Genomic DNA, 72,089 nt, shown 5'->3' on the forward strand with positions numbered 1-72,089 from the left:
TGTCTCTGTCTCTGTCTCTCTCTCTCCCTCTCTCTCTCCCCTTCCTGACCTGCCACTAACACTTGATCAATAGACTGGGTATCATATCGTGTACTCGTCTTTCCTTCCATCCATCCATGCATCCATCTCTCTCTCTCTCTCTCTCTCTCTCTCTCTCTCTCTCTCTCTCACACACACACACACACACACACACACACACACACACCAATTCCCATGCTCTCCATCTCGATACCTCCTCCATTCCATTTTTTAATACCTCTGGCGCTCCCAATTTTTCTACTTACATATCCCTTCATTCCATTGGTTCATATTTTCACTTCCCTTTTCTCATTCCCCTAAACTCCTTTCCTTTCATCTTCACTACATCTCCTTCCTCCTTCCTTCCCTCTCTCCCCGCTTCCTTCAGACCTTCCATCTCACTTTCCAAACCACTTTACCCCAATGATCGTCTTTTCCATTTACTTCTCCTTGACAATATTCCTCAATTCTGCAGACACCTAGGAATCAAGGTCATAAGAGACGAATTCCATAAACGCCTGTTGCACAATGGCTTTTATTATTATTATTATTATTATTATTATTACTACTACTACTACTACTACTACTACCAGACGATTTTCTTCAGGTTTGAAGAAACACCTCGGACTGAAGGGGAGGATTCTTGTATTTTTGTATTCCTTCTTCCCTTCCACCAGTTTCCAATCCCTTCCTTTCTTCCTTCTAAATTTCTATACCTCCTCCTTCCTTCCTTCTCACTATCTTTACCTCCTTCCTTCCTTCTTTTGTTCCTTCTCACTCTCTATACCTCCCTCCCTCCTTCCTTCCTTCCTCAATGCCTCTAAGGTAGCATTCTCTCCATAGGTGCCTTTTGTCCGATATTTTACCAATCTCTCCTTTAACTTTTACACCTCTCTTATCCCTTCATCCCTCCCACACTCCACCCATCATAACCTTTCTTTACACCATCATCCCTCCCTCCCTTCCTCCATCCATCCATCCATCCATCCATATCCTCTCTTTCACCTTCCCATTCTCGACACGTTTCTTTTTTATTTTCTTTTTCCTTCTTCCGTCTTCAGGGACTCGGGAATTCCTTCACTCACTCCATCCAGCCATTCAATCATCACTGTTCTCATATCCACCTTCCCTCGTTCTCGTCCTCCCTCCCTCCCTTCACACAACTTACCTTTATTTTCTCCCACTCTCGACACCTCCTATCCTTCATATATTCCACCCAATACTCCATCCACCCATCCATCCTATATTCCTCTCTCTCTCTCTCTCTCTCTCTCTCTCTCTCTCTCTCTTTCTCTCCCGCTTACACATTCCACCCACCCCTCCATCCAATAATCCCCACTACCCCTCTGTCTCTTCACCTCCCCCTCCCCCATCCTCCTTCTTCCTACCCCTCCCTGCCTCCCATAGCCGGCAAAGGGAGGCTATATCGCCGTCGGGTAAAAACCAATTCAACTTCTGGTCGAGTCAGGGTGAAGTTGAGTAGATGGCTCTCCCTTGACCTCTCCCTCATTTCTCCCTCACTCTTACTTCCTTCGTAACCTCTCCCTCATCTATTCCTCCCTTCCTCTCCTTAGTTTCTCTCTCTCACTTCTCCCTCACTCTTACTTTCTTCTCCCTCCCTGAGCTCTCCCTCATCTCTCCCTTCCTTGGTGGCTTCTTCCTCATCTTTCCTTTCCTCCCTTACTAAGTTCATCTCTCACCCCATATTGGCCTTTCACTCATCTATCTCTTTCTCTTCACTCTTCCCTTCCCTCTTGTATCTCTTCCTCCCCTCTCACCCTTTGCCTATCCTTGGCCTCTTCCTTTTCTCCTCTCCCTCACTCTTACTCCCTCCCATCCTCCCTAACCTTTTCTTAGTCTCTCTCTCTCTCTCTCTCTCTCTCTCTCTCTGCCTCACTCATACAAACTTTCTCCTAACTCTCTCTTCTTACTCTCTCATCTCACCCTCCATCTCTCAGTCATTCTCTTATCTCATCCCGGTTCTTTTTTTCACCCTTTTGTCTCCGCCTTATTCACCCATCCTTCTCTTGTCTCAACTTTATTAATGGTATCGTTTATTCTCATTCTACATTTCTCTCTTCCAACTCAGCATTAGCTACCCTACAATTCTCTCTCTCTCTCTCTCTCTCTCTTACTACATTCCCTCCGTCTTTCTTATTTTACTCTTTTTCATCCCTCCCTTCCTTCCTCTTCTCTCTCTCTCTCTCTCTCCCCCTTAATACCTTCCTTCAGTCTCTCTTATTTCTCTCCTTTTTAACCCTCCTTTCCTCAGTCTCTACTTTCCACCCTCTCTCTCTTTTCCCTCCCTCCCCCTCCCCCGGCCCTCCCAATGGCAGAAGGGATCAAGGAGACAAGCGGGTGAGAGTATCAATACAAATGGTGCGAGTAGGAGGGGGGAGGGAGGGGTAGGGAAAGGGGGAGGGGGAGAATAAGGAATGGGAAAAGGAAGAAATAACAGAAAGGAAGGGTGGGGAACAGGAAAATGAGAGGAGGGTTGTGTAGGAAGGGGAAAGATGAAACAGACAGACAGATAGACAGTCAGCTATTAAGACAAACATATGAAAAAGATACAGATAGACAGACAGACAGACAGATACAGACAGACTTCCCATTCACTCATACTAGCGTTTATACTTTACTCACCCATCAACTCGCATCACTATAAGACTCAAACCCTTGGCTTACTCACAGCCACTCATCCATTCAGAGTCACTATCTTCGCCACCCTAATTGCACCTCTCTCTCTCTCTCTCTCTCTCTCTCTCTCTCTCTCTCTCTCTCTCTCTCATTATTCACAAATTTTCAGGCATTAATTTCTCCTTCTATTAATTCTCATTCCCCAAACTAATTAACTCTCTAGCTTCATTAACTCACACTCACTCTCAGCTCAAATTACAAAGTTGCAAGGTAAGGCCATTTTTTTTATTCTTCTCACTTACTATTATTCTAGTTACACATAAAAAAGGCAAAACGTTTCATTTTTCATCAGTTTCCACGAACAACGGAAGGAAGGGAAAAGAAAGAAGGAAAGCGATAATAAAGGAACTACAGAACGGAGATATAATTTGACCAGAAAAGAGAAAAAAGAAGCTGGAAGAGATGAGGGAAAGCACGAGAGGAGAGGGAAGAGTGGAGAAGTAAAGAAGAGAGGAGAGAAAAAGAGGAGAGGGGGGAGAACAGAAGTAGAGAGGAGAAAAAAAAAGAGAGGAAAAGAGAGGAGAGAGGGGAGATGGGAAGTGGAGAGGAGAGATGAGAGGGAAGAAGGGAGAGATGAGAGGAGGAGAGGAGGAACGACAGGAAGGAACCTCACACAGTCTTAACTCCTCGGAGGAAATTGTCGGGAAGGAGGGAGGGAGGGGTGAGACAAGGGGGAAGAGGGGTATTGGGAGAGAAAACGAGAGAGATAGGTAGGGGAGGGAGAGAGATGGGGAGGGAATAAAGGAAGGAAGTAAACATGAGGAGATAGGGAGGGAAGAAAAGGTAGACATGACGGTAGGGGCAGTGGACAGAAAGGGAGAGAAGTAGGCTGAGACGGAAGGAAGACAAAGAATTGGGATTAAAAAACAACGAAGGAGGAAAAAATAGATGGAGGAGCAGAGGGCTGGGAATGATAAGTAAGAAGAGGGAGGAAGAAAGGGGTGGAGGAAGGGGGGAGGGGTGGAAAGAGTGATAAGGGAGAGTAGGGGAGACGGAGGGAAGAAGGCCAATTTACCTCCTTTTTTCCTCCTCCCTGTCTTGTGAGCGGCAGTGGTAGTGCTAAAAAATGTGCTACTGCCCCTCCCACCCTCCCTCTTTTCCTCCCTATTTCTGCCTCCTTTCCTCCCTTCCTTCTTCTTCTAAACATTTCCTTTCCTCCCTCTCCATCTACTTCTTCCCTAATTCTATCTCCTTCCTCCCTCTTTCTTCCTTATGTCTGTTTCCTTTCCTCCCTCCCCCTCTGTTTCGACCCTAATTCTCTTCCTCCCCCACTCTCTTCTCTCATTTTTTTTCTTACCTTTCCCTCCTTCACTGAGACTTCTTTTTCCCTACCTTTCTTTCCTTTCCTCTATCTTTCATTCCTCCTCCTTTCCAACCTCCCTTTCGTTTCCTCCCTTTCTTTTTCCGCTTTCGTGGTTACCTTCCTCTCTTTTCCTCCCTCCCTCTTTCTTTCTTACCTGTCTCTCCTTTCCTCTCTCTGTCTCTTCATCTTAACTCCTCCCTCCTATCCTTTCTCCGATCAATCCCTTTTCCTTCTTTCCCTGCATTCTGCATTATTTCCATGCTTCTTTCTCTCCTTAAATCCAATTTTTTCATTTTATATTTTGTTCTCTTTTCCTTCAAGGCATCCAAATTTTTTCCTCTCCTTTTTTCTCCTTTCATACTTTCCTCCCGATTATAGCCTCCTTTCTTTCCCTCTTTCTTCCTTCTTGACAAATCCATTTTTAATACTCTCGACGCTCCCTCTCCTCTTTCCTAACGCCTCTCTCTCTCTCTCTCTCTCTCTCTCTCTCTCTCTGTATGTATATATATATATATATATATATATATATATATATATATATATATATATATATATATATATATATATATATATATATATATATATATATATATATATATATACTTTTTTATTTATCTATTTATCTACCTACCTGTCTATCTTTCTGTCTGTCTGTCTGTCTGTCCTAATCCGTGAAGACAAGTGACGGAGAATTATATGCATGGTCGATAAGTCCAGGGACGAAGCACGCCATGTTTCACTTACTCGCATACCAGGGCTATTTGTCATGCTTTAAGTTCAACATGCTTACCGGGAAATTGTGTACTTAAGAAACAGGAACATGGACAGATAGACAGACTGACAGATAAGTGGATGGATAAAGGGACACAAAACGGCATACCGTAGGTGGACCAAGAAAAAGAGAGACGAGATGGATAAACAGGGAGATAAGACATAGACAGATATAGACTGAAAGAGACGGATATAGATAAACAGACAGACAGATGCAGAGAGAGAGAGAGAGAGAGAGAGAATCCACACCCCTTACTATTCAACCTCCTACCTCTACCAATTCCAAACAGTAACATCTTAGGTTCATTTGTTTTCATTCCTTCCTCCTTCCCTTCCATCTCCATCCTTCCCTCCCTCCCATTCAATTCCATATCCATCTCCATTTATTCAAGTCTATGCCATTTCCATCTACGCTCCCTCTCTCTCTCCTTCATTTCCATGCATATCCTCTCTCCCTTAATCACTTCCATACGTATTCTCTCTCTCTCTCTCTCTCTCTCTCTCTCTCTCTCTCTCTCTCTCTCTCTCTCTCTCCCTCTCTCACCCTTATGCACCCTAGCCATCACCCTGACATACTGCCTTCCTTCTCTTACTAAATTATTACACATACTGCTTCACCCTCACCTCTCTCTCTCTCTCTCTCTCTCTCTCTCTCTCTCACCCTTATGCACCCTAGCCTTCACCCTGACATACTGCCTTCCTCCTCTTACTAAATTATTACACGCACTGCTTCACCCTCCTCTCTCTCTCTCTCTCTCTCTCTCTCTCTCTCTCTCCCCCTTAGTAGTCTATCTATCTATCTATCTACTTACATTTCCCCATTCCCAGTCTCTCTCTCTCTCTCTCTCTCTCTCTCTCTCCGCCTCCTGTCTTTCTCTCCCTGCTTTCTTCTAATTCCCCTTTCCCTCTCCAATTATATTCTCTTCCCCTTCTCGTTGTATCATTCACCAATTTTCCTCTTTTCGATCTTTCTCATATATACAAATTCGATAGTTTAGTTATTAGTCATTTTTATTCCCGTTTTGTTTATCTATATTAATCCATATCTTCTGGTCCAATCTTTATTTATTTATCCAACTTTTGCTTTACTAATGTCTATATTTTCAATCTTCCTTCACCTATTTGTTTTTATATTGTCCTTCTAAGCTGACCTAACATGGCCTGACCCTATCTAACTTAGCCCACTTGGTCAAACTTAATCTAGCTAAATCTAACCTGACCGATCCATCATCCCTCTATCCCTACATCTATCACCCTGCAAATCGTTTATCTGTTCTCTTTGTTCTTATTTTCTTTTCCAACTTTTCATCTAACATGATTTTTTTTTTCTTTTTTTTTTGTCCCGCGAAACTCCTGATGAGTGCGCTTTTTTTCTGGTATTCTAAGTGATTTTTTTTAGATTTTGTAATAACTCCTATTTATCACCTTACTGTCCCCTTCCATGTTATTGCGATCTTACACCTTACTATCCTCCTACATGATATTGCAATCTTACACCTTACTATCCTCTTCCATGTTATTGCAATCTTACACCTTATTATCCTCTTCCATGTCATTGCAATCTTACACCTTACTATCCTCTTCCATGTTATTGCAATCTTACAACTTATTATCCTCCTACATGTTACTGCAATCTTACACCTTACTATCCTCTTCCATGTCATTGCAATCTTACACCTTACTATCCTCTTCCATGTTATTGCAATCTTACACCTTACTATCCTCTTCCATGTTATTGCAATCTTACACCTTACTATCCTCCTACATGTTATTGCAATCTTACACCTTACTATCCTCTTCCATGTTATTGTAATCTTACACCTTACTATCCTCTTCCATGTTATTGCAATCTTACACCTTACTATCCTCCTACATGTCATTGCAATCTTACACCTTACTATCCTCTTCCATGTTATTGCAATCTTACACCTTACTATCCTCTTCTATGTTATTGCAATCTTACACCTTACTATCCTCTTCCATGTTATTGTAATCTTACACCTTACTATCCTCTTCCATGTTATTGCAATCTTACACCTTACTATCCTCCTACATGTCATTGCAATCTTACACCTTACTATCCTCTTCCATGCTTCTGCAATCTTACACCTTACGATCCTCTTCTGTGTTATTGCAATCTTACACCTTACTATCCTCTTCTATGTTATTGCAATCTTACACCTTACTATTCTCTTCTATGTTATTGCAATCTTACACCTTACTATCCTCTTCCATGTTATTGCAATCTTACACCTTACTATCCTCTTCCATGTTTTTGCAATCTTACACCTTACTATCCTCTTCCATGTTATTACAATCCATGTCGACATTAAAAAGATATGCTATGTCCAATACAGCACACAAAAGAATGGTAAAGCAACATAAGCTATTAACAAAAAATCGCATCATAAGAGGTGTGACAAAGCTCTCTATGCCACCTATCCTTCTATCCTTCTCACTTATCCACACATATCTTCGAAATCTAACCCTCCTCATCTTTCTAGGTTTCTTTCGTTTTACTTTCCCTTTTTCTTCCAACACAGTCGATTATGTTTTCATCTCCCCAGCCACTTTCTTCAAATCTATCTTCAATTTCATCATTATATCCATTTCCTTATCTTATCTCTAATCTTCCACCCTTATCTAATTTATCCTCTCATCTCTTCTTCATACATTTCATTACTTCTTCATCGTCTATCCATCCACCTTCCATCTTGTTTCCATAATTCCTTCATTTCTCTATTTAATATTCCACCTATCCTCCAAATCTACTCTTCCATTTGTCTTATCATCTGTGCTTCGTCTATCGCTTCTACGTTTCTCCTCTCCCATTTATCTTCATCTCTAGGCTTCCCTTCCATTCCGTTTATCTTTCTACCCTTTCTATCCTCCCCCAACTGCAACTCTTCCACCTGCCTTTCCATCTCCTGCATCTATCACAGTATCCCTTCCCACTAACTTACTTTCCCATTTCCATATTATTTTTCTGCCTCTGTTACCACTTCTACATTTTCGCCATATCTACTAATCTCTTATCTGTCCTTCAATTCCACCTTTTCATTTCCCATCCATCCCTAAATCTCCCTTCTATCTATCTATCCATTCTGCTCCTTTTCTATCCAACATACCTCTCTTTTCATCGCATTTCCTTCCTTTTTTTTCGGTATTACCATGTCCATCCTTTCACGAAATCCACTCTTCCATCTGATTTTCCACTTTCTCACTATATATCTATCTAATAAACCATACCATCATCCACCCATCCATCTATCTATCCATCCATTGATATCTATCTATCCATCTATCTATCTACAATATCTATCTATTCCTTTCCCATGCATCTTCCATCTCATCTTCATATCTTCCCTTCTCTATTAATTCCTTCCACCCCTCCTACGCCTCCATTTGTCCTTCTATCCCATCTTTCTCTCCCTCTTTCGCTCCTATCTGCTTCTCTCTCTCTCTCTCTCTCTCTCTCTCTCTCTCTCTCTCTCTCTCTCTCTCTTCGCACTCATCCTCCCCCTCTCTTCCTATTACTCTCTACTTGCGTCCATTATCGGCCATTTGTCTCTTTTCCTCTTGCATTTGCCTCTCCTCTCTCCTACCTTCCTTTCGTCCTCACTTTTATGCTAGCTTCTGTGTGTGTGTGTGTGTGTGTGTGTGTGTGTGTGTGTGTGTGTGTGTGTGTGTGTGTGTGTGTGTGTGTGTGTGTGTGTGTGTGTGTGTGCTCTAATTCACCCTTTCATAAACTTTCCCGACATACAAACTGATTTTCCCTATATTCTTTATTTACTGTACAATTTTTATTTGACTTTTAGCGTTACTATCCTTTCATCAAACTCCATTTCTCCAAATCTTCATTTTTACTACCCTTTATTGCCTTATTCAGTTATTCCCTCTTCCGCTTATATATTTCCTCTTTCTCCTATATTCTCTTTCCTTGTTATTTTCATTCCATTCTTTCATCCGTCTAACTGCCTCCTCCCTCCCTACGTTTTTTTTTCCTAAGTCTCTCTCTCTCTCTCTCTCTCTCTCTCTCTCTCTCTCTCTCTCTCCACAATTCTGCGTTCTCCCTTCCTCCTCACCTTTTCCTCCTTGCTCTCGTCTCCCTTTCCTCTCCCTTCCCTCCTATTATCCCCCCTCACTGGTTCCTCTCCCCTTCACCTCTCCTCCCCATCCATCTTGCCTCCTCTCCCCTCTCCCTCGGGCTTCTCCCCTCATTTGACCTCTGCTGGTGTTCTTACCCTCACCCCTCCCCCCCTTTCCCCTCTTTGTGTCTTTCCCCTCCTTTGCTTCTCTCGCACCCTTCTCTTCTTTTCTCCTCTTCTCTCTTCTGATTTCCCCCCCCCCCTTTCACTCCTCTTTCCTGTTCAACTTTTTTCCTCTTTACGTGTCTCCTTTTCTAGTTAAACTTTCCCCGTTTTCTTCCAGCCATTATTCCTTTTTTCTTCTTTCACATCTCGTTTCCATAACCACTCTCATCTATTTTATTCTCCTCTTCTGTCTTTGTTTCCTCTTTCGCGTCTGTATTTCCCCAAACAATTCCCCTCTTTTAACGTTTTTCTTTTATGTGTCCGACTCTGGGCATAGGCTTCACAGCCTGCTACCAAGGCCTAGTTGTTCTCCTGCACACCATACACCTCCACATGTCACCACTTTGGCGCTAACACCCAAAGTCCATATTTAATATATGCTGGGGCTGTTTCATATAGGACTGGTGTACTGGCATTGGCGGGGGTACTTTTACGACATGTCGGCGGGACCTTTGTAGATCAGCAAAGTCTGCTTTTTTTTTTTAATGAAATTCAAATCCTTAAACTGCTCCCTGCCCCAGCGGGGATTCGAACCTATCTCTGCCCTCTGTTCTGTACTCTTACTCTATTTCTAACCTACTTACGCCTATCCTCTCCTCTTCAGCTACTTCTTTTTTTTCTCTCTCCTTTCTTATTTCCCTCCTCTCTCTTGTAACCTCTTTTCCCTCCATTTCCCCTGAGATACTTCCACTCCATTTCTCTTCTTTCCCCTCTGTTCTTTCTTCCTACTCCTCTATTTAACTCCTTACGCATCTCCTTCTCTCTTCTGGTACTTTCCTCTTTATCTTCTCTGTTTTTCAGCACTATTCCTCAACCCTCTCAATTCTTTTCCTCTTCCTTTTTCACTCCCTCTTCCTCTCACATTTAAGTTACCCAGCCCTCTTCCACTCTCTTTTTCCCTATTTCTCACTTCTTTTATCTCTCTTACTTTATTACCCTTCCCCCTTCCTTTTTTTCTTCTTACTTCTCTCTTCCACATCTCTCTTCCCATCCCACCCCTTTACTCATTCTTCTACAGTACTTCTTGTCCCTCGTCGTTCTTCATCCTCACTGCTCTCTCTCTCTCTCTCCTTTAATCTTCTTTATCCTTCCCCTACTTTCTCCGTCATACTCTCGCAGTAATTGCTTCTCACTTTTTCATCTTTACTCTCTCTCTCTCTCTCTCTCCTCATCTTCTCTTCAATTCTCTTACCTTTCTCCTCCCTTCGTTCCTACACCTCTTTCCTCTTCCCCCTCTAGTCTTCTCCCACCCTCTCCCCTCATTTCGTCCTCTTTTTTCCCGTCCCGTCATCCTCCCTCAGTCTCTCTTCTCCCCTTCCATCCCTCCTCCTACCCTTCCTTAGCCTGCCTTTGCAATCATCTCATCTCTCACTTCCCCTCTCTTCTTCTCTCACTCCTTCCTCATCCCTTTCACCCACCATCTCCCCTTCCCTCACTCTCACCATTACTATCTTACTCATCCTCTCTTCCGCACTCTCACTCTCTTCTCCCCTCTCAGACTCCCCTCACTTCCCAGCTTCGTTCCTCTTCCTTTCTCACATTCATCTCTCCTCTTCCCCTCACTCTCTCGTCTCCCTCTCACTCAGTCTCTACCTTCCCTGACTACCCTCTCTCACTCTCCTATCTACTTACTGTACACTCCCTCCTCTTCCATCTAACTCAACTTCTCATCTTCCCTCACTCTCCCCTCCCACCTTCTCTCCCTCCCTCCCTCCCCCTCCTCCCCTTCTCCCTCCCTGCGCCCCTCCTGCCTCCCCTCACTCTCCCCTCCCACCTTCTCTCCCTCCCTCCCTCCCCCTCCTCTCCTTCTCCCTCCCTGCGCCCCTCCTGCCTCCCCTCTGGTTAACTGACCGACAATAATCTACTCATTAGTGACCCTAAACTCCTCGAGCAGGGCGAATGAGGGGACAACACAAAAATAAACACACACACACACACACACACACACACACACACACACACACACACACACAAATACAGACACGCGCACAGAGAAACGAAAGCTAAATAAGTAAAAAATCAGATATGAAGAAGATGGGAAACTACAAAACAGAAAAATAATGATGTGAAATACAGACAAAACACACACACACACACACACACACACACACACACACACACACACACACACACACACACACACACACAATTATAAAAACCATAAAATATAAACACAACTATACAACCTACTACAGGGAGCACGACGCTTCGACTGAGAAGGTACGAAAAACGTAACTGTCTTGAGAAAAACACGAAAGATGATACTAGGCTCATTCTCTTCTCTCTCTCTCTCTCTCTCTCCGTCTCCTTCACCCCCTTTCTTTCCCTCTACCTTTCTGTTATCATGCTCTTCCCTTTCTCTTCACACTCGTCCCCCTCCTCTCTCTCTCTCTCTCTCTCTCTCTCTCTCTCTCTCTCTCTCTCTCTCTCTCTCTCCAGGTCAGGTCAGGTCAAGGAGAAAGCCAGGGCATGAAAGATGGAAGAAACAAGGGAAGAAGACAGCAACATGAAAGGGAGAGGGAAATATGAAGGAAGGAGAGACGGAGACCAAGGGTGGAGATGAAGGAGAGAGAGGGGGAGGAAGGACGGATACGAAGAAGAAAGAGGGAGAGAGACATTGGGGAGAGGGGAGAAAGTGGAGGCATGAGGAAGGGAGAGAGGGAGAGAATGTAGAACTGATAATGTTTAAAGTGAAAAATACTGCAAATGAGAGAGAGAGAGAGAGAGAGAGAGAGAGAGAGAGAGAGAGAGAGAGGAATACAGATATGACAGTACGGGATGAAAACAAAGAACTGAACGATGGTGCGAAGGGTGGGGATAAAACAGAGAAATGAGGGAGGGAGATGTATGGAGAAAAGGAGGGAGAGGAGCGAGAAAGAAGGAAGGAGAGGAGCGAGAGAGAAGGAGGGAGAGGAGCGAGAGAAATGGAGGGAGAGGAAGGAGAGAAAAGGAGGGAGAGGAGGGAGCGAAAAGGAGGAAGAAGAGCAAGATAGGTGAGAGAGAGAGAGAGAGAGAGAGAGAGAGAGAGAGAGAGTATGAAGACACATTACTGGTGTAGGGGCCAGCATTCCCCAGGGGTGCTACAGGGAGCAGCCGCTGTGTCCACTCTAGTTAGCCAGGCAGGGGGCAGGGGAGGTAATGAAGCAGGGAGGGAGGGAGGGAGAGATGAAGGAAAAGGGAGAGAGGGAGGGAGGAAAAGGGAGAGAGGAAGTGGGAGGCGCGGAGAAAGAGAGAGGGAGGAAGGAGAGAAAGTGGGTAGGGAGGGGGGGGGGTTACTGATGCAGAGAGGGAGAGAAAGAGGAAGGGAGGGAAGGAGGAAGAGGGGGAGAGGAGAGGGAGAGGAAAGCATGGCTAGGTAGGATGAGAAAGGTAATGACGCAAGGAGGGAGGAGGAGATGGAGAGGATGGAAGAAAGGAAATGAATGTGTAACAAAGAGAACGATAGGAGAAATGGTAATGAAACAGGGAGGAAGAGCAGGAGTAGAGAGAGAGGAAAGACAGGGAGGTGGAGAGGGAGAAAGAGAATAAGGGAGGGGTGGGGGGAGGGAGGAGTGGATAGTAAAGAGAGAAAGCAAATGTTAAAAGTGAGAGGTAATGACGCAGAGAGGGACTAAATGAAGGAAAGGACAAGGGAAAGAGGGAGGGAGGGAATTCAGGAAGGAGGGGAGAGAGGAAAGGAAGGAGACGGGTGGGGAGAAGAGGAAGTGGGGAGGAGAAAGAAGGATGAGTGGGCAACATATGGAATGGAAGGTGGAAAAGGGAATAATGATGGAAAGAAAAAATGGAAGGGAGAGAGAGAGAGGATGGTGGGATAAAAAGTAGCAGGAGAGGTAAGAAAGCAAAGAGGGTGAGAGAATGAGGGAGAAGGAACAATGGAGGGAGAATCAAGAAGCAAGAGGGAAGAGGGAGGAGTGATAAAGAAGCGGGAGTAATGACGGATGGGGGAGAGGGTAGAATTACTGAGACGACACAAGGTAAACTGCAAATTGGGAGGAAGAAAGGAGGAAGGTAAGAGAGACAGGGAGAGAAAGAGAGGACAGCTGGTTAAGAAAGAAGGGAGAATAAAAGGGAGAGGGAGGGTAGCAGGTAGGGAGGCAGAAGAATCGAGGAGTGTAACAGAGACAGGGGGAGAAAGTGAGGGCAGCTGGTTAAGAAAGAAGGGAGAATAAAGGGAAGAGGGAGGATAGCAGGTAGGGAGACAGAAAGAAGGACAAAGTGATGGAGATGACGCAAAGACGGAGAGTCACTGAGAGGAGATAATAAGAAAAGGAATGAGGGACTGAGGAGACTAGAAGGGAAGGTGAAGAGGAGGGAAGGAAGATGGAGAAAGGAAAAGGGAGAGAAGAGGAAGGGAAGTGGAGAGAACAAGGGAAGAGGGGGAAGGAAGAAGGGAGAGGGGGGGAAGGAGAAAGAGAAGGTGAGAGTGGAAGGAGGAAAGGAGAGGGAAGAAAGGAGAGTGGGGAAAAAGGAATGGACGGGGATGAAGAAGGATGGAAAAGGGGGGGTAAGGGGAAACGAAATAGGGAAAAGTAGAAAAGAGAAAGGGAGGCAGGGAGGGAAGCAGGGAAGAAGGAAGAGAGGGAAAGGAAAAGAAAGGGTGGGAGGTAAAGAGGTTGGGAGGGAGAGGGATGAAGAGAAGAAAGTGAGGGAGGGAAGGAGAGCGAGAGAGGGAGGAAGGAAGCGAGGAGAGGAGAGTGAGAGAGGGAGGATGGGAGAGTGAGGAAGGGAGGAGGGGAGGGTGAGAAAGAGTAGATGGGAGGAGGAGAGTGAGAAAGGGAAGAAGGGAAGAGGGGAGGGTGAGAAAGGGGGGAGGGGTGGAGGGGAAAGGGAGGAAGGGAGGGAGGATGGGAGAGAGGGAGAGGGATGAAGGGAGGGAGAAGGGGTGAGTGGGAGAGGGAGGAAGGGAGCAGGTGGTATATTTACTCAGTAAGGGAAGGAGAGAGAGAGAGAGAGAATGAACTAAGGAGGAAGGGGGGGGGGAGAATGCTAAGCTGGATGAAAGGAGTACCCAGTGTCCATCTCTCTCTCTCTCTCTCTCTCTCTCTCTCATATACACACTTAAAACACACACACACACACACACACACACACACACACACACACACACACACACACACACACACACAGAGAGAGAGAGAGAGAGAGAGCATGAAACTAAGCGAAGACATGACGAGAGAGAGGGAAGGAGAAGGGGAGAGAGAAGACAGGTAGTTAGAGAGAAGGACTGGAGCAATAAAGAGGAAGAGGAAGAGGAGGAGAGAGGAGAGGGAAGGGTGAGGCAAGCCAAGCAAATGAGAATAAATGAGAGGAGGGAAGGAGAGATGGAGATGAGACTGAGGAAAGGGAGGGGGAAGGAAGGAGAAATATATAAGCATTAAGACAGGATGAAGAAGATGCACACAAGAAAGATGAGATTAATAAAGATGCGTAAGAGAAAGATGGGATTACTAAAAGATGCGTACGAGAAAGATAAGATTAATAAAGATGCGCAAGAGAGAGATGAGAATTATAAAAAACATGCGTAAGAGAAAGATAAGATTAATAAAGAAGCGTACGAGAGAGATGAGAATTATAAAAGATGTATACGAGAAAGAAAAGATGAATAAAAGATGCATACGAGGAAAATATGATAAATAAAAGGTGCATGCGAGAAATATACGATTAATAAAGATGAATATGAGAAAAATAAGAATAATACAAAATGTGTAAGAGAAGGATGAGAATTACAAACGATGCACACGAGAAAGATGAGATCGATATAAAACGCCTAAAAGAAAGACCAGAATAATAAGACAATGTTATGGTGAATACAGTGATGGTAACAACATTAAGGACAACATATGAATGAATTTGTCACGAGATTAACCTCTTCACTACGAGAAATCTTTCTAAACTGTCAGCAAGAAAAAAAAATAGACATCCTCGTTCTTAATGACTTAATGGAGACTCTGGCCTATGGTTCCTTCCTCCTTGCTTAAAAAAAAATGACTGTGGAGTGTCTCTCCTGGGCTGAATATACTTGTTTTTAGGAATAATAATAATAATAATAATAATAATAATAATAATACGAAACGGCTTAATCATATGACTGCGAAGACCACATACAATCGCCAGAAACTCGGCAAAATATAATACCAGTTTTCCCAACCCGTGCAGGTCGTAGGTGGAGGCGCCCATCATCCACTCATATGATGTAGTTTCTTCACCCTTATCTTTCTTTTCTGTGTCTGCCCTCATCTCTATTTTCTCTCATCCATCCTGTCATTTTTTATTAATCTTCTTTACACTTCAGGTTATTTTACACAGAGTGACAAGCTTAATGTTTCCTGTAACCCAGGAAACCATTTACAACGCTGGGTGGTAACCATATAACCGAATAACGGAGTGATGTGGAGCCCTCTGCGGCGTCCATCCAGGAACCAAACCTCTACACTCTTCCCCTCGCCACGCTGTGGCGGAAAGCTGTCTGCCGCAAAGGAACATAAGTTTACTGCACGGGATGACCCAACAGGGGCGGTTACTTGCCTGCGGTTGATGGGTCTGTTCAGCCAGAAAGACGGATTACTCAACCACAGCACCAACAACCATCTCCGAGTAAGCGTTATATACCGTGGATTATGTTTAGCCTTTAAACAGAGTACTGCATCTCCTTCCTGAATAAAGTCACCAGGCATTACCTAGAATATACAGTAGTTCCTGAAGTCTGCCATTATCACATCACCATCTGCCATCACTACCACCGTCATCATAACAACCAATTTCAGCGCATTACACTCGAAAAAAAAAAAAAAAAACGATAAACTCACCACCACCACCATCACATCATCTCGTCACCTCTGCAAGTGGTTGTCACACTCACCTGGAAAAAGGAGAGGCAAGTATTAAAACATTATACAGAAGGGAAACAGGCTAACACATAACAGATTTCAGCAGACACTAGTCACTGTCACAATATCGATTTATACACAAAATAAACAGCTTTATAAAGTATCACAACAATTGGACATGTGATACACGCGAAATATATTAACAATAATAACAATAATCATCATCATCATCATCATCATCATCATCCAATCCTACATTGCCCCATGAGGAGCGTAGGAGCCCGGGGCTAGGCAGTTGGTCTCGACATTTAAGATGAGAGTGACCAGCCTCACTCATCCCTGAGTGGCATTACATGAGCAATCAACCCCAACCACCCCTTGGATATAAACCTTCACCGGCTCAATCCGACTGGAGTGCAATAATTACCCACTAAACCACCAGGTGCCAAAATTTGGTTATATGGTTACCACCCAGCATAGTAAATGGTTTCCTGGTGTACAGGAAACCATTTGGCTTGTCACTCAATGTAGAGTCACCCACAGGCAGAAGGAAAAGGAAATAATGAAGGAAAGAAAGACAGGAGAGGGAGTGTAAAGTCACCCGTAGGAAGAAGGACGAGGAAAGAATGAAGGAAAGAAAGACAGAAGAGGATGGAAGGAAAGGAGGATGGAAGGAAAGGAGGATGGAAGAAAGGAGGATGGAAGAAAGGAAACGGCAGACACCTGAGAGCAGCACTACATCGAGTGAGTGGATGGTGAGCGCCCCCACCTACCACAATAATAATTATAATAATGCCACTACTACAACAACAACACCTACTACTACTACTATTACTACTACTGCTACCACTACTACTACTACTACTACTACTACTATTACTATTAATAATAATAATAATAATAATAACAATAATAATAATAATAATAATAATAACAATAATAATAATAATAATAATAATAATAATAATAATAATAATAATAACCCCAATTACTACATCATGAAAAAAAAAACACAAGAGAAAGCATACGGCGACATAGAGAAAAGTAAAATAAAGACGCCAAAGTGAGAGATTCAGGAGGAGGAAAGACCACATGACAAAGAAGAGGAAAGGAAAAACAATACGAAGAAGAAGAATAAAGCAGACGAGAATGAAGAAGGAAAACACCCACTGGGGCCGTACAAGAGAGAATAAAGAGAAAGAGAGAAGAGAGAATAAGGAGGAAGAGAGAGGAGAGAATAAAGAGAAAGAGAGATGAGAAGACAGGGTAGGGGCGAGGAAGGGGAGCCAACAGGAATAATTCGCTTAGTGCTTCATCAGTGACGAGCGATGGCCAGGGGAGGAGGTGAGGCGAGAGGAAGGAAGTGGACAAGGGGCGGAGAGAAGGAGATTAGGAGGGAAGGAGAGAGACTGAGGGAGAAGAGAAGGAAGGATGGGCAGGGGAGGTGAGGTGAGGCAAGAGGAAGGAAGTGGACAGATAAAAAATGACAAATTAAGTGGAAGGAGGAGGAGGAAAGACAAGACGGCAAAGATAAGGTGGAAGAATATGGGTGGAGAGGAATTTTAAAGTGAAAGGAGACATACACAAGGGAGAGGAAAAGAGAGATATAAGAGAAGGAAGAAATCTGTGCTATGAGAAGACAATGGGAGGAGAGGAGAGGAGAGGAGAACAGATGTTAGGGGAAGAGAGGAGAGGAGAGGAGAACAGATGTTAGGGGAAGAGAAGAGAGGAGAAGAGAAGAAAGGAGAAGAGGGGAGAGAAGAGAAGAGAGGAGAGGAGAGGAGAGGAGAGGAGGGGTGAAACAGGAATAGGGAAGTAGACACAGCTGGAAAGATGGACATAAAGAGAAAACAAAAGGATGACAGGTGAAAAAGGATGTAGGAAACAGGGAGATTAAGAAGGTAATGAAGGTGACAAGAAAGGGAAGGTGAAATCATAAAGAAAAGAAGAAGTGAGGCAAGCAAGGAGGGAACATACCAAGGATTATGAAGCGATGAACAGGAAAGAGGGGTAAAGGGGATGAAGAAAACTGAAGAAGGGAGAGAATAAGGACCAAATGGGCAGGTTAGGAAGTGACGAGGAGGGAGGAAGGGGATATATGGAGGGAGGAAACAACTAGGAGAGAGGGAAGAATTAGGAGAGACGGAAAGGGAAAAAATAGGAGAGGGGGAAGGAACAAGAGGGAGTGATATCAAGGAGGAGGGAGACAGGGAGAGGGGAGGGAATAAGTGGAGGAATATCGGTGGAAAAGAAGGAATTGGAGATGGAAAGGGGAGATGACGAGAGGATAACTGTGAGAGAAAGTAGGTGCAACATTGGCAGGAAGGAATGGGGGAGATGTGGAGGAGAGATTTAGACACTAAAACCACAGGTTCATATTCTAAGTGACTATATGGGATTTCCTAACATCTCTTCCTTAGCGATTTATTCTACCTATTACGCCTTCGTATTGTGTGTTAGTGATGCAAACTGTGTATTAAAACGGTATAAAACAAACAAGAGAATGTGAAGGTGTAACAGGAAAGATAAAAGTTCAACAAGGAAGGAAAGAATGGGGCGGAGAAATATAAGAGGAAATATAAAATGAGATGACAGTGGTCACAAAGAGGAGAAAGAAGAGGAGAAAGGAAATCCTAACGTACCTTTATCCATTCATCTTCACCCTCCCTAACTCTCTCCCTTACCCTCATCTTCCTTCACCACCATCCAAACTTACTCCCTACCCTTATTCTCCCTCATTCTTCACCCACCTCTCTCAAAGTGCTTTCACCCTAGCTACCTCTAACATCTCCCCACTCTTCTCCTCACCCTCCCTCACTCTCACCCCGGTCCTCTCCCATTCTCCCTCACTTTAACCCTCACGCTATCTCACAAGTCTCATCTAAGTTCTCTCACACCTTTATCCTCAGCCTCCCTTCCTCTTACCCACATTCTCCTTCATTCTTCCCCTCCATTACACCCTCACCCACCATAATCCTCCCTCACACTTCCCGCCCACTCAACTACTCATGCTCCCTCATTCTGCCTCACACTTGTCCTCACCCTCCGTTTCACTCTTCCAACACTGAGCCACTGCTAATGCTTAAATGGAGCCCCATTACCTCAGTCACACTCCATTTCCATCACCCTCCTTTCTCCTTCACTTTTTAACATTTCATTTACTCTTTTACTGTTATCTTCCTTTGTCGCATGAGCGTATGTTTTCCTTTGTACGTACGCCTGCATGTCTTCCTCTGTATGTATGTATGTATGTATGTCTGCATGAATGTATGTAAAAAATCTGTGTCTGCATGAATGTATGTATGTACGTATGTATGCATGTTTTTTATGCAAAGGATAAGGAACCAAAGGTCAGGAGCCCGCAGACTGTTCCCAAGAAAAAAAAAAAGAACAAGATTACAAAGCACTCAAAGAGAGCATACCTCCGCCAATGCCACTGCCATTAAAAAGGATCCGGATCCGTGGAGATACTGTGTGGAATAAATAGGATATGGATCCGCCCTAAAATTTAATTAACTTTTTCTTGACCCATGGCCCATTCTTCCTAAAAATTTTATTAAAATTCACTGAGAACTTTTGGAGATATTGTGCAGGATACAAAGGATCCGGATCCGCCCCCATATTCAATCAATTCTTTCTTGACCCATGTTGCACCCTTCCACCAAATTTCAATGAAATTCACTAAGAACTTCAGGAGACATCGTCTGGACAAACAAACTGACAAACATAGGTGAATACATAACCTTCTCCAACTTTCAAGATCCGTTCATTTTGAGATGCCTGGACACGCTGCGTTTGAAAGACTGGAGATCATAGACAGTAGGAAATACAGACACAGGGTGACAGTTCCAGAGTTCACCTACTGCTTACATGAAGGACTGGGAGTATGGTTAACTCTTGCCTTTAGAGCTGGACAGGAAAGGGATGATACTTTGTTGCTAGCCTGGCGCTAAGTGCCTGCCGTCCTGGTGGAGGGATGCAAGCAGATGTATGTATGTATGTATGTATGTACAGTCCTGGGCAAAATCTGGCCTACTGTTTCACTGCATCTACTTCCCACTTGGGGTACGTCCGTCAATCTCCTCCCTGAGGCACTGTATCACAGAATCTACTATGGACACAGAAACACAGCAAGCCTCTCTCAGCTTGAGAATACCAGCCAGACGAGGAATGAAAAATGCAAAGTTGAAATTGTATGAGAACTTTTGCTCTTGACTGTACTAATGTGTAGTGCATATATATCAATGCCTGCGTTATGATCTGAATGAATAAATGGTGTATGTATGTATGTATGTATGTATGTATATATATATATATATATATATATATATATATATATATATATATATATATGTGTGTGTGTGTGTGTGTGTGTGTGTGTGTGTGTGTGTGTGTGTGTGTGTGTGAGAGAGAGAGAGAGAGAGAGTCTATCCACTTCCCTATCTTCCAAAATCGTTCACTTCATTTCTGTGTGTTCCAATGGTGCCTAAAAAAAAAAAAAAAAAAAAAAAGGGCCAAGTCAATATTGCACATTTTTTCTATTATTGCTTTTTCGACTCAGCCTTCCATACATTCCACTGTACTGCTATTTTATATACACTGCAGCCCTATACAAGCAGTTTGCCTCGATTTTCCCCCCCCCCCCTCTCCCTCTCTCTCTCTCTCTCTCTCTCTCGAATTTCCCCCCCTCCCTTCCCCCCTCATTCTCTCTCTCTCTCTCTCTCTCTCTCTCTCTCTCTCTCTCTCTCTCTCTCTCTCTCTCTCTCTCTCGACTTTTTCTCCTCTCTCTCTCGACTTTTTCTCCTCTCTCTCTCTCTCTCTCTATCCCTCTCTCCTACAATTGCTTCGCTCGTCTTTCAATTAATCCTTTTCTATCGCTCCTCCCTTCAATCTCGACTTGTGTTGTTCTCTTTCCCCTCTTTCCTCCTCTCCCCTATTTCCCTCTCCAACCACTCTCCTTTATCCTCTCCCCTCTGATATTTCTCTCCTTTCCCTTGTCCCCTTCCCTTCCCTTCCCTTTCCCCTCTCAAAATCTTTCCTCTCATCCCCTACCTTCTTCCCTCTCACACTCTTTCCTTTCCCCTCTCCCTTCTCCCCTTTTTTCTCTCTAATCTCTCCTCAATTCTCTCATTCCCTACCCCTTTCACATCCCTTCATCCATCCCCTCACTCACACCCTTTCACCTCCATCCCCTCTCTTCCTTCCCACTCTCCTCCATTTCTGTTTTGCTCTTCCCTTTTTATCTTTCTTATCTCCCTCTCTTGGTATGTGCCACCTTTTCTTCATCTACACCTTTTCCTCCTCTCTTCCACTTTCTTTTCATTACTCACTTTCTATCATTCCCTCTTTTGGATCTCCCCTCTTTCTCTCTTTCATTTCTCTGATATCTACCCTCTTTCTTAAATCAGCATGTCCCTTTCCACCTTTTTCAACTCCTGTTCTTTTTTTTTTTCCTAACGCTCTTCTTTCCTCTCTCTCACATCTCCACTCTTTCAACCTCTTCCACTCCCTTTTCTGCTTTCTAAACTCTTCCTTTTCGTCTCGTATATCCCCCTTTTCCTAAATTTCACCTTCCTCCTCCTTCCCCTGTTCTAACATTCTTCCTTTACCTAACTTCGCACCTGAATTTCCCCTTCCCTTTGACTCTCCTTCCCTCTTCTCACATCGCCCCTCACTCTCACACATCATCATCTCTTCTCACATCACTCCTCACTCTCACACATTATCTATCACCCATTCACTAAGCCTCCCCTTTTTCCTCTTACCACTCCTTCATTCCTGTTTTTCCCTTTCCTCTGTCTAACCTTCTGTAACACCTCCCCATTCTCCTATTTCTTCTCCTAAATCTTCCATTCCTCACACCTCCTCTCCCTTCCCTTTCTCTCCCTCCCCTATCTTCTCTTCCACACAACTCCCCTCTCTCCCATTTCTCCTCCCCTACCTCCCCCTCCCCCCAGCGAGTGTGAGGGTGCCATGTGACAATCAGGCTGGCTGTTGCGGTCACACTCAGAGGCACTAATTGGCAGTTACGACCTTCCTTCCTTCCTTCCCCTCCCCTCCTCTGTTTCCCTCCATCTGTCCTCTATATTCCTTTCAATCTGTCAACTTTACACTATTGATGTCATTTCAATCTCTCCTACCTTCTTACTACTTTAACGTTTTTCTTCCTCCCTCCCTCCCTCCTTCTTTCCCCTCCCTCCTCTCCTTTTATCTGTCCTCTCAAGCTCCTTCTCTACTGTACTTCCTTCAGTCTGCCTACTTTCGTCTGTTATCATATTCCCTAAGTTTGTTTTCTTCACTTCCTTTCTCCATTTTCTTTCCCCTCGATTCTTTCTTTTCCTTCTTATCCTTCCACAAATTTGTCAACTTCCATTTGCAACACTGTTTCCTCCCTGCCTCCATTTTTTCTCTCCATGTTTTTTTTTTTTTTCAACGCTCTCCTTCCTCCATGTGCCTTCCCCATCTATCCTTCATTTAATCAATCTTCCTCCATCTATTAATCTGTCAACTTCCTCAATTATTTTTTTTTCTTTTTTCCTTCATTATTTCCTCCCATCCTTCCTTCCTGTCGTCCCCGTCTGTTCTCCCGGACCCCTATCATTCCACCAGCCTGTCTACTTTCACCTATATACCTATCAACATTCCACTTTTTTTTTTTCACATCTTTTCCCCTTTGCCCCACACTCCATCTGTCCTCTCTGACCGTCTCGTCTATCCCTTATCCAGGTTTTCTACTTTCTTCAGTCAATATGCTCTCTCTCTCTCTCTCTCTCTCTCTCTCTGATCTTCTTCTTCCTCCCTTTCCCCACTCTACTTCATCTTCGTATACACTCCCCCTCTGTCCTTCTATCACCCTCTCTACGGTCCTCTCTTAACCTTTCTTTCTCTCCCTCCTTCCTGTACTTATTCTTCTACTCTCCTCACCTCTCTTTTCATCATCCTCTTTTTTTCTCTCTCTCCACTCTTTCTACATCCACACACTCTCTCCCTTCCTCCATCAGTCCCTTCTCCAATTTGTCTACTTAACTCACTATTAATCTGTCAACTCCTCTCTCTCTCTCTCTCTCCCTCTCTCTCTCTCTCTCTCCATCATCGGGAATAAGGTCTCTTCCTCCTTGTCCCGCCCCTGTCATTTTCTCTCCCTCCTGTCTCCACTCTTCTCCCCAAATTATCTTTCCCACCTTCCCGTCTTTCTCCCTTTGTCTCATTGCTCTCTCTCTCTCTCTCTCTCTCTCTCTCTCCCTTCTTCCTTTTTAATTCTTTGCCTTTCACAATTTATCCATTTTCCTTCGTTTCCAATCATTTTCATATCCCATCTCCTCTTCTTTTCTCTATGAATGATGGAAAACAGACGATATAAAGACATCAGGAAAAGATGGAGAGAGAGAGAGAGAGAGAGAGAGAGAGAGAGAGAGAGAGAGGGGGGGAGGCAATTTGAAGGGAGCGATTTATCTCTCCCTTCCGATTTTGCTACTCCCCCCTTTTCCCCCCCTTTTCTCTCTCCTCTTTTTCCCTTTCACTTTCTCCTCTCTTCCTTTCCCCTCCCTCTACTCTTCTTTCCCTCTCATCACTTCCATCCCCACCCTTTATCCTCGTCACATTCTTCATATGTTTTCTTCCTCCCTCTTACTTCCTCTCTTCCTCCATTTCTTCTGCACTCCTATCTCTCCACCCTTCCCTCCTTCCTTCGTCGTTTCAACTCTCTCTTAGCTTGTCATTCCTCCTCCTCTTTGCTCTCTCCTCATCTCTCTTTCTCTCCCTTACCCTTCCTCTCTCTCTCTCAACTCTCCTTTCCTCATCTCCCCTCCTCTTTCATGCCTTCAGTTCTCTCTCCTGAACATCCCTCCAATTCTCCCCTCCGTCCCTCAGCCCTCCATCTCTGCCATTGCTTCTCTCAACCTCTCTCCCGATGCTACATTTTTTCTCCCTCCTCTCTCTCCCATCCTCCCTCCATCCCTCCCCTACCAGCCATCCTTACCTGCCACCCTGCCTCGTTAGAGCGCCTCCCACCTTGCTAAGTGCCCCCTCCCCTCTTTCCTTCTCTCCTCCCTCCTCCTCAATCTCTCCTCACCTCTTCTATCTCCCTTTCCTCTTTCCTCCATCCCTCCGTCGCTGTGTTCCCTTTCTTTGCTCCCTCGTCCCTGGCCGCCTGAATGCCTGCCTGACCCTCTGCCTCTGCTCTCGACACACCTGAGCTGCGTCAGTTAATTACCTGAGTGACATTAATCAGTTTCACACCTGCCGTCACCTCAGAGTAATGAATCCTGGCTCACCTATCCAGGCACATGCCGTCTATGTACGAATATATAGACGGCATATATATATATATATATATATATATATATATATATATATATATATATATATATATATATATATATATTTATACGGTATAAATATTTATTTACATAAATCATACACTATATAATATCTATCTATCTATCTCTCTATCTATATATATACCGGTATACATATACAGTATTTATATTTATACGGTATATATATTTATTTACATAAATCATACACTATAATATATATATATATATATATATATATATATATATATATATATATATATATATATATATATATCATATACTATATTTACATCTATCTACCTATCTATCTATCTATCTACCTATCTACCGGTATATAATATATTTGTACACGTATATTTGGCTCCTTCATTCATTTAATTATATATCCAACAGTTTGTTTATTTGCAGACTGAGAAATATAGGTGTAGCCTACATATATCAACAGCTTTTTGTATAATTTTGATCACAAACATATTTTTAGGAAAACAGTACTAAAGGCTGACAGCAATTCCATTAATAAATACTTCTTTCATTATCGGCTAATCTTTATTTTTTTACATAAATAACGTAAAAAAAAAACAAAATATGAAAACCGTCCACAGACATCAAATGAAATCACGCACATACCATTACAGCACCACAACACACACCAGACAATACCACAACACACACGTTACCGTACTTCCATAACCTCTGTCCACAACCATTATACTCACAATAACAACCACCCTCACAACCCCTTCGTACTTACCATCACTCTTACCACAACTACTGTATAACCAGCCCAACAACCACACCTACCACATACACAACCTAATCCAACTACCATACCCAACTACAACCATTTCCACTATCACTTGTACAGCCACTCAACTACCACAACAAAACGCAACCTAATTACCACAACCACCACCACTCAACCACAACATGAAATATCTAACATCCACAGCTATCACACTTTCAACCACTCAGCTACCATACCAAAAAACTACCAAACAACTACCACGCCGCCAACCATTCCCGCCAGCACAATTACAGCAGAGGGGGCATCGCAACAGTGCCTCCCCCCAACATCCTTAATTTGAAAGAAAAAAGTTCTATTAATCTTATTGTTGTTTTCTCACCCCACCCCTCTCCTTGCCTCCTTCCCTCCGCTCCCCTCCCCTTCACCCCTAGTTTCCCATCATGTAAGCCTCTCTCTCCTCTCTCTCCTCTCTCTCTCTCTCTCTCTCTCACACACACACGCTTTTCTAATGATTTCCTTCGTTCCTCCATTTTCATCCTTCATCGTCTGAAGTCATTCATTTCCTTCCGTATTAAAATGTCTTACAAAATATATATATATATATATATATATATATATATATATATATATATATATGTATATATATAATACACACACACACACACACACACACACACATTTCAGATTTCTTTTTGTTTGCTCTATTCCATATCTCCCCTTTCTCTTTTTTCGTCCTCCTCCCTACCCCCGGCACATTTTTTCCTTCTATTCCTCTTCATCTCATCCATTTGATATATTTTTTTCTTAATTTCTTTCCCTCCTTCCCTCATCACCCTGTACCCCTTCCTTCTCCTTCCCCATTCCAATGATATTCCCTACCCCAAAATACGTTCCGTTTTATCTCAACTTCTATGTCAATGCTTCCGTATTCCCCTTCCTCTCCCCAGCATCAGCATCCCTTCCCAATTTCCTTCCTCTCTCTCCTAAGATCTTCCCTCCCAATCCCTTTCTCTCTCCAGTAAGCACACTCTATTCCCTATTCCCTTCGGCTCTTCCTCTTTCACTCCTCTCAGCATCCCTTCCTCTCTAACTCCATCCCTCTTCTCTTAACACACTCTCTTCTCCATCTCCCCTCCAGCTCTCTCTCTCTCTCTCTCTCTCTCTCTCTCTCTTGTTCCTAATACTCTCTCCTTTCTCATCCTTGTCCCCCTTCCCCCCTCTGTCATATACCTCCTATCCCCCTTCTATCAACATCCTCTATTCCTTACTTCCTTCTACCCTTCCCCCTCAACCTTCCTTCTCTCCCCCATTCCCCTCAGCCCTCTCTCCCTTCCCCCCATCATCCTCGACTCCCTGTTCCCCTCTGCTCCTACCCTTCCTTAATATTCTCTTGTTCTCGCCCCTCTCCTCCATGTTCTTCTTCCCTTCTTGACATTCCCTATTCCCTTCGGTCCTGCCTCTTCCCTTCCTGCCCATCACCAACCTCACTTCCCTATTCCTCCATACACCCCTCTAAGGTCGGTCTTCTCACCTTCATTCCCCTCAGCCCTTCCCCTCCTCCTCCCTAAAACACCTATCGCCTTACACCCTCTACATAGGGCCCCATTCCCTGTATCACCCTCTCTCTCTCTCTCTCCTAATATCCCTCTTTCACCCACACTATCTCCCTAGCCCTCCCCTTCCCCAACCCTTCAACATCCTCCATTCCCCATTCCCTTTGGACTTTCTTCTTTTCCTCCATCCCCTCAACATCCTCTTTTCAATATTCCCCCCTCCTCTTCCCCCTCAACTCCTGCCCCTATTCCCTTCGGTTCTTCCCCTCTACTTCCTCTTTCCAACCCTCCCCTCCCCCTCTCCCTACCCTCCCACCTTCCCTCTCCCTCCTATTCCCCAGAGGAGCTAAGCGTCTACCCAAAATTCACATCATTGTCTTGTGAAATTGCCTTTCTTTATTCTGAGGGGAGGGAGAGAAAGAGGGGAAGGGAGGGAGGAAAAGACGGGGAAAGGAAGGCAGGAAAGGAGGGGAAGGAAAGAAGGGGAAGAAAGGATGGAAAGAAGGGGAAGAAAGGAAGGAAAGAAGGGGAAGAAAGGAAGGAAGGGGAAGAAAGGACGGACATGAGGGGAAGGAAGGGAGGAAAATGCGGGAAAGGAAAGAGGATAAGGGGAAGATAGAAAGGAAAAGAGGGGAAAGAAAGGATAGGGCGAGGGGAGGGAGAAAGGGATGGGAAGCAAAACGAAAAGGAAGAGGATGAAAGACGGGAAAGAGATAGAACAGGTGAGTAACAGTGAAAGATAAAAGAGCAAAACACAAGAAAAGAGTGAAAGGGAAAGAGGTGACGGATAAAATGGAAAATAGAGAATAAAAACAATAGGAAAACGAGGAAAAAAAGGAAAACAAGGAAGAACAGGGGAAAAAAAGGAAGCAGGAGAAAGATGGAAAGGGGATGAGAAAAGATAATGGTAAGCAGAAAACAAATATTGCCCAATTTTCATGCTTTCTCTTCAATTCCTCTACTTCCTATTCCGTACTCGTTGCTTTTTATTCTCTCTCACTCTCTCTCTCTTTATAGTATCCTTGTGCTTCCAGCTGCTCTCATTTAATCTTTCGGTATTTTTTTTCTCTCTCCATCTATCTATCCATCCATCCATCCACCCATCCATCTATCTATCTGTCTCTTTCTCTCTTTCTAGCACCTTCCACTCCCACCCCTACTCCTTCCCCCTTTCCCCCCCAACCCTCCCAATTTCTCTCCCATCTAGTCTCATCTTAGGCCATTCCCTCCATTTTGTCACTTACGGGGAGGGGGAGAGGAGGGGAAGTAGGGACGGGGAGAGGGGAGAGGAGGGGAAGTACGGACGGGGAGAGGGGAGAGAAAAAAAAGCCCCCATTTCCCTTCTCAAGGGGTGTTAAAGTGCCTCCCCCCCTCTCTATATCTCCCCTTCCCTCCCCTCCTCCCCTCTTCCCTCCCTTACGTCTGAGAAATTCAATGGAACAGCGTAAAGTAGAATGGGGGGGAGAAGGGGAGGGAGGGAGGGAAGTAGGAAAGAGAAGGGGGGAGAGAAAAGAGAATTAAGAGAGAAAGAACTGTGTGTGTGTGTGTGTGTGTGTGTGTGTGTGTGTGTGTGTGTGTGTGTGTGTGTGTGTGTGAGAGAGAGAGAGAGAGAGAGAGAGAGAGAGAGAGAGAGAATAACAATGAAATATGAGGAGGGACAGTTGGAATGGCCCTCATAAAGAAGAAGAAAGAACAGTAAATGTATGAAGAGAAAGATATACTGCATGAACAAAGAAATACGACATAGATAAAAAAAAAGGAAAAAGGAAGGGAAAAAAGAAAAAAAAGAAGAGAAAAAGAAGGAAAAAAGGAAAAAGGGAAAATTAGATGGAAAAAAGGAAAAAGGAAAAAAGAAAAAATGAAGAGAAAGAAGGACAAATAGAAGGAAAAATAAGGAAAACGGGAAAAATAGGGAAAAAAAGAAGACACCAACTGAAAAGGGACAGAAAAAATGGGTAATATGAGAGGAAATAAGAGGCAGGGCAGAGGAAAATGGCAAAAAAAAAAGAGGAAAAGGGGGAATAAGAGTAAAGCAATAAAATAAAAAGAATAATGACTCAAAAAAGGGAGATAACTGACGAGAAAGTAAGAGAGTAAAAAAAAGTGTAGTTCGGAAGTAAGAGAGTGTAAGAAAAAAGTGGTAGGTCGGAAGTAAGAGTGTAAAACGGTGTGGGTCGGATGTAAATGAGTGTAAAAAAGTGTAGGTCCGAAGTAAGAGTGTAAACACGCGTAGGTCCGAAGTAAGAGTGTAAAAAAATGTAGGTCCTAAGTAAGAGTGTAAAACAGTGTAGGTCCGAGGTAAGAGGGTAAAAAAATGTAGGTCGGAAGTATGAGTGTAAAAGAAGTGTAGGTCGGAAGCGGGTAGTCTGAAGCTTAAAAGGCAAATAAAGTGGACTATTGCAGGCTTCAAATAGGGAGAAGTGGAGGGGAAGGAGGGGGAGTAAGTTCTCTCCTCCCTGCTTCCTAGTTACCTCCATTCCTTCCTTCCTTCCTTCTCTCTCTCTCTCTCTCTCTCTCTCTCTCCAGCCTTCTTTCTATCCTTCTCTATATCCTTCCTTTTCTCAAGCCTTCTCCATCTTCCTTCTCTTTCTCATTCCTTCTCTTTATCGTTCTTTCTCCTTCCTTTTCTATTTCCTTACTTCTCTCCATCCTTCTCTGCCTTCTTCCTTCCCTGCGTCCTTTTCTATTGCCTTCCTTCTCTCCATCCTTCTCTTCCTCCTTACTTTTGTCCATCTTTCTCTATTTCCTTCCTTCTCTCCATTTCCACCTCCTCACTTCCATGGCCATCACTCATCCTTCTATCACCTACTTTCTTCCTCCTCCATATGTTTTTCTCGTTCCTTCCTCTCTTCTTTCCATTTTATTTTTCACCCGCCTTCCCTCTATCTTTCCATCATCTCCATCCCTTTCCTTCTTTTATTTTTTACTTCTCTCTTGCTCCTCCCCCCTCCCCGTTTTCATCTCCCTCCTCCTCTCCGTCATCACCTTCCTGTCCATCCCTATCTCCCTCCTCCTTTCCTCTCCTACCCTCCTTCCTCAAATGAATCTCTCTCCTTTTCCTCATCTTTCTCACCAACTTTATCTCCCTCATCTCTCCACCTATTAATTCCTTTCATCTACGCAACTTTACTTCCCTCCTCCTCTCCACATTTCCTTTTTTTCCTCTCTTCTACTTCCTTTCCTCCAAGGTTATCTTCCTTTCTATTCTCCATTTCGAACTTTTCTCAACCTTAGTTAGATCCTACCTCTCCTATCTCCATTTCTACTGTCTCTCTCTTGCGACCTAAGTCTTCCCCTCCACCTCTACAAATCTTACATATCACAGTCACAGCGTACACTTTCAATACGAGACTACGCAACCATGGCACTCTCTTTAACATTCCAGGCTCCTGTGACTCACTCTTTGCAGACTAAAATCGTCCGGCGTCAGATGGAATGAAATATCTAGTACGAGACGAAGCGGCCATGAGAGGGCTAGTGCTCTTCTCTCTATATCCTCTCTTATTCATAACCCATCACCTTTTTTTCTTTCGACATTCCCTTCTTTTTCTCTCGATATTTACCTTCATTCCTCCATGCCTCTTTTCGCTCTCTCACTTTCCTTCCACGTATAACTCACCTGGTTTCCTTCCTATCACTCTTATTTCACAGGGACCACCGCCATCGTTCTCTCCTCCTCCAGCCCCTTTTCCTCATGAGTAACCTGCCTCTTCTACTCATTTTATCTTCGCTCTTGAATTTTATCCGTCTCTATCTTCCTTCATACCGACTTTTCTTTTTTCCTCTACATCTCTATCACTTCCAATATTCTTTCATCTCTCTCTCTCTCCTTATATATATATATATATATATATATATATATATATATATATATATATATATATATATATATATATATATATACTGTATATATATATATATATATATATATATATATATATATATATATATATATATATATATATATATATATACATATATATATATATATATATATATATATATATATATATATATACTGGACTGTATATATATATATATATATATATATATATATAAATATATATATATATATATATATATATATATATATATATATATATATATATATATATATATAGTTACCTTGTTATTTATCCCTTTTCTATATTTTCTCTTCTCCCCTTTCTCTATCTTACCATCCGCGCTAAATCTCTGTATTTATCTTTCTTTCCTTCCCATCGTTTCTCCCCCTTTAATTCCCACCCTTACTACCGACCTTTCTTCGCTCTCCTCCTCCCAGTTTCTCTTCCTCTCCCTTCCACCTTCCCTCTCCCTCGACGACTTTCCCCTACTCTCATTTTTCACACTCTCAATAACAACCCTTCCTTTTCTTCTCTCGTTTCTCCCATGCTCCTTCCCTCCCTCTTCCTTCCCATCTACCCTTTCTTCCCTCCCTCCCTCTGGCAATTAACTCAATCCATCTCTCCCTCCCTACCTACCTTCCTCCCTTCTTCCAGCGTCTTTTCGCTCTAAACCTATCTACATTTTCCCTCCTTCATCAATTCTACCAATTATCCTCAGTCACACTCTTCCATCCGCTCCCTTATCAGTCTCCCGATTTTTCAACCTCCCAGGAACCTACTCCCTTCCCTTCCCTTCCCTGCCCCTCCCTCTCCAGCCTCCCAATATCTCACCCTTCCATATCCCTTTCCGTCTCTCACTGCCTGCAACCTTCCTCCCTATCCCTTTTCCGTTTCTCCCTGCCGACACTCTTTCTCCCTATCCCTTCCCAGCCTTCCAATCTCTCACCCTTTCAAACCCCCTCCTGTCTCTCCCTGCCTACACCCTTCCTCCCTACCCCCTTCCACTCTCTCTCAGCCTCCTCCCCCCTCCCCCCCATCACTAATCCCGGCCTGACCCGTGTTGTCAGCGGACCAGATTCATTAATGGCGCCACACACAAAAATTATATTACACCACACTTTTTTTTTTTAGTCCTCCCCCTCAACTCCCGTCTGTGGCGGTCTGAAGGAGGGAAGGAAGGAGGGCAGGGAGAGGGTAAGGACGGAGGAGAGGGAGAGGGTAAGGACGGAGGGGAGGGAGAAAGTAAGGAAGGAGGGGAGGGAGAATAAAGGAGACTGCGGGAAAGGGAGGCCACATCACCACCGTACACACCGTCCTGAAAGTGAAATTAAAAGCGAGGAAACAAGGGAGGGGAGAAAAGAAGGGTAGAAAGGGAGAAAAGAAAGCAGGGTGGACAGGGAAAGCGAAAAATGAAAGTATGACAAATCTAATAAGGAAGGGAATGATGCTAGAAGGATGGGGGGACCTTAAAAAAAAAAAAAAAAAAAAAACCGGGGTAACAAGAGAAAAAAAGATGAAAAGGAAGGAACGAATAAGATAGAAAAAAAGACAGTGAAAGAGAAATACGACAACAGAAAAGAGGAGAGGAGAGAGGAGGCAAGGATATATTGATGAGGTAAGAGGAGAGGAGATACTCGAGACGGAAATTGGAAGGAAGGGAGAAGAAAATAAAAAAAGTTGTGTAAGAGGAAGAGAACAGAGGGTCAAGAGGACAACCAACAACAATGGCAATAAACAAGAAGGAAATAAAAGTCAAAGAGGGACTCAGGAAAAGCTCATGGAAAAGAGGAAAAATACATGAGGAAATGAGAAAGACGACAACCAGGACGAGGAGCAATAAACAATAAAAGAGAAAGAGAGAAAAGTGAAAGAGAAATGGAAAAGAGAAGACTGCTAAGGAAGGAAAGGGAAAAAAGACCACCTTTCAATAAGATCAATAAAACAAGATAAATGGTGGAGAAAGAAAAAGCAATCACGAAAAAAAAAACACACGAACGAGGAATTAGGAAAAGAAATATAAGAAGAAAATGGAAAATGACGAAGAAAGCAAATTAAGCACAATTTTTCAAAATAACACAAGAGAGATGATAAATTTTTGAGACGTTCTGTAGAGGATAACTGGTGTTAAACTGTGTGTGTGTGTGTGTGTGTGTGTGTGTGTGTGTGTGTGTGTGTGTGTGTGTGTGTGTGTGTGAGAGAGAGAGAGAGAGAGAAGGAGGTGATTAAAGTGAAGACTAAAAGAAAAATGAGAAGGACAACAGAGAAGGGAAAACTAATAAACACTAATAAGAAAATTATTAAGTAAAAAAAAGAGAAAGAAGGAAGGAGAATGTACGAAAGGACAAAGGAAAAAAATAAAGTATAATAAAGTGAGGTTTTAGAGAGGTGAAAGGGGGAAAAGAAAGGGAGAATAGGGGGTAAGGGAGACGTATTAGGAGGAAAACAATAGGGGAATAGGGTGCAAGGGAAAGATATTAGGGGGAAAGAAGGGTGGAATGAAGGGAGGGATAGAAGCAACGAGGGACTGAGAGGGCGAGATGGGGTTAACAAAGGGACAGGGAGACAAGGGAGAGATAAAGGACGGCAAGAAGGGAGAAACAGAGAGGGGGGGGGGCTAGGGGGAAAATGGAGAGATATTGGATTACAAGAAAGGGGAAAGGAGGAATGGGGAGACAAGTGAGACATATGACAAATCAAGAAAGGTGAGAGAAAGAGGGACAGGGGGCAAGGGAGAGATTAAACGGCAGGAAGGGGCAAGGGAAATACATATGAGGGCAAGAAAGGGAAACAAAAGGGGGACTGGGAAACAAGGGAGAGATATTAGAGGGCAAGAAGGGGAGGCTGGGTCAAAATGAAACTTGGAGGCTCAAATTAAAAATGGATGAAGGAAGGACCGGAGCATATGGTGTTGCCGTGTCTGTCTGTCTGTCTACCTGTCGCTGTGTATGGCTGTTTCTATTCCCTGTCTGTCTCTGTGCATGGCTGTTTCTATTCCCTGTCATTCTCTGTGCATGGCTGTTTCTATTCCGTCTGTCGCTGTGTATGCCTGTTTCTATTCCCTGTCTGTCGCTGTGTATGCCTGTTTCTATTCCCTGTCTCTGTGCATGGCAGTTTCTATTCTCTGTCTAAGTCTTTGTCTCTGTCCGTCTATCCGTCTCAATCTGTCCGTCTGTATTTAGTTATCTCAAACTGACTCTGTCTCTGTTAAAGAAGCAGGGAAAAAGGGAGAGAGAGAAAAAGGGAGGGGGAGGGAAACAAGGAAAGGAAAGATGAAGCAAAGACACACGGGCAAATGGGGCATAAAGAGAATACAAGTAAAATGGAAGAGACAAAGGAACTAGACGACAGACAAACGCAAAAATATGACAAAAATGAAAAAAAAAAAAAAAAAACAGAAAAGGAAGAGCCGCAGAGAAGAAAAAGACGCAGAAAAACAAAAACAAAACAAAAGGAGACCCACAAGAAAGAAAAGAAAAAGAAAAAATGATACCACAGTGAGAGAAAAACAATGATAGAATACAACACAAACAAATGTAATGGAAAACGTCAGGAAACAAATAACAAAAGCTGCACACGAAAATACAGAAAATGGTGAGAGAGAGAGAGAGAGAGAGAGAGAGAGAGAGAGAGAGAGAGAGAGAGATGCAACTGTAAGTCTGTTGGGGGGAGAATGGGGAGAATAAGATAAAGGAGGGAGTGGTTGGGGAAGGGAAGGCGAGATGGAGGGGAGGGAAGGGGGAAATGGATTGGAGGGGGGGAACGAGGTAGGGTAGGGTAGGGGAAGGTGAGACGTGGAGAAGAGAGGGGGAGGGAGAGATGGAGCGAAGTGGGGGGGAGGGAGAGATGGAGAGGAGGAGGGAGGAGGAGGCAGGAGGGATAAAAAGGAGCAAACAAGATCAGCAGGCGTCGGTAGCAGTCAGGCCGGGTATCTATGGCACGCTGGGGAGGGCAGTGGAGCAGAGGAGAGAGCAGAGGAGAATAGAGAAGAGAGGAGAATAGAGAAGAGAGGAGAAAAGAGAAGAGAGGAGAAAAGAGAAAAGTGGAGAGGAGATGAAATGTGATGATGATGAGAGAGAGAGAGAGAGAGAGAGAGAGAGACTGATTACGCTAGTCAATAACAGCAAAAAAAAAAAAAATGGATGAAAGAAAAAGATATATACAAAAATTATAAAATGAAAATGAGGGAAGTGAAAGGAGATATGAAGGGAGAAGATAAGGAACAGGTATGAGGGGGAAACTAAGCCACTGACCAAAAACATTACTTGCCTCTACTTGCCTCTCTCTCTCTCTCTCTCTCTCTCTCTCTCTCTCCTTTTCTTTATCTATTTCCAGTTCTCCGAAATATGATACTGCGCCAGTACTCTTTCCGCTTAACTTGGCCTAAAATTGCCATCACTTCATCTTGCATGCCGAGAAGTAAAAATAGATTAACACAAGACTATATCCTCAGTCACAAAGAAGTGCTATGGAATGGATGTAGAGCCATAGCAATGTCTTTACTACCACTAAGCTACGCGAAATAAGCAGCAAAACGACCAACCTCTGCCAAGTTAAGGTGAAAAGAGTACAGAAGTAATGAGAGGAAAATCAAAATGAATATGATGAGCTATTAACCCGTGAAAAATTACTTCCTTTCTCTCACTTTCTGCTTCCTTTACTCTCTCTCTCTCTCTCTCTTCTATAGCGGTAAACAGCAGACCTCACAACAGCCTATTATTAACCTCACAATCCCTCCCTCTTTTCCCTCCCCGTCCCTCCCTCCCTCCTGTTTGTTCTCTCCCTCTCTCCCCTCCCTCTCCCTCCCCTCCCCCTTCCTCTCACCCGTCATATGCAAGGGAAGCATTCAATATCCCTTCTCATTATCATAACCTTCCCCCCTCCTCCCTCCCGCACTCCCCCCTATTCTTCTCCCCGTCCCCCTCCCAATACCCCATTTTCCCTGCAGAGATTTTTTTCCCGTTCTGTTTTCCTCTCCCTAGAGATTCTTCCCCTTTCCTTTACCTCTCTCTCTCCATACATTTCCTCTTCCTTGATGTCGTCTTTTATCCTCCTATTTTTCTCCATCTTTTCAACTCAGGTATTTCACCTTGTCTCCTCCTTCCTTCAGCCTTTTCTTCACTCTCTATCCTCCTCCTCCTCCTCCTTTTCCCATCTCTACCCTCTCTTCTACGCCCTCCTCATTCCCCTCTTCCTCCCCCCGATCTCCTCTTCCCCTAACCCTTTTTTTCCTACCCATTCTCCCATCTCCATCAATCTCCTCTTTTCCTTTTCCATCCTCCCCACTCACTTTTTTTCTGTTTCTCTTCTCCCCTTCCCTACATCACCCACTCCTTTGTCCACTCCTGTTCTCCCTCTGCCCGACCCTTATTTTCCCCTTCCTCTTTCCCCTCAAGTCCTCTCCGCCCCCCCTTCCTTTCCATTTTTCCTACTTTTCCCTTCCTCCTTATTCCTTATACCCTCCGTTCTCTTTCTCTACTCCCCTCCTCTTCTACTATGCACCCTCTCCCCCCCCTCTATACTTCCACCCCACATCTTCCAAGTCAATTTTTTTCCCTTTTCTCCTGGGCCCTCCTTTCACCCTACCTTCCCTACCACAGCACTCAGATTTCCTCTTTCCAACATTTTTTCAACGTGGCCATAGTCATCTTAACGGATCTGGCTTTCATCCCTTTCTTTTTTTTATCAACCCTTGTCTAAAGGCTTAATTATCTCATTTTTCTTTTATTTTTCACTTCCTTCTTCAGTCACCTTTCCTCCAGCCTCTTCGCTCGTTCTTTTCTTTTCTCTTTTATATAGGTCTAATTATCTCATTTTTCTTCATTTTGACATTCCCCTCCTCAGATCTACCCATTCATTTCCCGTTTTCTTTTCACTTATTCCCTACCTTCTTCCTCTCCTTTCCACAAACCTACTTATCACCACATTCTTGTTCTGCTATTTCACATTCACCTTCATTATTCCATCCTTTCTTCTCACCCATTTGCCCTCGTTTATTCACCTTTTCTTTCCCAAAATGTAATCTTTTTTCGTTCTTGTGTATACTTGCCCTCAACGGCCTTTCCTTCTATTATTTCTATTTCCCTTTCTATTCATTCTTCCCTTCCCTCTTATGTCTTTCCTTCTCTACCCAGTTTCCTCTTTCACTCCATTTCGTCCTGGTTCCATACTTTCAAGACATGATCCCTTTCCATCCATTTCTTCCTACTCCCTCCCTCCCCCACTCACCTTCTTCTGTTCCTCCTCCTCTTTTTCTTTTTCTACTCACTTTACATTTCATCTTCTTCTGGTCCCTCTTTCCCATTCTTACCTGCTTGCATTTTTCCTCTCTCTCTCTCTCTCTCATTAACATACACCTCCTCATCTTCTATTCTAGGTGACAATGGAGAGGCACCTACCTATTCTTCCCAGGTAAAGATGGGGAGGAAGGAGTGGGGATAGGGTGGGGATGGGGATGAGGTGGGGATAAGATGGGGATGGGGATGATGTGGGAATCGGGTGGGACTGAGGTGATGGGACTGGGATGGGGTGAGGATATGGATGGGGTAGAGGTGGGACTGGGATGGGGTTAGGAAGGGATTTGGATGGAGTGGTATAGGGTGCGGATGGGGTTGCGATAGAACAGGGTGGGGTAGGATGGGATGTGGATGGGATTTGGATAAGATGGGGATGGGTTTCGGACAGAATGGCGATGGGGTCAGAGAATAAGACCGAGGAATATGTGAAGAGAAAGAGTACACGAGGTAGGGTGGCTAGGGCTGGACTGAGGTAGTGTGGGTAAACTGACACAGACATACATATTGTATATATATATATATATATATATATATATATATATATATATATATATATATATATATATATATATATATATATATATATACACACAGAAAGACATAAATGGACATAGCCAGAGTGTGTGTGTATGTGTGTGTGTGTGTGTGTGAGAGAGAGAGAGAGAGAGAGAGAGAGAGAGAGAGAGAAGATCAATTCATCACTCAGCCTGCCTGCCAATACCATCCACATTGTCCATTAGTCACCCAACCAATCAGCCTATTATCTATCTATCTACCTACTTGAGTATGTGTACATCTATCTATACCCATTATGCATCCATCTATGTGCTTATCTACTCGTCTACTTTAACTCTTTCTTTGTAGCTGTCCATCTATCCATCCACTCATCCATACACGCATCAATCTATGTATCTTATCATCTATCCATCTATCTATCATACATTATCTATATCTACCATCCACCCAATCATTCACCCTCATATATATCCACACATCTAACCTGCCTGTCTACCATTCTACTATCTATAACTACCCTACATATCGACCTTCTGCGTTTATCTTTTACGTCCGGACTATCCATCCATCTATCTGCCTATCTACCTATTTATCTATCTATCCATCTACCTGTCTATCTAGCCATCTATCCACCTCTCAACACGACCGTCAGTATGTCAAGCATGCAATCATCAATTACGTGGCTAAGTTAATCTATCAATCTGCCTATCTATCAACCCATCTGTGTATCTCTATTCATCTATCTGTTAATTTACCTGTCTATCTACCTCTCAGGGACGGCTGTCAGTAAGTCAAGCATGCAGTCATCAGTTAAGCAGCTCAGCTAATATACCAGTCTATTTATCTATCTACCCATCTGTGCATCTATCTATTCATCCAACTACCTGTTAATTTATATGTCTATCTAGCCATCTATCTACCTCTCAAGCACGGCCGTCAAAATGTCAAGCATGCAATCACCAGTTAAATGGGTCAATTAATCCATCCATCAATCAATCAAAGAACCAATCAATCAGTCTACCAGGTATCCTTATTATCTATCTATCTATCTATCTATCTATAAACAGTGGTTAAGTTAATCTATCTATCAACCTATCTATCTATCTATTTACTTCACAAGCATGGCCGTCACTCCTTTGAAGCGTGTCATCGGCCGTGAAGTGTGTGTGTTAATTAGGGAGTCATCTGGCCCGTCAATCACCTACACTGCCACTCCTCTATAACCCACTCACTGCCACACCAGCCCTTGTCACTCATGTACCTGGCCAGATGCACTTACATAATCATTCATTTACCTGACCAAAACACTTACACAAGCACTCATTCACCTGATCATATACACTTACACAATCACTTAGTTACTTACGCAGTCTTTTAAACAATCGGTCATTTACCCAATGCATCAGTTACAAAGCCTTTCAATTACCCAATGTAATTATTAAACACAAACTGATTTACCCAATATAATAGATGTCAAGCAATAATTAACCCTGGTTGATAGATATCCAATCACAAATTTACACAATGTAACAGTTATTAAGATACTCATTTACCCAATCTAACAGTTACAATTCATTTATTCAATCTATTAGTTATCCAATCATTCATTTACACGAGGCTGAGAATTACCTAATTACTCATTTATCAGATCGCTTATTTACCCACTCTGTTGGCTACCCAATCACTCATTTACCCAATCATTCATTTAACCAATCTATCGCCCACCCAATCACTCGCTATCCCAATGTGTTACGGCTTCCCATTCATCCACTCTGCCTCTTGTCAAATCTTGCCCCTCGTGTCATTCAACAATTTCTCGATCCAGTCAGATGTCAACTACCGCATTACTCACATATACAGCCATACGTAAGCTCATACATTCATCTTTTATCTACGCATGTATCTATAAGTCTAAACATTAATTCAAGTAAGGTGTGTGTGTGTGTGTGTGTGTGTGTGTGTGTGTGTGTGTGTGTGTGTGTGTGTGTGTGTGTGTGAGAGAGAGAGAGAGAGAGAGAGAGAGAGAGAGAGAGAGAGAGAGAGAGAGAGAGAGAGAGAGAGAGGAATAAAACTAAACTGAGAATACGGATTGGGTTGAGGAAAACGAGAAAAATAAAGGACAGGAAGGAATAAGAAGTTAAATACAAATAACGAACAGAGAGATTAAAAAGAAAAGAGAAATAAAGAAACTGGAGGTAAGTGTAAGAAACCCACAAATGAAGGAAAGTGATTAGATGTAGTTCAGGAAAGGAAAAGAGGACAAATAAAAGGGATGAAAGGGAAATTCGGTGACAGAAAAGAGAAAGGGCTGAGTAGGGTGGAGAGGTGCGAGGGGGAGGGGGTGGGAGGGGGATGAGTGAGAGGACGGGTGGAGGGAGTGGAAGGGGGGAGGGGGCAAGAGAGAAAGGAGGGGAGGGATAAAGGGGGAGAGTGAGAGGAAGGGGGGAGAGAGATGGAGGGAGCTGAGAAGGAAAATGAGTCTGGGGAATGGAGGTACTTTAAACGGAGGAGGAGAGATATATGCAGGAGTGGAGAAAAGGAGAGGAGGAGGGAAGGAGGAAGGATGGGAGGGGGGTTGGGAAAGGAGATTAGAGGGGTGGGGGGGGAGAGGGAAGGGAGAAAAATAAATGGTGGCAACTCGAACTAAAAGAGGTACCCAATTAATCTAATGGGAATCACGAACACGATTACAGGAGAGAGAGAGAGAGAGAGAGAGAGAGAGAGAGAGAGAGAGAGAGAGAGAGAGAGAGAGAGAGAGAGGTCTAAGATGGAAAAGGTAAATAACTGAAAAGGAAGGAAGGAAGGAAGGAAGGGGAGGGGAGGATGAGATGAGGAGAAAAGCACATACTTGAAGAAGGTTAAAAAAAAAAAAAAAAAAGTGGGGAGACGGGAGGTGATGGATGGAGGAGGAGGGAAGGACGAGGGGGATGTGGGGAGGGGGCAGGGATGACAGGGGAGGGAGAGGAGCAGAAGAGGAGGGGAAGGAGAAGTGGGGAGTAAAGTGACTATGAGTGGGTGGAGGAAGGTGAAATAGGGTTGGGAGGGGGGAGGGGAGACGAAAGGAAGAGACGAGTGGGGGAAGGGGGGAGGTGACGAACAGGGAGAGGGGAGGGGGAGACGGGGAGTAAAGAAAATGACTGGTGGGAGGGGCGAGGTGGAGGCAAAGATGAGGAGGGGAGGGGAGGGGAGGGGAGGGGATAGGGAGGGGAAGGGGAAGGGTGTTAAGAGAAGGAGGCTACCCTGCGGCTCTCCTCCCTCAAAGCCACGTAGATGGGAAGCAATTTGGCGCTAGAATAGAGATATGTAGATGACAGTCCTATTCCAGGGAGGGGCAGTGGTGAGAGGGAAGGGAGGGTACTGAGAAGGAGGAAGGAGTTGTAAAGAGAGGGAGGGGAGAGTAGTGAAAAGGAGGAATCAGTTGTAAAGAGAGGGAGAGGAGAGTAGTGTGAAGGACGAAGGAGTAGTAAAGAGAGGGAAGGATGGGGGCAGCAGAGAGGGAGAGGAGAGAGGGAGGTGTGAGAGCAGTGGAGAGGGGGATAGAAGGCACAGTGGAGAGCTGGAGGGAAAGGATGCTAGAGGGGGAGGGGAGGAGATTGTGCTGCTGAAGGAAGTGAGATGGAAGGGGCCAGTGGAGAGAGGCAGTGTGAACATAGTGGAGGGCGGGGAGAGGATGCTGAAGAGGGAGAGGGGGAGTGGTAGAGAAACGGATATGGGGGGAGGGGGGAGGAGATGAAGAAAAGGATGATGATAGCGGTAGCAAGGTGAGAAGGGAGGGGAGAAGGAGGGGAACAGGAGAATTAAAAAAAAAAAAAAAAAGATACTGGAAGAAAAACCTGCGGAAAGTGAGACAGAGAAACAGGTAGAGAGTGAGGGAAAGTGGAAAGCAGAGGAAAAGATGACATGAAATTAATACGTGGAGTGGGAGGGATCCAGACATGGGACCATAAAAACACAAACGCTATAGAAGAAATAAACGGGATGCCCAGTTAAACAAGGTCATATTTACCAATCTTATAACTGCCATTTCAACAACAACAACCATTCTAACACCGACAACATAATAATATTTAACCTACGCAATCCAAATCAACATTTTAAATACCACAATCGGCTTAACCACAAAAATTGCTATTAAACACTGTAACAACTAGCTACTGTACAGTCATACCTACAAGTATTAAAAAAAAAAACCGTAAAATATATAGTTCAATTAGACACTTCACCAGATCCTGTTTAAGAAATCTGCCACTAGGTTCGCTTCTGTCGCCCAGCTGTGATGCGGGGTAGGCATTGAAAAAGTAGCCAGTGCGTAATTTCTTTTTAATTTTGACACAAAGTAAAACACCCCAAAACAGATTTTACTCATGAAATTACTGAGCTGGCATGATATGCTACAAAGATATTACAGTATGGGAGCCTTTTGATTATATATAATGTATTATAGGTGTCATATTGTAAACTCAGCTTTCGTCAGTTTACTCATCTCTGTAACATAACATTGAGATGAAACCTAGGCAATTTTACTAGTACCATCCATTAAACAGGATAACAGTGATTAAAATATTTGTCATTCGTTAGTATCCACAAGAGAAAGTAGATATGTAGCCGCAGATTCGGCAGCACCTTTCGATATGCTGCCCTGCCTGATGTATGACTTTCCATACCAATACGGACCTGTTAGACGTCTTGATCATCTTAGTAACTAAATTCTAACATAAATAATAGTCCGTCAGGTGAGCCCCCCATTTTTAGCCAACCGGTACCAAAAAGATGGCAAAGGCTCATTGGTTTCATTTGAAAGGTATATTATTCAGGAACTCATTTTGCCCTGGTAGCAGTCTGGATTTCACAGCTTTCATATTTTTATTGCCTATTGAACAGACCACCTATTGGCGAATAAATCCCGCCAAATGCGGTAAAGTCTGTATGCGGTACATTCATATCAGAACTGCATGTCATGATTCTACATGGTATGTCAAGTGCCTTTTACTTTGTTCATGTAATGCCATTATAGCACCAAGTTTGGTCGAATCAAAAGATTTTGTACTGTTTGAGCCGCCAGATAAATTTTGAAAACCGACTTATCGTCGTATCTTAGCAACCGTATGTGATAATAACATAAATAAACTATCTTTCCATACATTTTAAGATGCGGGGAAAACTGCTACAAAATCCTGCATGATGAAGGCTGTGTTCTTGTACTAGAACTATGTTCATCTCAAGAGGAGGCAGACACCCGCCTTATCTTGCACTCTGTACATGCAGCAGGTGCAGGATTTGATTCAGTTGCACTTGTAGCTGATGATACAGATGTGTTTTTGTGGGCACTTGCATTCTGTGACGACATAGATACACACCTGTATCTTAAGTGTGGAACTTTGGTAAGGGTATCTTACATAGATGTACAGAAAGTGTACACTACACTAGGACCATTGGTATGCAAAGCTTTACTTGGGATGCATGCATACACTGGATGTGACAGTGTGAGCTCCCTTGCAGGCCGAGGAAAGATAGCTTCTCTCAAGCTGCTAAAGCAGGACGCAGAGCTCCAGTCCACATTCGCAGATCTTGGAACTGTGTGGGATGTCTCAGACTCACTTCGTAACAACCTGGAGGCATTTACATGTCAAATGTATGCAACCAAAACGAGTGTTCGAAAAGTAAATGAACTGCGGTATCATCTTTTCAGCAGTAAGAAAGGCTGTGTTCAACCGCACCAGCTTCCACCATGTGCAGACGCCCTTCATAAACATGCATGTAGGGCCAACTACCAGGCTGGTGTTTGGCGAAGAAGTCTGGAAGCTTACCCAGAAGTACCATCACCTAGAGGTCGAGGTTGGAAAGTTGAAGCAAAAGATGGGAAAGAGGAATTGAAAATTGACTGGCTGGATGGCGCTCCTGCACCCGATTCTGTATTGGAACTCCTGGCCTGCAACTGTTCAAGGTCATGTCGCCTCCCACAGTGTACATGCATGGTTAATAACATGAAGTGCTCTGAACTATGTAAGTTGAGAAACTGTGACAACCAGCCACAGGATGATGAAGACGATGACCCACAAGTGATGGACGATGATGCTGAAATGGAAGAACTTGACTTTGAATTACTCTGAAAGTATCGCAAATGACAAGAATTACTGAGAACATTATGTAGTCTGTTTGTACATTTTAATACTGTGTCTAGTGCATTGAAACAATATTCAATTAAAGATGGTGTTTAGTTCTAGTTCATTCATTTAACCTCCTAAATTGTAACAATCAAGATACCAACTTAGCTTATCATGAGATCTGACTAGAATAGTCAGTTTTTGCAATCTTATTTTGGTATATATGTGTCACCATGGTCACCTATACTATACAGTCATAATTATATGCTGAATAATAATTGCTACATGTGATCCCTCTGTCTGAATATGGATGTATTGAATATGAAAACAGTAATTTTAAATATCAATAACTTATCTGATTGCAAAGATATAGCAATGCATAGATTATTGGCATTATAAAATGTTGGCTCAAAAAGTACAACATCTTTTGATTTGACCAAACTTTTTACTACAGTAGCATTAAATGGCCATAATTAAAACTTAAAAAAGTAAAAGGCACTTGACATACCATGTAGAATCACGACATGCAGTTCTGATATGAATGTACCGCATACAGGCTTTACCGCATTTGGCGGGATTTATTCGCCAATAGGTGGTCTGTTCAATAGGCGATAAAAATATGAAAGCTGTGAAATCCAGACTGCTACCAGGGCAAAATGAGTTCCTGAATAATATACCTTTCAAATGAAACCAATGAGCCTTTGCCATCTTTTTGGTACCGACAACCCCCTGTACCTGATGGACTATAATGCTTTTAAATGTTTCCCTGGCTCCAATGCACAGTTTAGTAAGTTTACACTTCAACTTCTCGTACTTTGCTAGTCGTATCGTGCTGCCGTTTGTTTGGATTAATATGGCTGATTCACCAACTAAGCAATCGTTCAGTACATTATTTTCAGTAGTACTGCTTACTTCTTTAAAGCATGCTAAAATACACACAGCAGAAGTCCTTAAGGTAATTTCCTTTTACTAAGTGCACAAGATTTATTCAAATATATATATGTAAATAGACAGCACACTATTTTAGTCCCCAAGCTAAGATTCTCTGAGCCTGGTTATTTTCTCTTTACAGATATATAAGTATGCGCTGGACTGAATAGGAAAAAAGATTCTTATAAATAGCAATATTATTATAAACTTAGTATTAGGTACAATTTCACTAGTCTTTAAAACTCCGCAAAAATATTTAATTGAGGCTGGGCGACGGTAGACCACCTGGTGGCAGACCTCTGAAACAGGGTTTGGTGAAGCCTCTAATTTGGATTAAAAGTGTGTATGTTAACCTTGCTCTTTGACTTTGACCTTTGTCTTTTAGTTATCAAAATTAAACGATTTGAGTTTTGGCTAAACGTAAATCGTTCGACCAATATATCCAGACTGAGGAACAACGTTTTAAGTTAAAGGACCAAAAGTTTGACACTGACCTATGACCTTAAATTAAGACCAATTTTTCTCAAATCTGAAATACTCTGCTAATCTTCTACCTTTCTAATGAGTTTTGTTTAAATCGGATCAAAACTATAAAAGTTGACCTATTAGGCTACCTCTGGCCTCTTTCGTGTAATATCTACCATGTTTTCGAGCCAGTGAAGAATGAAACCCTTCTCTGAAAAAAACCAAGGTGATCGGTTCTATCATTTTAGAGCTAGAGGGGTCTAAGACAAGAATAATACAGAGAACTCAGAATTTCTGTCGAATGTGTTTTACCGTGTTATCATTAAGGTTTACCTACTTTAGACGTTTTAGAGATAGACAAGCATGACAAACACGGCTAGATGCTTAAAAGAGTTTATTATCTCCTTGGTTGGGAGTCATGAGGGATTATGTCTGTGACGGCTTACGGTCGCATTGGCACCATCCCTACGGAGAGTGTCTAACGACACTATTATAACCACAATCTGTACAACAACCATCATCCTAAACAATCTTGAAAACCACCACAATCTTAGCAGTAACCACAGTCCTAACCATAATTTTCATCGTCACTACTCAAACCACAATCATTAAAACAATTACAATCTCAATCCGAATCCTAACCACTACCATCATTACCCAAACCACACGTCCCTCCCGGAAGATTCAACACAGCATCATCTCAGCACCACAAAACAAAGCATTTTTTTTTTTTTCCATTCTCTACCACCCTCTTTTCTCCACTCTCCCACCCTCCCATCTAACCCCTCTCTGCAGTCCAAACCTTTCCATCCTCCAAGCCCACCTCTTACCCTCCACTCTCTCATCTTTTCTCAATTCTACAGTGCAAATAATCTCCCTCCTCCTCTTCCTTTTCTTCTTCCTCTTTTTCCATTTTCCCTCCTCTTCCTCCCATCTCTGTCCATCCTAAAATGTCTTCCCCCCTCTCCGTATCCTAATTCTCCCATCCTTTCCTCTATACAAAAACATACCTTCCTCTCATCCTCCGCCATTTTCTCTCCACTTTTCCACTCTTCTTGCCATTCCAAAGCCTCCTTCGATCCTCTTTTTTCCCTTTCTCTCTATCCATCTCAAAGTCCTCCCTCCCTCCCACACTTTCTCTCCCGTCTCCCTTTCCTCCATCCTAAAACAAACCAACCTCCCCCACTCCCTCCCTCCCCAAACCCTCCCTCTATCAAGCTCGCCGATGAACCAGAAGAATCCGGCAAAGGAGGAGGAGGAATGAAGGAAAATAAGGGACATTCCGAGGAGGCATGACACCCCCCTGGAATGTGAGAGGTGAGAGGCTCCGGAATTCCCATCTCCCTGACTCATGTTTGGTGATGGACCAGGAATGGGAATGGGCCGAGAGCAGGATTTTTTTTTTTTTTTGGGGGGGGTGAGGGGGATAAGGGTAGGCAAGGGGAGAGGGTGAGTGGGAGTGGGGGTGGCAATGATGAGAGTAGCTGTGTGAGGGAAGGGTAGGGGCGGTTACAGTGAGGAGGGATGTTGTGGAAACTAATGGGGATGGTATGGGATGAGGCGTGGGGGAGGTGGAAGTGCTGAACGATACTGTGGAATGGAAGCAGTGGGCTGAGGTAGGGATGGGCTGGGATGGGTTGGGGAGAGGGGGGACTAGGGCGATGATGATGAGGGGATGGGGGATGAGGGGGAGGAATGGAAAAGGTATGTTCGCAGGATGGGAAGTGATGGGAGGGGATGGAGGTGAGAGGTGGGGATAGGAAGGGAAGTAACCAAAATGAGGGAATGCTATGGATGGGGAGTGGAGACTGGGTGGCGGATTTTTGGAAAAGGGATAGGCGGGATTCCGGGTGGGCATGATGAAAGATAATTGTGTGGAGGGATAGGAAGAGTTGCGGGAAATGGGGGGGAGGGGGAGAGCGGAAAAGAATGGGTGACAGTGATGAGCAACGGCAAGAGAGTAGTGTCTTGATGGGGAGGGGAGGGGAGTAAAGTATGGAAAAAAGAGGAGAGGAGGGTAGGGAAGAGGAGGAGAAATGAAAAGGAGCAACGGGAAAGGAACAGGTCTAGGGATCTGTGAGATGAGTAAAGAGAGAAGACAAGGATGGCGATGAGTGGACAATGAAAGAGAGAGTGAACAGCAAAGTGGATCAGGGAAGGTAGGGAAAAGATGTGGTAGCTTGCTGGGACGGGAAGGGAAGGGATATAAAGGATAGGAGATCACTGTGAGGATAGAACTGCCAGAGCAAATTAATGGAATGGACTTAAATGAGGGGAAACATGAAGTGAATGAGAGACTGTCGACGAGAATGAAAGAGAAAAGGAGAAACTATATGGGGAGTGAGGGAAGTAGACGGATGAGGAAGGGGAAATTAATGGAAACTCATGAATGAGGGACGAGATCAAGGAGATGGGAGGAGATGGAAAGTAGATGAGGTGACTTAAAAGGGAAGAGGAGGGGAGGGGGAAGAAAAAATACTGAAGAGGGACTGGAGAGTACGAGGAAAGGGGGATACGATTATAAAGAAAGATCTGAGGAAGAGGAAGGTAAAAAGAAAGGAAGAAAAAGATAGGAAGGATAAACGACAAGAGGTGCGAATGGAAGGGGTAACTAAAAGACAAAATAACATTCGGGAAAAGGAAAAAAAAAAAAAAAAAAAGAGGATGGAGTGAAACTAGCGAAGTGAGAAGATGCAAACGACAAAACTATCAGAACAAGGTAGGTAAATTACAAGGACGAAATACAGGAAAATATGCGATGAAAATATATAAGTGCAAACGGACTGAGTGAAATATGAATACAAGATCATGAAATAGGAAAGATAAAACGAAGGCAAAAAAATAAACAAAAGTACAAGCGGGATACGAAGATACAAGTGGTGATAACAAACTACAATAACGAAGGGGGTGAACAGGTGTATGACAGAAATAAAGACAAACGCAAATATAATAAGGAACTGAATATGAAACACGATACGTACGAGGGAAACTAGACAGAAAAAAAAATAACGAATGAGGTGGAGAAGGAGAGAAATAAGGAGACACAATTCATATATAATAAACATAAAAAACAACAATAAAGGAGATGGAGAGGGAGAGAGGAGAGAAAAAAGAAACATACACTTAATGATAAAAAAAAACTAGTGCTATTAAGAGAGAAAACCGAACAAAGGAAAAACTTAATAACAAAGGAGGTAAGGAGGGAGAGAGAAAAAAAACTGCGATATAACTGACGAGATAAAAGACTGAAACACCTTACATGAGAAAACTGGAGAGAGAGAGAGAGAGAGAGAGAGAGAGAGGGGGGGTGGAGGGGGCGGGGGTTGAGAGAGTTATGGTGATGGGCATGGAGACAATGTGTGGTTCTCGTGGAGTCAGCACATCACACAACTAAACACCCGTCCAGCAGCCAAGTGGGGAGTGGGAGGGGAGGAGATGGGAAAGGGGAGTTAAATGGGAGTTAGAGGGGACAAGGGGTGGGGGGTGGATAGGCGATGAGGGGTATGAAAAGGATGGAGTTGAAAGATGGATGACATAAGTAAGGCAGAGGAGGTCATATGGGGGATAGTGGAAAGGCTGGAAAGGGGTGATGTGTGGTGGCGTGATGTAATGTGGGGGGTGAGACATAAGGTGGGGAGGGGTTGTGGAGAGGTGGACATGGTGAGGGTTGTGGAGTGGGGATGAACTAAAAGGTGAAAGGGTGGATAGGTAGAAGGCGATGTAAAGAGACTTGTGGTGTGGTGGTTAGATGGGTGATGTGGGGGAGGGGGTGGAGAGTGAAGGGGATGGAATGATGGTAATATGGGAGATGGAGTGGGAACAGAGATGTAAAGGTTGGTGGAAATGTGAAGAGTGGTCGGAAAGCTTCGGGGGATGATTATGAGGTGATCCGGGATGGTACGTGAGTGGGGAGGGGTTGGGAAAAAGGGTGAAGGAAAGGTGTGTGGGGAGGGGATGAAGGGGTTGGTGGACAGGTAATGTGTGGGTACGGTGTAGAGAAGTGCTGAAGGGAAGTCACTGGCACCAGGTGAAAGGGGAGTAGGAATGAGGTAAAGGAAGGGTAGGATGGTGGATCAAAAGGGTAACTGGTATCAAACAAAGCGTAAGCAAAAGAAAAGAAAAAGCATAAATGAGTCAAGACAGTGATGAATGGAAGATTGGTGAACACATACGGGTGGGTATCACTGGATGGAAAATGAAATAGGTTAATGGACAGACAGAGCCAGTGGAAGAACGTGAATTAACAACGATCTGGGTCAATGAACAAACATACTAGTGAGTAATGGTGGACGAAATCGGAGAGGTAAATAAATATCGAAGGACGTCAATTCTCAGGAGCAGTGAGGCGAGGTATGGAAGGTAGTAGATGTTGTCAGAAGCACACACACACACACACACACACACACACACACACACACACACACACACGTCCTACCACCCCACCTCGCCCATCCCGCCGCCCACCCTGGCCCTGCGTCTGACACCTTTATTATGGAGGCTCGTCAGGCGGTTGACACGGTTGAGCGACGGCACCCAGGCGCCCTTCCTTCATCCATCCAATCCTCTTCATTCACCCATCTATCCATCCATCGCTTCCTCGTCATCCATCCATTAATCTGCTCATTCATCCATTCATCTATCTATCTCTCCATTATCTGTTCCTCTTCTGTGCTCTGCTTTAACCCTGAAACATTGGGGAACAGCTATTCTATTTTGCTGACTAAATGCGCCAGACGATTTTACTCGTCGGTTCCCTGTGTTTCACCAGCCATCCATTCATCCATCATACTTACGAGTATTTCCACTTCATATTACTAAACCATCCACTTTTACTCAGCTTAAACTCTTCCATCCAGTCATCCATTATTGCCCATCAATCACTCAACACCTCACTCGTTCACCTATGTCTATCTACAACTTATCCATCCAATCATCCATCTTAAACTCTACTTTCATCCATCCATCATCCATCTTCAACTTGCCTTTCATTCTTCCTTCCATACATATCGCCTACCAATCACCGTCTAGCCTGTATTCCACTCGGTTCAATTCATTCAACTGTTCATATTATTCATCCACACATCCACCTGGCTTTTCTATCCATCCATCCAACTATTTACTCAAATATCTATTTATTTATTTATTTACTTATTTCATTTCATTTATTTATATTCAGCCTCCTCCTCCTCCTCCAGGAGGAGGAGGAGGAGGAGGAGAAGGAGGAGGAAGGCATACTGTAAGTGAGATGGAGTGGAATGATGGGAGGGAGGGAGAGGAGAAAGCGGTGGCGGAGGTAGCAGGGATGATGATGATGGAAGAGGAAGGAAGAGGAAGGGAGGGGAGATAATAATGGAGAGGGAAGGGCGACGAAGAAGCGTGAGAAAAGGGTGGTGGTGGTGGTGGTGGTGATGATGATGACGATGATGATGATGGGAATGGAAGAGGGAGAGAAAGAGAGAAGAGAAACGGAAAGGAGGAAAAACTGAGAAAGAAAATGAAAGAAAAAAGCGATGGATGGTGGGAAAAAAAAAGGGTGAAGGATGTGGAAGAAGCGAATATGGTAAAAACAGAAGGGAAAAGCGATAGGAAGAGTGACAGAGGCTACGAAGGGAAAGTCTGGAAAGGGATGGTAGGGGAAGGGGGGAAAGGAGAGAGAAAAATGTATGAGACAGAAAGGTTTACAATATACCGCATGCACACGCACACGCACACACACACACACACACACACGAGAGAGAGAGAGAGAGAGAGAGAGAGAGAGAGAGAGAGAGAGAGAGTTGAAGACAGCTGAAGAAAGAGAAAGGAATAATTTAATGCAAGGGAATGCAGAAACAAGGAAGAGAATACGGGGAAGGAAGGAAGGGGGAAGGACGGAAGGAAGGAAGGAAGCACGGAAGCAAGGAAGGGAGGAGGACGAGGAGGAAGAGGAAAGAAGAGAATGAACAGAGAGGAGGAGGAGCAAAAGACTGGAAAACGAAGGACGGGAGGACGGGGAGGAGGAGGAAGAGGGATGCGCCGGAAGAGGAGTGATGGAGGAAGAAGAAAGATCAAGGAAATGGTCACCCATAAAAAGTCTTGTGGGACATGGTGAAGGAAGGAAGGAAGGAAGGAAGGAAGGAAGGAAGGAAGGAAGGAGGGAGGGAAGGAAGGAGGAGGAAGAGATGTGATGAGAAGACATTAAAATGGATGAGAGGCGGAAAGAGGAAGAAAAGAAGAGGAACGAAAGGGAAAATGAGAGAGAGAGAGAGAGAGAGAGAGAGAGAGAGAGAGAGAGAGAGAACAATATAAGAAAAGAAACAGTAAAATAAAAACAAAAGGCGCAAGACAGTGAAAAGGCTTATTACTTAACCCTCTGGCTGCGACACTGGAACTTAGAGCATTATTGTATTTATGTTATTTATTTTATTTACCTCGAGAAAAGCATACCTGGAAAAATAAATAAATAAATAAATAAATGAATGAAAACACTATCTCCATTACTATTTTGTGGGTACGAACCTTATATTCCAGATAACTCAAAACGATCGAAGTCAGCTGAAAAGTATCCTACGCAGCTAAAGGGTTGCGTGGAGGGAGGAGGAGGAGGATTACACAGGATTACACAGGAAAGCAAACAGCAACAGACCTTATGGTCCTTTCGAGGCTGCTTGTTAGAGAAAACTATGACTACAAGATCTAACTCTACATGTTGAAGGATAAGGATAGGAAAGCAAGAAGGCTCCCCCCCACCACCAAACCCTCCAGGAAAAAGTGAGAAAAACCACCATGCAGCATGGAAAAACTGACATGGAAATTTTATAGGAAACACTGGAAAGGAAAAGTCACATTCTATAATACTTTATCTATAAGCTACCCGATAGAGTAACCTGAAAGAGAAAGTAAACAAATAAAATAATAGTTACGGCATGACATTATAAACCAGTTACATTGAGTTAATGGGAAGTCTGTGGACATAACGTGGAAGCTACACACTGCACAGTGTGGATGTTTAGGGGTGGTGCAGCAGCCTTGCCTGGCGCTTTTAAGGTAGGCAGCAGTCAATCAGGCCCTAGCTCCGTTTGCTCCACTGAGACAAGGAACTCTCCCATGTGGGACAAGTACACAAGTTTCATCCTGAAGCAGTGACCCCTGGTACGTTAAAAAAATCCCGATGGTGGTAGGAGGAGGAGGAGGCAAAGAAAATGCAAAAGAATAAAAAGTGTTGTTCAAGAAGAGGGTGGGTACGCAAAAAGACTGGATGTAATGAGACAGTGAAGGAGGGAAAGTCATGGGTGAAGAGAGGAGGAGGAGGAAGGAAAGGTGATGAGGAAAAACGGAGATAAAGGCATGAAGAGAGAGATAAGTCAGGAGGAACAGAGGTAGGGAGGAAGGGAGGTAAGAGTGGAGGAAAGAGGAACAATGAGGGAGGGATGTGAACGACTGAGAAACGAGAGGGAAGAAGGAAATGAAGAACACAGAGAATGGAAGGAAAAACGAGAGAGAAAGGAATAAGGTGGAGAGGCAAAACGGCAGATGAAGGGGGAGGGGGAGAGGTCTGAATAAATGCACTGCGCTGTAAGACAAAAGACTGCTAGGGAGGAGAGTAGGAGAAAGATAAGGAGGGAGAAAAGTAGAAAGCAATATTAGAGAGAGAGAGAGAGAGAGAGAGAGAGAGAGAAAGCAAGGTGGCGTGTAAAAGGGTGCCATTTCTGCGATTACTGATCATACCATTCAAAACTGAGGCTTCTGTCACTCTGCCACCCCTTCCTCTACCCTACCGCAGCACCTCATATCTTCCCCTCAGACCCTGCCACCATCTCTGTCAAAATTACACCTTTTATCATATTCCTTCCCCTGCCACCCCCTTCCAAAACAAACCACTATCTTCTCACATCTTGCCACCATCCCTATCAAACTCACACCTCTGTATCATTCTCTTCCCCTGTCACCCTCTTCTAAAGCATCTCCATTCCTCAAACCCTATCACCACTCTGTTACTTCCGTATCTATTAACGTTTTCCCTTCCCCTGTCGCCCCCTTCCAAAACATCCCATAACCTTCCTCACAAACCCTGCCACTAACCTTGTCAATTTCATGCCTCTTATAATTTTTCCTTTCCAAAACACCCCTTATCTTCCTCTAATACCCTATCACTAACCATCCAAATCCTACACCTCTGCCATCCTTCCAACCCCTGCCATTCTTTATCAACCCTTCTCTATCCACTCCCTGCCTCTATGCCGAACTCAGTTTTCCTCCCATCCATCCATCCTTTCAACTCATATCCTCTGTCTTCTCTCCCTCCTTCTTTCTTGGCGTTTTTTCACTCTCCCTGTGCCTCTTAACCTTTGTCCTTTATTCTCTCTCTCTCTCTCTCTCTCTCTCTCTCTCTCTCTCTCTCTCTCTCTCTCTCACCCACCACCTTCAAGAAACAAGTGACTAACGCGAGAACTTCCCTCCCATTCTTCCTCCAGTTAATTTCCCTCCACAAGACCCGACTGCGAGGAGAGAAAAAATCCACCCGGGAGAGAAAAGAAATCCACTAGGGAGGGAAAAATGTGGATTAATGAGGTTGGTCACTTGATGGGGGATGAGAAGTGGGGGGAAGGGAAGCGGGGATGGGGATGGGGTAAATGGGTCTGAAAATTGGAGTTAATTGGATGTGGATATTTTTGTGGGTGGATTTATGGCGTTATGGGGATGAGCAGTGGCGGTGGTAGTGGTGGTGGTGGCGGTGTTGGTGGTGGAGGGGGGGGGTGTAGTGCCAAGTCCCTCCGCCAGGTGTCTCTGCTCCTGTCTCGTTTATCTTTTGGTTTTCACAGCGGCTTTTGTTATTTATGCATCGGCTATGTGTGTGTGTGTGTGTGTGTGTGTGTGTGTGTGTGTGTGTGTGTGTGTGTGTGTGTGTGTGTGTGTGTGTGTGTGTGTGTGTGTGTGTGTGTGTGTGTGTGTGTGTGTGTGTGTAGCGTCGATAGATAAAGATAGACAGATACACGGATAGATAAAGGAACAGAAACGAGAACGTGAAATAAATTATGTTTGCTACTAACGAAATGATTAAAGAGAGTGCATATTACACGATGGGAAGGGAGGAGAGAGGGAGACCAGGGAGAAAAGGAAGGGGAAGACATCAGATAAAATAAAATAAGGGTGAAGAATGGAAGGGAGAGGATGAGGGGAATGAGGAAGAAGGAAAGTGGTAAGAGACGAGTGATTAAAGGGGTATATGGAGGAAAAGGAGAGGGAGAGGAGGAGTATAAAGAGAGGAGGGGTAAGGACGAAAATGAAGAGGGTCGGGAATGAGGAAGGGAGGAAAGTGGTGGTTCGGAAGACAGATGTGATTAACAGATGTATATTAGGTATGGGAAAGGAGGTTGCCAAGGAGGGCAGGGAAGAATAGGTGAATACAGAAAAGGAGAGGACGGGAAGAGCAAACAGAAAATGAAAGGAAATGAGGGAGGTATGGAAAGCGGTGGGTATGAGGACAGGTGCTTCAAGGTTGTATGTTAGGTATGGATAAGTGGACAGGAGCAAAAGAAAATGGAGAGAGAAAGAGAGAAGAATAAGAAAGAAGAGGGTGGGGAAAATGGGAAAGAGAAAAGGGAGATCGGAGATATTGAAGGAGGAGGGAAATTGGTGCGTACAAAGACGTAACTAATTAAAGGTTATTTATTAGGTATAGACACAGACACTGGATAGGATGGCAAAGGAGGAGGAGGAGGAGGAAATGAAGCAGCAACGAGAGAGAAGAGGAATGACGAGAGGGGCAGGGAGAGAAAAAACAGAGAAAGAGAATGAAGAAGGGAATGTGGTGGGTATTCCTTAATCTTTCTTCTTAACAGTTACTACCATCATTACTACCATCCTGTCTACTGCTACTACCATCAATACTTCCATCTTCTCCGCTGCCACTACCATCACCAGGCTAAGGTCAATATGATAGAGGGCAACAGAGAAGCATATGGTTTACAGAATGAAAAAAAAAAAAAAAGACTTCTATAATGGCGATGACAGTCACCAGGATGGAAAATAATAGCAGTAGTATTATTAGGTACGGCATAATTGAAAAACGAAAAAGGTTAATGAATATGATGCAGAACAGAGTAGCAGCTGTTGAAGACTGTGACGATGATGGAAAATTATAACAGACAAAAAATATTAATAACGAAAATGACAAATACAGATAATAAGCAGCCGGTACCAGAGATCAGCGTAACGATTTAAAAAATGACGATGGATAAAATACTAAAACAGCAGAGAATTCTTAACTATATAAATGATAAATGATAAGTGAAACGGCTGCAAGAGATAAGAGTAGCGATTATAGTGACGGGTGATATTAATTTCATAATGATGATAATGACAATAATGAATAATGATACACAGAAAAGTGTTAAAATGTAGAAAAGATAAATGATAAATGATAGCGAAACAGCTGCAAGAGATGAGAGTAGCGATTACCGTGAAGGGAAGGGGGGGACAGACGAGGAGTGGGGTGGAGGGAAGGGGGGAGAGGAAGAGGGAGAGGAAGGGAGGGGGGAGGAATGGAGGAAACTATAAAGTCCTTTCCAATTTCCCGTAAGAAAAGCGGGGAGTTACTTACGCAGGTTTTATTAACTCCGAGCCTTTTTGACGTTCTCTCGCTACCACATTGTCTTTTATCGCGTGTTTAAAATGAGGAAAATCATCAAATAAAAACAGCTGTACAAGCTTAAGGGAAGAAAATACGCCTTGTAAAAATTAATAACAAACGGGCTATAGACATAAATACGAATACTAAGTGAAACATGAAATTCCAGACTTCGATGGAAATGATCTACAACATTAATGACGAAACTACATACAGTCAAAAGAAAGAAAATAATGAATCAGACATTTTAGTGACAGTAAATAAATCAATAGGACAAGTGTGGTAAGAAATGATACACATGTAACCCATCGAATTTACGGTCGCAAAGTACAGTAGTGTTGGGTTACTAATAATACAGTCGTGTAGCCTAGGCATGAATACACTCGCCTGGTCCTTAACAAAGATAAAATTCGTGATGCTAGGAAGGATATCGACTGATGTTAAAAGAAAAAATCAGTGGCGCTAACAAAACAAAATCGCCTAACGTTAGCAAACACAGTATCACCTGCCGTTAGGAAGAATAAACTGTGTAGACTAGCGTAACCCCACCCCCAAATTAATCACGAGTTAGTAGAAAAAAAGAAAGAAAAGAATCGAGAGCGTTACTTAGAATAAATCAAATCGTAAGGCGTCAGCAAGAATAAAATAAGAGTCTCGTGCCAACAATAATAGAATATCCGAATGCGTTAACGACAACACTACGTACTTGAGAGTGATAAACAGTACTGAATATGGCAGATGCACTATAAATTACGGTGTGTGTGTGTGTGTGTGTGTGTGTGTGTGTGTGTGTGTGTGTGTGTGTGTGTGTGTGTGTGTGTGTGTGTTTTAGGGTGTGGTATATGAGACTAATGGAGGGGGAGGGTTGTTAGCGTAGCGTGAAGCCCTCTTAACAAACGACGCTGCCCGTCTTGTCTCACACCCCCTCTGGCCTTTCTCCGTACCAGTGTTTAATCTCTCAGCTATACTTATTTACTGAACAACAGAATCACTTAGTTCCTACACACTCGAGACTACATAAACATCTTACCCCATTATTTTAACGTACCCGTCTTGGCCACATACCAGGGTAATACATAGTCAGTTTCTCGCTTTCAAAGTCCCAGCAGTCTTTCGAAGCACTATGCACCTTCACATGTCACCACTCACCCATTACCCACCGTTCAGGACTGCCTCATTCCGAATTAGTGTGACAGCAATAGAAGGGGCGATTCATGACTTGTAGGTGCGTCTAGAATATAAACTAAGACTGGTTCAGCGAAATTCAAATCCCTACATTGTTCCTTCACTCAGCCCGAGATCTATTTGGTGTCTTTTAGGTCACCAGTCCACTCCTTTTCCACGTAACCATACCCACCACCCCCTCCGAGAAAAAGAGATGGCAAAGAAACTCATCCATACTTTAGACCCTCTTCTTCCTACCTAGAGCAAAATCTCCCAGGTCAGCTCCTCTCTTGCCTTCCATAAATATCACTCACGGAATTTATTTACCGCGTCTCTCTTCACGGACTACACTTCGCCAGACATAACAAACGTCCATAAAAAATAGCTACGTTTTACAGACTCTGCATATAATCTTTCCTGACTGGTATTACTGTTCAAGATATGTAATTCCCAGCATTTAACTGCTTCCAACTGGTATTTCATGTGTACAGAAATTTTACTCTCTGACGAAGACCGTGAGAGTCGGGGAGAGGGCAGCATAATGGGAGGGGACAGGGTGACATGGAGGAGATATGTTTGTAGCCATCGCTTACAGGACTAAGGCGTTTGGCTAGAGATAGATAGACAGATAGATATATAGATAGACAGACGAAGATCGATGCATGCCGCTATTCTTGTGGCTACTTTTAGATGATTCTGTAGAGTTTAGTAGTGGTGTTTTTGTCATTAAAGCGTAAAAACACAGCCTCCTTTAACCCTCTCACTGCCACAGGTATCCCGACTGCTTTCCTTCGCTTACCACAATATGCCTTTGTAAATACTCTGGCGTGGCCTCTCTACCCGTACACCTATGAATATGCTGCTTCATCTTCAGGCAGTCTCATTATGCTTCGGAGACAGATACCAACTGGATGGATTGGATAACGACTCCACTAATTCTTTTAACACCAAAAACATAAATCGCATGGGGCTAGCACAAATAAAATAAAAGATGCTATCGTGGATCTCTCTCTCTCTCTCTCTCTCTCTCTCTCTCTCTCTCTCTCCATTAGGCAAATTCAATAACAACACTACCCCATACGTTCCCCTCTATATAAATCCTTCACCGGGTAATCCTCTCATCCCCCCTCCACTCCCCTCCCTTCCCCAACCCAACTACACTTCTCTACCCCTCCCCTTCCCCACTTCCCTCAATTCCTCCATCATTCCTCCCTATGTATCTCAACCTCACGCACTCCCCTCCAACCCCCCTCCCTCTCCTCACCTTACACCCCCTCCATCATCCTCACATACACCTTTTCTCCACCTTCTCTCTGTCCCCATACGCACCCTCCCCTCCCCTCCCCTTCCCTCCCTTTCCTAAACCCACCATATATCGTAATCCCCTACATTCCCACTCCTTCAATTCCCCATACACTCCCTCTCCATTCTCTCCATCCCCGAAACACTCCATACCTCTTCCCCTCCCCTTCCCCACTCACTCAAACCCCCATTATACTCCATCTTTTCCCCAATCATTCCAACCCCTCCATTCCTCATACACCCTCTACCTTTTCCCCTCCTCATACACTCCCATACCATCCCCTCTCCATGGTTACTCCACCCCTTCCCATCTCCATTCCCCTCATACCATCCCCTACCCCTTCCCATCCTCATTCCCCCATACCATCCCTTACCCCTTCCCTTCCCCATACGCCCATACCATCGCCTGCCCCTTCCCCTTCTCAGTCCTCGCATACCATCCCCTACCCCTTCCCCTTCCCATTCCCCCATACCATCCCCTCCCCAAGGCTAACCCACCCCATCCCCTCCCCATACACCCCCTACCCTTTCTATTCCCTCCTCATACCATCCCCTCCCCATACCATTCCCCCCATTTTCCCATACCATTCTCCCCATTTCCCCATACCATACCCTCCCCACACCATCCCCCCGGCCGGACACCCCCCGGAACCTGATGCCAATTAAGTAAAGTGCTCTGAACGACGCACGTAAGACAACCTACCTGGGTGAGGGCTGGGGAAGGGCTGGGTGAAGTGTGGGTGAGAATTAGGGAAAAGATTGTGGGCGAACTGGGTGAAGTGTGGTGGGTGAGATGAGTGAAGTGTCGTGGGTGAACTGTATGAAGTGTGGTGGGAGAGCTGTGACGTGTGGTGGGTGAGCTGGGTGGTATGATGGGTGAACTGGGTGAAGCGTGATGGGTGAGCTAGGTGAAGTGTGGTGGGTCAGCTGTGTGAAGTGTGGTGACTGAGCTGAGTGAAGTGTGGTGAGTATGCTGTGTGAGGTGTGGTGAGTGAGCTGGGTGAAATGTGGTGAGTGAGCTGGGCGGAGTGTGGTGAGTGGGTGAAAGGTACTGGGTGAAGTGTGTTAAGAGGATTGGGTGAAGTCTGAGTGAGAATTTCGGAAGAGTGGGTAAGGTGATGTGTTGTGGGTGGGACAAGGATTGGTAAGATGACAGGGAGAGGGTGGATGAACTGGAAGATATGTGGGTGAAAATAAAAGCTGGGTGAGTAAGGTGGATGATGAAGTGTAGGTTAGCTAGGAAATGGCTGGATGTGTGGTTGATGAAAAGGGTGAAGAATGGTCAGGGATGGATGGCGGATGTAAGGGGGTTTAAGCATGAGTGAAGGGGAATGAGTGAGAGGAGGCCTGGAAAATGGGTGAGTGAGAGACGAGTGAAAGAGGAATGAGTCAGTAACAGCTGGAAGAGGTTGAGTAATTAGCGTGGGAGGGAAGAATGGAATGAGTACAACTAGTATTATCCATATCACACCAAAAATACCCCAATCAGCCTAACTACCAATAATATCATAATTACCACCCACCCTTACTCTCTACACACACTTTTACCCTCACCACCATCTTAAATTCCTTCAGTGCGAACACGCTTTTCTATTTCACCGTTTCTTTCCAGACAGGTCAAATGAGCTCTCTCTCTCTCTGTCTCTGTCTCTGTCTCTCTCTCTCTCTCTCTCTCTCACTGTACTGATAAAAAACAACCTTCAATAATTCCCATCATTACTAATATGGCTTTCTATAATAATCTTTCAACCTGAAGGACCTCCCGTAGTGAAAGGATAAAACCATCACCCTGTCCCTCATCCATACCAGCTGCCACAACTACCACAATCGGATTAAGAAACTGATCATATTACCAACCAAAACCTTTACCACTATCACCAGCATCTCCCACCACAACTACCAACACTAACCACAACTACAATCACCAATAAACCTCTATCACCATCATAAACATCCCTCACCACAGCTACCACCACCAACCACAACTACAACCATCTTCACAACTATCACCACTCACTACCAGCATTATCAATAAAACTACCATCACCAACCACAACCAAAAACCACCACCATATGTTTCAAGAATGCCATCCACAACACTACCACCAATATCACCAACCACAACCACTACCACCACCACCTAAACATCACAATTCTTCCAAACTCCACCGACAATATTGTCACCATCACCAGCATCGAAACCAAAATCATTACTACCACCTACAACAACATAACCTACCATCGCCACTAACAACGCCTTATCGCTAACTCCGACAACAACCACAATCTCTACTACAGCTATCACTACCACCAACCACAACTATAATCACCATCTCTTTCACAAACATCAACACACGACCACCAACCACGTCAACATCCAACTACACTGCCCTATCTCTCATCAAACCTCACCAAAAAGCACCACCACCGTCGCTGCCTACCAGAACGAACCACAATCACAAACAACATTATCACCAACACCAACCACACTAACCACTAACCACACTGTCCTATCTCTTCTGTAACCCCACCGACCAACCACCATCGCCACCTACCACCATCCACCACAACTACCACAATCAGGCCCCGGGAGACAACTCATCAACAGTTTTATCTCTCAGTTTGACAGGAAACTTATGGAGTGCCAAATTAAACCCAGTGGCTCTCCTCTCCCACCCACACCCCACTCACCCTCTCATTCTTCTTGCCTCGCTTTTCCAATTTATATTTCTCGCTCTGTTTGTTTTCGCCTGTCTGTTTCTCTCCGTCTGCTTACTCTCCCTGTATATCTGTTGACTTTATCTATGCTACCTGTCTGTCTGTCTTTTCGTTTTCAGTCTTAAAAGTCTTTCAATCTTTTTTCCCTTTCTCATCTAAAGCTGTACATACTTCTCTTTCCTCTTAATCTTTTATCATTTTTTTTTTATCCTCTATGCCCTATTTATTTTGGTCTATGTTCCCTTTTTCCCACTCCTTTCATTCACCATCATTCCATTCATTCATCCTTTAGCTTTCCTTTCTTTTCTTCTTTCTCTTTTTCTGTTCTTAATTCTCCATTTATTTTGTTTCAGCTTCCAATTTCCATCTTTTTCAACAGCAATTTTTTTCTTTCATTATACCCTTTATTTTCTCTTTGTTTTTGTCCATTCTTTTTATCCTTTAACCTACAATCATTCTTTCTTGCTCTGCCACTTACACTTCTTCCTCTCCTTTGCATGTCTTTTTATTCCCTATTTTCTTTCTTTCTTCTCTCCTTTTTAACTTACACTCTACACTCCTTCTCTGCCCTTGTCTCGTTTCTTCCTCTTCTCCACTAAAATTTCATCGTCTGTTTCTATAATCTCTTCCTTTCCATCTCCATATCTCCTCCTTCTGCCTACACTCTTCCATCTTTCTTCTCCTCTTCTTTCTACCTTATTACAATACGATATCTAATCCCGTTCCTCTTCACCCAACTTCCTCCTCTTCTCCCCTTCCACTTCTTCTTCCGTTCCATCTCTCCCTCTTGTATGTATTCGCCCTACTCTTTCTCACTTCTCTCCCTATCCACCAAATTTTACTCCTCTCTCTCTCTCTCTCTCTCTCTCTCTCTCTCTCATGTTCTTCATGTCCAAATCTTTCTCCCTCTTCTGTGTATTCTGCCTACTCTCATCCTCATATCCCACCCTCATTTTCTCTATTCTCCTCACACTCCCTCCTCTTTCATCTTCTCTCCCTATCTCTCACTCCTTCTCCCTCTTCTATGTGCCTTTCCCTCACCATTTCCAGTCATTTCCGTTTATATCCAGAATCCAATCACCCTTTTTCATTTCCCTCATTCCCTTACCCCCATAACTCGACCCCTTTCCACTTAACCCTTTCTTATGATGGGGCTCACTTTTTTTTCCATTTCTCTTAACCTTCCTCAATCTCTTTGCTGTTTCTTCTGTTTTCTATTGGAGGAACGAGAAGGGTATGAAAAGCGAAGAAGGAATAAAGATATGGAAAGGGCCTGTGAAACTGGAAGGGGAAAAATGATAAGGGCAGAAGAGAAAATGAAAAAGGAAAAAAAAAGAAAAATGAAACTGAGAAGAAGAGTGAAGCTGGACGGACGAAAATGATACAGGCAGAAGAGAAAATGAAAAGGGAATGAAGAAAAATGAAAGTGAAAGATGAATTTAGGAATGTAGAAACTGAAGACAAATGAATGAAGGAAGAGGGAAGGGGGAAGAATGCAGGGAGAGAAGGATGAACAAAGGGGAAGAAGGAAATGTCAAGAGAGCAGAAGGAGGAATGAAAAAGGGAGAGGCAGGTGAAAGCAAGAAATACACAATGGAAGTAAACTAGGTAATAGAGGCAAGAACAGCAGGACAGTAAAAATGTAAGATTAAAAGATTAAATAATACAGATACAAGGGAAAGGAAGGAAGGAAGGAAGGAAGAAAATAAGAGAATGGAGGACTGAGCGATAACAATGGGAGGGAGGAAGGAAGGGAGAGAGAAAAGAGAGAGCGAGAAAGGGAAGGAAGGATGAACGTAAGGCGACAAGACAATGAGAGAGAGAGAGAGAGAGAGAGAGTGGCATCAAACAGGCGCCGACCCCCGTAATCCCACATGAGAGGCGATCACGGAAGCCAGGTAAACGCTCACTAGCCTCCCCCCCCAACTCTCTCTCTCTCTCTCTCTCTCTCTCTCTCTCGTATTACCTTGTATTTTTACTCTCTTCCTCCATCCCTCACCTTTCTGTATATACTTTTTTTATCTTCCTTGTGTGTGTGTGTGTGTGTGTGTGTGTGTGTGTGTGTGTGTGTGTGTGTGTGTGTGTGTGTGTGTGTGTGTGTGTGTGTGTGTGTGTGTGTGTGTGTGTGTGTGTGTGTGTGTGTGTGTGTGTGTGTGTGTGTGTGTGTGTGTGTGTGTGTGTGTGTGTGTGTGTGTGTGTGTACGGAAAGCACCCTCACCAAGCAAGGCACCCCATCATCAATCAGGGAGGGAGGTAAAAACTCTTCTACTTCCCTCCCTCATCTCCCCTTTTTCTACCTCCACTCCCTCCTACTTTCATTCCTCTCCCTCACTTCCCTCCCCTTTTTCTTCCTTCCTTCTTCCCTCCACTCCTTCAGCTCATCTCCCTCCTTCCTTCAATCTCTCCCTCCTTCTTTCCTCTACTTCTCTGTCTATCTCTCTCTTCCACCCCATACATTTCCTCATTTTCTTCATGTTTGCCTCTATTCATGTTTTATTCCTCATATTTCTCACCTTTCTTCCTCCACTTCACTGTCCCATCTCCCTCCTTCTCTCCTTTTTTCTTCGTATCCCTCATTTCTTCCTCCACTCCTTCCTCTCTCTCTCTCTCTCTCTCTCCCCTACACTCCTAGGCCTATCTCTCTCTCTCCCTCAAATCTCTCTCTTATCTCCCTCTTTCCCTTTAACCTCTATCGTGTCTCCCTCCTTCCTCCTCTCCATCCCCTTTCCCTAATCATCTATTTTGCTTTCCACGTTCCGCTTTTCCTTATCTCTTCCTTTCATACGTTTTTCTTCTACATCTCTTCCCTTTTTTTCCTCTACGTTTCTCTTGTCTTCTCGTCTCCCCTTTTGATCTTATTTTCTTCATCCTCTTTGCTTCTCCGCGCTTCTCTTCTCTTCTTTATCTCCTCCCTTCCTTCTCTTCATCCCCTCGCCCCTGGTAAATAATCTGTTTATTTTTCTTTGCGTTTGTCTTTTCTCTTCTATCCTCCTCCTATACTCTTTCCCTTGCTTTCTTCCTCGTTTTCCCCCTCTACTGTCTCTTCAACTCTCCCTTTTGTTTCTGAAATCTATATTCTCTTCTCTTCCTTCATCACTGTTTTTCTTATCCTTACCTACCTCATTTTATTTCTTTCCTCTATCACTTACACTTTTTCTGCATTTCTTCCTTCAGTTTTTGCTACTCCTTACTCTGATTTCTTTCCTACCGTCCCCTCTCTTAGCTTTTCTTCCACGCATCCTCTCCCTTATATATTACTCGTTTCATTTCTCTCTCCCTGTCGTCTCCCTTCCCATCTTTCTTTATAAATTACTTTCTTTCTCACCTCTCTCATTTCCTTCTTCTCTCTCTTTCCTCACTCTGATTCAACATTATCTTTTCCTCTCCACCCTTTCTCTCTTTTTTTCTCAGTTTTCTTTAATCTCTCTCTCTCTCTCTCTCTCTCTCTCTCTCTCTCTCTAACCTATCTACCTACTCGATCTCTGTCTCCTCGCTTCTTTCTACCCATAATTCTCTTTATCTCTGCTTCTATCTCTGACTCACCCCTCTTCTTCCCCCCCCCTCTCCTTTCTCTTCCTCTATTTTGCTCGTTTCTCATCCTTTTTTTTTTTTCCTTCCTCTCTCCTCTTGTTTCTACTTTCCTTCTGCTTGATTAGTCTTCCTCCCATTTTCTTCCTTACACCTACCCATTCCCTACTTGCCTTTTATCTGAGTCTTTCCACTTCCTTGTATTTATCCATCCATTCATCATCCACCATTCTGACATCCACCCTCTTCCTTTCCTTCCTACCTTCCTTTCCTCATTTCCTTCATTTATCCATCTGCTATCCATTTACCCTCCCTCCTTCCTTCCTTTTATCTGACATTAATTCATCCATACACCAATCAATCCACTTTCTTCATTTCTCTTTCATCCATCTATACATCCACCTTCCTTCTTTCTTCCTTCCTTCCTTCACTGACTAATTATTTTCATAAGTGATACTGGTGACTGCCAGAGAAGAGAGGGAAGAAGTGAGGGAGGGAAAAAAAAAAAAAAAAAGGAAGTGGAGAGGAAGAAGGGAAAACAGAAAAATAAAGAGGGGAAAGGGAAAGAAAAAGAATGAAGAAGAGAAAAATGTGATGGGAAGAAACGAGGAGCGGGAGAAAAGAGGAGATAAAAACATACAAAAAATTAAAAGGGGAGAGGAAAATTGAGGGAAAAGGGTGTGGGGAGGAAAGGAGGAAGTGGAATGAATGAAAGACGTGGAATGATAAAGAGGAGGGAAGTGAACGTATGGAATAAGAAAGCAAGAAATGATTTAAATGACTAAGGAGTAAGTAAAAGAAAGGAGAGTAAAGGAGAGTGGGAAGCAAAGATAAAGCAACAATAAAAGGCAGGAAAAATATTAAACTCTCTCTCTCTCTCTCTCTCTCCAGCCAGCCACATTAATAGTCATGAGCCCAGCACGCCCCAACCCAATGATAAATTATTATACAATGAATAAACAATGCACGAATATAAAGGCAATAATTTATACTGAATGGCAAATGTATAAATAATGAGTCATATTTTGCAGCGAATAAACATAAAAGGTTAAGTGACAGCAATAAAGTCACCACAAACAGGAAGGAATGACAGGTTTAAGTGACAGGGAAAACATAGATAGACAGACAGACAGACAGACACAGGCAGACAGATCCACAGAGGTAGACAGATAGACAGACAAAAAGACAACGGCGGACAGGCAGAGAGAAAATGTTGCACAGGTGAAAGTAAAAGCAAGAAAAGAGACAGTAAACCAAGTGAGATAAGCAGCAGTGAAAGAAAAAGGATACAAAGGAGGACTGCAAAGCGACAGCAGAAAGGTCCATGAGGAGACAAGAAGGTTGGACAGATAAAAGTGACAGCAAGAAGACTGAGACCGTACACAAGAGGATATATATAAATTTTAACAGGCAGGTAATACGCAAAAGATGAAGTTTGAAGGTAAGCACATTAGACAAAACGGCAGGACAGGTAAATGACAGACAGACAGACAGAAACAGAAAGACAGACAGAAGCGGGCCTATTAGCACAATCAAAAGTGACAAACATATAAAAAAAATTGATAAATAAACAAAAAACAGACAAGAAGAGCAAGGACAGGTAAAACTCAAATTAAGCAGGTAAACAGAGACATACAGACAGAAAGACAGCAACTACGCTAAGCAGTTCATGAGGCAGAAAGGAAAGCATGAGGGTAGGGAGCCAAACAGGTGTTCAACAGGTGAACAGGTGAGTGGCAAACAAGGGCAAGCACAAGCAGCCAGGACGTGAGGTGAAGCGAACATCAACAAGATCAACGCAAGCAAGGCACAAGAACTAAAGGCATAGGAGGAGGAGAAAGAATCCGGGAAACAATGCAAGCACAAAAGAGAAATTAAGCCGAAGAGTACGAATGATGTAAGAGAGGAGAATAGCAATAACGCAATCAAGAAAGAGGAATTAAAGAAAAAAAGCAAAGGGAAAGAGAGGGCAGCAACAGCAACGCAAACTAAACAGAGAAAGGAAAGAAAGACTGGAAAAAAATTCGTAATAAAAATAAAAATAAGAGGGAATATGACAGAAGAGGGAAATATAACAAAGACTCTGATAATCTGAATTATCCAATATTCTTGGACATACAGGCAAAGTCAATCAACAATTTGAAGGAGTGAATATATCTAATTTCAAATTATAGTATCGTTAAATAATTCATACAGGAAATCAGACTAAACAGAGGAAGATTTGCCACACTAGCAAGGACTATATAACAGGCCTTATTCTATGTTGTGTTAAAAGGCTTCTAAAAACCGTTTCCTGAACACTTTATTTCTGCTTATTACTACTGCCCTTCTTCTTTATGCTAATTATTTCGACATTCAAAAACATCCTCGTGTGTGTGTGTGTGTGTGTGTGTGTGTGTGTGTGTGTGTGTGTGTGTGTGTGTGTGTGTGTGTGTGTGTGTGTATGTGTGTGTGTGTGTACACACACACACACATACACACACATATATATATATATATATATATATATATATATATATATATATATATAAATATCTCTATATATATATATATATATATATATATATATATATATATATATATATATATATATATATATATATATATATATATATATATATATATATATATATATATATATATATATATATATCACAATAGGGATTAACTGGCAGTGCAGTGGAATGACGTCTTTTTAACTTCATTTTTAATACCCTCAGACGACTTTATTAAGTTTAAGAGAGACCTATCGTTGTGACGGAGCTTCAAACAATACCCACTAATCTTCCAGTCAAGACAGGTTATCATTAACATGAATAAATCTGTCTGGGAGTAAGAGGAACAGACGAATGCAAAGACGCCACAGTGTAATATGCACAATAAATCGCAGAGGAAGAACTGCATGAAAGCTTCCTATGTCCCTTACAACACTGCTTAATGTGGTCATCACTAAGTACGGTAAAAAAAAAAAATCAGGAATGTGAGACGCGTTCAAGAAGCTTACGCCAAATAAAGCAAAATAAAAGACGCGTATAAATATTACGTGAAGCAGGGAAATATAAGTCACCCAAACAATAGCGCCTTCTATTTATCCCCCCTCAAGACTCCACAGGCAAAAACAAAATATTTAAGATGTGCTGGGGCGATAACAGCGAGGGATCCTTTGGTGTGAGGGTGCAGCACGTTGGGGTGGTTGAGCAAGTCTCTGCCTCTCTTGCTTGTAACTAAATACCTCACGTAATCGCCACAAATGAGGAATTCTTTTTGCCGCGTGTGTCTAGCGCCTGGCTGTGCGTCAAAGTTTATGGCTCGGAACTTTTGCTTTGTATACGCCTATTTTTGTTTTTTAAAGAATATTCACGTGCACCTTATATATGAAACTCTGAAAAATAATATGATATGATGACTTTTACTGACAATGTAGCCAACCATGAGAGACAGTGAGGAAGAAAATGCCAATATACAGTCCCCTACCCCTTCCCACGTGTAGGGGTTTGGCTAACACATCCCCTCGTGGCAATACATGATCCAAGACTTTATCTAAAGTAGTACCTCAGAATAACAGGTGGAGGGAAAGATTGATGAAAAAGCGTTAAAAAACGGAAAACAAAAGAAGGAGAGAAGGAAGAAAAACTACAGAAAGAGAGAAGGAAGGAAGAGTGTTGGATGAATGGGTTTTTGGCTTCGATATATATATGACGGAAGAACGGACGAAGGACGCCTGCAAGAAAGGAAGGACGATGCCAGTTAGGATGAAAAATGGAAAACAGAAAGGATGGAGAGAACGGAGGAGGCAAGTATGGATGGAGGGAGGAGGATAAGACAAAAGGAGGGAATGTAGGTAGGAGATCCCGATATGGGATGAATGGAGGCTATAGAGACGGTACTGGAGGAGAAGGGAGAGGATGCAGGAAAGTGGCAGGCAGGAAGGGATGAGAATGGGAAGGGAATCAGGAAAAGGATGAAGTAGAGGTAAGCAGGAAGGCGGGTAGAATGGAAGGCGGGGAGGGCAAACAAGCAAGAAGGAAGGCAGAGAGAGGGGGAGGGGGCCGTAGAAAAGGGGGGTAGGTTGAAAAGGAGGGAAGGGAGGATGAGTAAGTAGGGCAACAAGCAGGAAGAAAGGAAGAGGAGAAAATAAGCAAGAAGGGAGGCAATCAAGAGGACGAGGAGAAAAAGGGATGAGACAGTAACCAAGAAGGGAGGCAGGCAGAAGGAAGGAGAGGCTGGAAGGCTGACAGGCAAAGACGCAAGCAGGCCGGTCTTTGCTTGCTCACAAAGTTTCTGGCAGGGAGTCAGGAGTGTCAAGAAGATAATACGCTCACACCTTGCATACTAACCACACACAAACACACACACACACACACACACACACACACACACACACACAGAACGTAAAAAGAAACGAAAGGAGACAATGAAAGAGAGGGATGAGAAAGAAAATAGGAGAACGGGAAGAGGAGGGATGGAAAGATGAAAGGCAAATAAAATGGAGGAAGAAAAGAGCACAGAGACGAAGAGGATGAGGAGGAGAGAGGAAGTGAAAAAAAGAGGACAATAAGAGAAACTGGGGGGAAAGATGAGAATTGGGAGATGAGAAGAAAAGGGAAGGAAAGAGGAGGAAATGAAGGGAGAGCGGACGAGGAAGAGGAAAAGAAGAATGGGAGAAAGAGGAAGAGGAAAAGAAGAAAGAAAGAGGACGAGGAAGAGGAAAAGTGAGAAAGAGTACGAAGAAGAGGAAAAGAAGAAAGAGGAGGAGGAAAAGCAGAAAGAGGACGAGGAGGAGGAGGAAAAGAAGAGAGAAAGAGGACGAAGAGGAGGGAAAGAGGCGGGGGAGGAGGAGGAAAGTAAGAGAACAAAGAGGATACGCATCCGGGCGCTTAACTACCACAATCTTAACTGCCGACTGAGAGGAGCAATTAAGAGGAAACGTGAATATCAGACTAATCCACGCTCTCTCTCTCTCTCTCATTTCCTTATCCCTTCCGATGCAGCGCTTCCTGTCTCTCTTACTCCCCTGCACCTTCTCACTCCTTGCTTCTCCTTCGTTTGATCCTCTCCTTCGTTTGCCTTCCTTCCTTCTTAATATCCTTCCTGTATCTATTCACTGCCAACCATTCCCCTCTTCCTCCGTCTCCCTTCACTCACCTCGCTTTCATTTTCATTTTCACTTTCCCTTCCTCTTCATTTTCCTTCCTTCATTTTTTCTTCCCTTCTCTTCACTTTTTTTCTTCCCTTCTCTTCTTTTCATCCTCCCCTTTCCTTCAAATCACAGTCTTTTTTGCAATTATTCTTTCTCATCTTCTTCATTCGTTCCTCACCTCCATTATTCCTTTACTTTCTTTACTCCTCTCGTCATTGTCCATTTTTTCTACTGTCTTTGCCCTTCATCCCTTCCTTCCTTTACCTTCTCGTCTCCTTTCCCCTTCACTTCGTCTTCACTCTTACTCCACACCCTTCTATCTTCTTTCCCTACTTGTTTCTCCTCGCTTTTTCCTTTCCTAGCTTCCTTCATTCTCTCCCCGCGTCTCTTCATTTCCTTTTCTCCTTCCAATATTCATTTCTTGCTTCCCTCCCTCCTTCCCTTCTCTTTCATTTCCTAGTTTCCTCCATTACTTTCTCTCCGCGTATCTTCATATCCTTCTCACCTTCCAATATTCGTTTCTTCATTCTTCATTTTCTCTTCATTTCCTCTACATTTTCCTCCATTCTTCCAGTTCCCATACTCTTTCTTCCTTTATTTCTCTCCAGCCCCTCTTCGCCTCACTTGCTCCTTCCTTAAATTCTTCCTTCGCCTCCCCCCTTCAATACCTTTTCCCATACCTCCTTTTCTGTAACTTCTCTCATCCTTTTCTTCTTCATTCATTTCATCCCAGCCCCTCCTCGCCTCACTTCCTCCATCTTTCATTTCCTATTTCACCTCCTCCCTTCAATACCTTTTCCTTTACCTCCTTTTGTGTAACTTCTCTCATCCTCTTTCTTCTTTCATTTCATTCCAGTCCCTCCTCGCCTCACTTCCTCCTTCCTTAATTTCCTCCTTCACTTCCTCCCTTCATTTCCTCCCTCCCTTCCTGCAATCACCCCGGCCCCTCAATCAATGCTCCCATGGCCGCCCCGGGGACCCAAGATGGCCCTGCCGTTGCACGTCAATTGATCCGCAGCTGCAGTTCATCTACGCTCCTTAGTACGCGAATCTACGCCTATCACACCAGACCGCTGCTTCCCTGCCCTCATCTTACGCAGAATCACCCTCTCCCTCCCCTCTGCCGTGAGCCTCTCTCTCTCTCTCTCTCTCTCTCTCTCTCTCTCGTGTGTGTGTGTGTGTGTGTGTGTGTGTGTGTGTGTGTGTGTGTGTGTGTGTGTGTGTGTGTGTGTGTGTGTGTGTTTAAATATATATAAATATATAAATGAATATGTATGTACGTAAAATGTGTATGTATGTGCAAGTATGTATGTACAGTATTATGGGCACCTCAAATGATTCTCAGCTGCAGTCTGCACTTCATCAACGCTCCTTAGTACACATACCTACGCCTATCAGCTCAGCCCCTTCCTCTGCCCTGCCATCACCTCGGCTCACCTCACGCCAATCACCCTTTCCCCTCACCCTAGCCAGAATCACCCTCTCCCCCGCCCCAATACTTCTCCAATCGCCCTCCCAACATACGCCACTGGGGCCTTTCTCTATACGCCAATCAGGAGGCCGGTTCAATTTCACAATCATCCCCTTCTCAGCTGCGTCTTCCCTCTTCACCCTACGCCCATTCCTCGTCTTGCCTGCGTCCTCATCGCCTGCCCTTCATACGCTTATTACGGAGTCGATTACTTGCGTTAAACATCTTACCACTACCCCGGTTGTACACAATCACATTCCATCTCCACTCCGTTCCTTACGCCACCCTACTTCCCCTTCACAATCAACACTCCCAGGCTTCTATACTTACTCGCAGCTGAATAAATTGTCTGACGTTATCTCGTATACAATACTAGCATTGATGTGATCATGATAAGCATATAAACACTCTCTCTGAAAACTACGGCTCCCACGCAGTCTCCCCCAACTACGCTCCGCTCTTTATGCCTACAAGTTTCTCCCTCACAACTAGACCACCTTAAATTACGCTACTTCTTTCAGTCATTCTCCAACTATACATTGAGATTTCTGCTTTGTGCCTGTGATTTTTTCCCTTAGTCTCTCAAAATCCCTGGTTCCTTCGCAGTCAGTACCATCTACGCTCTGTCCCTGACTTACCTATCAGAGTGTCCTCGTTAATCCAGTGCCTTATACCGTCGTCTGTGCGCCCACTACACACAACAGTTATTTGCTACGCCTCAGCCATCCCCACAGCGCCTTGTATGGTAATTAGTGGATAGTGGGAACCCATGCAGACCGCCACATCCTGACGCTCCTCCACATCCAATACGCTTTAATACTGGGCCTCGATGCACCTCTCACAGAACCCCTTACCTTGGCACATCTACCCCATTCCACCTCCACTTATGCGTCTCTCAGAACACGTATTAGCTCAGCATATCTACGCTATTCCTCCTATCAGCTACCCTCTTTCCGCCCATCACTTAATATCTCTGAATATGTATTAGTTCAGCATATCTACCCCACTCCTCGCTTCAGTAACACCTGTCTTAGAATACGAGTAGGTCTTAGCACAGCAAGTCTACCCCATTACTCCCCTTCGCTAGGCATCTCCCAGATTACGCCTCAGCTTAGAATATCTCCCGTTTCTCCCTTCGGTTAAGCATATCTCAGAACACGGCATAGCTAAACAATCCTACCCTATTCCTCACCTCTAATTACGCACCTCGAATAATACCTCAGCTCAGAATATATATAAACTAAACTCGTTTCACTTAATTCTCAGACAATCCCTTAACTTTGCACATCTACCTTGTTCGTCATTATCAGTTACGCGCATCAACACCACTTTTCTCCCTACTAACGAATTATTTCCCTATCTTTATATTTCTTTCCCTTCTTGTACAATTCTCGATACATTCTCTCTCTCTCTCTCTCTCTCTCCACCACAGCTACGCCCCTTCCCTCCCTCCCTCCTC

Source organism: Coenobita brevimanus, chromosome 51 (genome assembly GCF_032717465.1).
Source record: "Coenobita brevimanus isolate Jiangsu-jjx chromosome 51, ASM3271746v2, whole genome shotgun sequence".
In the NCBI taxonomy this organism is placed as follows: domain Eukaryota; kingdom Metazoa; phylum Arthropoda; class Malacostraca; order Decapoda; family Coenobitidae; genus Coenobita; species Coenobita brevimanus.